This window comes from Haematobia irritans, chromosome 4 (genome assembly GCF_050003625.1).
Source record: "Haematobia irritans isolate KBUSLIRL chromosome 4, ASM5000362v1, whole genome shotgun sequence".
NCBI lineage: Eukaryota > Metazoa > Arthropoda > Insecta > Diptera > Muscidae > Haematobia > Haematobia irritans.
This window is the reverse complement of record NC_134400.1, coordinates 20,789,504-20,861,592: the sequence shown is the minus strand read 5'-3', so window position 1 is coordinate 20,861,592 and position 72,089 is coordinate 20,789,504. Positions and strand designations below refer to the sequence as shown.

The 72,089-nt window shown below is 34.1% G+C and overlaps 2 protein-coding genes across 2 annotated transcripts; both read left to right on the top strand.

The window, feature by feature from the left end:
* Nucleotides 1–36,442: 36,442 nt before the first annotated feature.
* Nucleotides 36,443–46,549, top strand: LOC142235320 (uncharacterized). The gene is made up of 3 exons (XM_075306576.1): nucleotides 36,443–36,464; nucleotides 43,601–44,441; nucleotides 44,491–46,549. The coding sequence occupies exons 1-3, from the start codon at nucleotides 36,443–36,445 to the stop codon at nucleotides 46,547–46,549; spliced, it is 2,922 nt and encodes a 973-aa protein (XP_075162691.1).
* A 3,900-nt stretch (nucleotides 46,550–50,449) lies between these two features.
* On the top strand, nucleotides 50,450–51,458 carry ind (intermediate neuroblasts defective). Its single transcript, XM_075306575.1, has one exon. The coding sequence runs from the start codon at nucleotides 50,505–50,507 to the stop codon at nucleotides 51,456–51,458; it is 954 nt and encodes a 317-aa protein (XP_075162690.1). The 5' UTR covers nucleotides 50,450–50,504.
* The last annotated feature ends 20,631 nt before the right edge of the window (nucleotides 51,459–72,089 follow it).

Genomic DNA, 72,089 nt, shown 5'->3' with positions numbered 1-72,089 from the left:
ATATCCGTTTATACTTGTTCCATTTATTTTTTCAATATCAACACCCCCTCCCTTTTAATGCAAGTAGATGGTAAAGTTAACAAAACAAAAAAAATCAAATGTAATTTGGTGGTTATCAACCATGCATGTATGCATCAACCATTCATTGATAAATTTTTTTTGTTATATTTGAAAAATTTCATGCAGACTCTAGAGAAGAGAGGACACATGCCCTATAACAAGAGTATCTCATCATTGTTATTTCATTTTCATTGATAATGAACGCTTGCCGTCGCCATGTTGTTGAGGTCGGCAACATTTGTAACCATTGCCCAAGACCAAGGTGTTCTTTCAATTCTTTTCATCTCAGGCTGGAGGAGAACAAAGCGTATCCTTTTCACAATGGCGGCAGACGTTATGCGTTCATTCTCACCCTCTTGGCAGGGAATTGAATAGTTTTTGGATACAAATCAGCTCGTACCATCATCATATCATCATCATCATCATCGTTATCGATATCATTTATAAAGCGCGTATTATTCCTTGGTCTAGGATTTTTGTCAAATGTATGTATCCTTCAATTTATTTTCGTATTTAATATTTTATTCATTACCTTGTTTTGGTTTCCATCAATTGTTGTCCCATTCCATTTGGATATGAATGCGCTATATTGATATTTCGACTGCCGCATCTGGGTATATGCTTATAATTTATGAGAATTTCACGGTTCTTCCCCTTTTTTGGATGTTTTTCATTTGGACATCTATAAATGTTAAGTATGGGATAATGGGCTTCGTCTTCTCTGTGTTCTAGCCTAGAGAGCTCTGAGGGTGAGATTTATTTAATAGAATTTGTCATGCCCAAAATGCTGGGAATTGATTTTGTTTTTGCTTTCGCCATTATCTCTTCGATATAAGGTGGTGATTTTGATTTCATGAAATAACGACCCTTAAGCATATGCCTGGATATGTGGATAAATTTTTCATCGAGTGCATCCTCTATAAAATTACATTTATGTTACAATTATCTCCTATTAATGTTGCAAGGCTAAACAGGATTTGTGTGAGGGCATTGTTTACTATAGCCAGAAAAAGAAAAAGCTTTTCAAATTGTATTAAATTTAGTTTAAGAGAAGTGAAGAGGAGGTATGAACATGCCCTAAGGTCTTGAAAATTATAAACCTAAAATGAAAACTGTAATCCTAAATTTGAAATTTTAACATTTCTAAAAAATAAAGAAATTTTAATTTTTAAGAGAATGTTTACAGTCATAATTTATTCGAGCTTAATTTTTATATCTTCCACCATAGTATGGTAGTATATTATCTTAGTCATTCCGTTTGTAACAAATCGTCTGTCCGTCCATCTGTTGAAATCACTCTAATTTCCGAACGAAACAAGCTATCGACTTGAAACCACGGTTGCCACAGTTGGTAGAAGTCTACCCAAACTGGTAGATTTTTTACTGTTTGGCAGATTGGCAGCTCCTAGAGAAGGAATATGATCACCTCAACTATGTTTCGAGAGCAAAATGTTTTTTTTGGACGGAGAACATGTAACATGTTTGCGGCAACCATGTTATTTTCTCAAAATGCATATGTCGGATTTCGGTAACCATTTATATGTTTGCCGAAAAAACCACATTTTTGCGACAAAAGTGTTCCATGGTCACCGTCCACAAATAACATTTTGCTCTTAAAACATATTTGGGGTGATCATATTCCTTCTCTGCGTGATAATATTCCTTCTCTGCGTGAGAGATGTTTTGGTAGATTTTCTAAATATTCCTCTCCAACTTAGGGGCACTTCACAAATTTTCTATAGATAAAAAATTTTGACAAAATTTTCTATAGAAATAAAATTTTGACATGTTCTATAGATATAACATTTTGAACGATTTTCTTATAAAAATAAAATTTTGAACGATTTGTTTTAAGAAATAAAAATTTTGACAGAATTTTTTATAGAAATACAATTTTCACAAAATTTTCTATAGAAATAAAATTTAAAAAAAAAAAATTCTATAGAAATAAAACTTATGACAAAATTTTTTATATAGAAATAAAATTCTCCTGTCCAATAAACTTGAATAAATATTGTAATAATATCTAGTTGAAAAAAAAATTAACAAAATTTTCTATATAAACAAAATTTTGGCGGAATTTTCTATAGAAATAAAACTTCCCAACAAACAAATTTGGAAGTTCTTCCAAAGGCACAACTTTAAAAGCACTTCCAGAAGATGCACTCCCAATGATGTTCTTTATTTGAACTACCCAGGAAGTTTTTTATACCCTGCGCCACACTGTGGAACAGGGTATTATAAGTTAGTGCATATGTTTGCAACACCCAGAAGGAGACGAGATAGACACATGGTGTCTTTGACAAAAATGCTTAGGGTGGGCTCCTGAGTCGATATAGCCATGTCCGTCTGTCCGTGAACACATTTTTGTAACCAGGTGATTAGGTAGTAATTTAAGGCCAATCGACTTCGAATTTGGCACAAATATGTGTTTTGGGTCAAAATAGAACCCTATTGATTTTGGAAGAAATCGGTTCAGATTTACGTATAGCTCCCATATATATCTTTCGCCCGATATGCACTTATACGGCCCTAGAAGCCTGAGTATTACCCCAATTTGGTTTAAATTTTGCACAGGGAGTACACTTGGTAGTATAGTCAAATGTGCAAAATTTTATTGAAATCGGTTCAGATTTAGATATATCTCCCATATATATCTTTCGCCCGATATGGACTAATACGGTCCCAGAAGCCAGAGTTTTACTCCAATTTGGTTGAAATTTTGCACAGGGAATAGAATTAGCATTGTAGCGATGCGTGCCAAATTTGGTTGAGATCGGTTCAGATTTAGATATAGCTCCCATATATAGCTTTCGCCCGATTTCCACTCATATGACCACAGAGGCCAATTTTTTGCTCCGATTTAGTTGAAATTTTGCACAGAGAGTAGAATTAGCATTGTTGCTATGCGTGCCAAATTTGGTTGAGATCGGTTCAGATTTAGATATATCTCCCATATATATGTTTTTCTGATTTCGACAAAAATGGTCAAAATACCAACATTTTCCTTGTAAAATCGCCACTGCTTAGCCGAAAAGTTGTAAAAATGACTCTAATTTTCCTAAACTTCTAATACATATATACCGAGCGATAAATCTTAAATAAACTTTTGCGAAGTTTCCTTAAAATTGCTTCAGATTTAAATGTTTCCCATATTTTTTTTTACTAACATTGTGTTCCACCCTAGTGCATTAGCCGACTTAAATTTTGAGTCTATAGATTTTTTAGAAATGTATCAAATTCTGTCTAGATCGCGTGATATTTAAATGTATGTATTTGGAACAAACCTTTATATATAGCCCCCCAACACATTTGACGGATGTGATATGGTATCGAAAATTTAGATCTACAGAGTGGTGCAGGGTATAATATAGTCGGCCCCGCCCGACTTTAGACTTTCCTTACTTGTTTAATTCAATTTTTTATAACTTGGTTTTTTCATACTTTCAATAGATAATTTTAACTTTTTTTCAAATAGGTTAAAAACAGAGTAAGAATTCATAAAATAATACAAATTATTTAAATTTTGTCGACAAAAATGCTAAATCCTATTAGAGGTCAAACGTTTCCGACAATTATAAAAATTATTTATTTGACAAAATATCACAGATTTTTTTTAATTTACATACAACACATTGAATTCGATTCACACCTAAAGAAGTGATGCAAATTTAGTGCAACGGCTGTAGAAATGGAGGACTTCCGTCCTATGACAAGCCCATGTTAAATTCATCGCTTCTGCGTCAATTTTGCACCACTTCCGGATCCAAAAAGAACATTTTCATTACTTTTTTGAAGACGCCTTTTTTGCTGGGTTTTGACAAAATTTTCTATAGAAATAAAACTTTTGACTAAATTTTCAATAGAAACAAAATTTGTACAAAATTTTCTATAGATATAAAATTTTGACAACATTTTCTATAGAACTAAAACATTGAAAAAATTTCTATAGAAATAAAATGTTGACAAAATTTTCTATAGGACTAAAATTTTCGCTAAATTTTCTATAGGAATAAAATTTTAACAAAATTTTCTATAGAAATAAAATTTTAACAAAATTTTCTATAGAAACCACGGGAGCCACCGTGGTGCAATAGTTAGCATGCCCGCCTTGCATACACAAGGTCGTGGGTTCGACTCCTGCTTCGACCGAACACCAAAAAGTTTTTCAGCGGTGCATTATCCCACCCCAGTAATGCTGGTGACATTTCTGAGGGTTTCAAAGCTTCTCTAAGTGGTTTCACTGCAATGTGGAACGCCGTTCGGACTCGGCTATAAAAAGGAGATCCCTTGTCATTGCGCTTAACATGGAATCGGGCAGCACTCAGTGATAAGAGAGAAGCTCACCAATGTGGTATCACAATGGACGCAATAGTCTAAGTGAGCTTGAAATATCGGGCTGCCACTGTACCTAACCTAACTTATAGAAACAAAATTTTCTATAGAAACAAAATTTTGACAAAATTTTCTATAGAAATAAAATTGTGACAAAATTTTTTATATAGAAATAAAATTCTTCTGTCCAATAAGATTGAAAAAATATTGTCATAATGTCTAGTTGAAATAAAATTTTAAAAAAATTTTCTATATCAACAAAATTTTGACGGAATTTTCTATAGAAATGAAACTTTGAAAAAATTTTCTATACAAATACAAATGTTGAACATTTTTTTTTCATAGAAATAAAATTTTGACAAAATTTTCTATAGAAATAAAATTTTGAACGATTTTTTATAGACATGAAATTTTGACAAAATTTTCTATAGAAATAAAATTTTGAACAATTTTTTTATGGAAATAAAATTTTGCCAACATTTTCTATAGAAATAAAATTTTGACAAATTTTTCTATAGACATAAAATTTTGACAAAATTTTCTATAGAAATAAAATTTTGAACAAATTTTCTATACAAATAAAATTTTGACAAAAATTTTTTTGAGAAATAAAATTTTTGACAAAATTTTCTATAGAATTACAATTTTGATAAAATTTTCTATAGAAATACAAGTTTGAACGATTTTTTATAGAAATAAAATTTTGACAAATTTTCTATAGAAATAAAATTTTGACAAAATTTTCTATAGAAATAAAATTTTGAAAAAATTTTCTGTAGATATAAAATTTTGACAAAATTTTCTATAGAAATAAAATTTTAACAAAATTTTCAATATCAACAAAATTTTGATAAAATTTTCTGCAGAAATAAAATTTTGACAACATTTTCTATAGAAATAAAATTTTGAAAAAATTTTCTATAGAAATAAAATTTTGACAAATTTTTCTATTGACATAAAATTTTGACAAAATTTTCTATAGAAATAAAATTTTGAACGATTTTTTATAGAAATAAAATTTTGAGAAAATTTTCTATAGAAATAAAACTTTGAACAACTTTTTTATAGAAATAGAATTTTGAAAAATTTTTCTATAGACATAAAATTTTGACAAAATTTTCTATAGAAATAAAATTGTGAAAAATTTTCTATACAAATAAAAGTTTGACAAAATTTTTTTTGAGAAATAAAATTTTTGACAAAATTTTCTATAGAATTACACTTTTGATAAAATTCTCTATAGAAATACAATTTTGAACGATTTTTTATAGAAATAAAATTTTGACAAATTTTCTATAGAAATAAAATTTTGACAAATTTTTTTATAGAAATAAAATTTTGAAAAAATTTTCAATAGAAATGAAATTTTGACAAAATTTTCTATAGAAATAAAATTTTGAAAAAATTTTCTATAGAAATAAAATTTTGAAAAAATTTTCTATAGATATAAAATTTTGACAAAATTTTCTTTAGGAATAAAATTTTAACAAAATTTTCTATAGAAACAAAATTTTGATAAAATTTTCTGTAGAAATAAAATTTTGACAACATTTTCTATAGAAATAAAGTTTTGACAAAATTTTCTGTAGACATAAAATTTTGAAAAAATTTTCAATAAAAATAAAATTTTGACAAAAATTTTTATAGAAATAAAATTTTGACAAAATTGTCTATAGAATTAAAATTTTGATAAAATTTTCTATAGAAATACAATTTTGAACGATTTTTTATAGAAATAAAATTTTGACAAGTTTTCTATAGAAATAAGATTTTGATAAAATTTTCTATAGAAATACAATTTTGAACAATTTTTTATAGAAATAAAATTTTGACAAAATTTCTATAGAAATAAAATTTTGAACAATTTTTTTTTAGAAATAAAATTTTGAACAATTTTTTTTTTAGAAATAAAATTTTGAACAATTTTTTTTTCTAAATAAAATTTTGACAGAATTTTTTATAGAAATAAAATTTTGACAAAATTTTTCATAGAAATAAAATTGTGACAACATTTTCTATAGAAATAAAATTTTGACAAATTTTTCTATAGAAATAAAATTTTGAAAAAATTTTCTATAGATATAAAATTTTGACAACATTTTCTATAGATATACAATTTTGACAAAATTTTCTATAGAAATAAAATTTTAACAAAATTTTCTATAGAAATAAAATTTTAACAAAATTTTCAATATCAACAAAATTTTGATATAATTTTCTGCAGAAATAAAATTTTGACAACATTTTCTATAGAAATAAAATTTTGTAAAAATTTTCTATAGAAATAAAATTTTGACAAATTTTTCTATTGACATAAAATTTTGACAAAATTTTCTATAGAAATAAAATTTTGAACGATTTTTTATAGAAATAAAATTTTGACAAAATTTTCTATAGAAATAAAACTTTGAACAACTTTTTTATAGAAATAGAATTTTGAAAAATTTTTCTATAGACATAAAATTTTAACAAAATTTTCTATAGAAATAAAATTGTGAAAAATTTTCTATACAAATAAAAGTTTGACAAAATTTTTTTTGAGAAATAAAATTTTTGACAAAATTTTCTATAGAATTACACTTTTGATAAAATTCTCTATAGAAATACAATTTTGAACGATTTTTTATAGAAATAAAATTTTGACAAATTTTCTATAGAAATAAAATTTTGACAAATTTTTTTATAGAAATAAAATTTTGAAAAAATTTTCAATAGAAATGAAATTTTGACAAAATTTTCTATAGAAATAAAATTTTGACAAAATTTTCTATAGAAATAAAATTTTGAAAAAATTTTCTATAGATATAAAATTTTGACAAAATTTTCTATAGAAATAAAATTTTAACAAAATTTTGATAAAATTTTCTGTAGAAATAAAATTTTGACAACATTTTCTATAGAAATAAAGTTTTGACAAAATTTTCGATAGACATAAAATTTTGAAAAAATTTTCTATAAAAATAAAATTTTGACAAAAATTTTTATAGAAATAAAATTTTGACAAAATTGTCTATAGAATTAAAATTTTGATAAAATTTTCTATAGAAATACAATTTTGAACGATTTTTTATAGAAATAAAATTTTGACAAGTTTTCTATAGAACTAAGATTTTGATAAAATTTTCTATAGAAATACAATTTTGAACAATTTTTTATAGAAATAAAGTTTTTACAAAATTTCTATAGAAATAAAATTTTGAACAATTTTTTTTTTTAGAAATAAAATTTTGAACAATTTTTTTTTCTAAATAAAATTTTGACAGAATTTTTTATAGAAATAAAATTTTGACAAAATTTTTCATAGAAATGAAATTGTGACAACATTTTCTATAGAAATAAAATTTTGACAAATTTTTCTATAGAAATAAAATTTTGAAAAAATTTTCTATAGATATAAAATTTTGACAACATTTTCTATAGATATACAATTTTTACAAAATTTTCTATAGAAATAAAATTTTAACAAAATTTTCTATAGAAATAAAATTTTGACAAAATTTTCTATAGAAATGCAATTTTGTAAAATTTTTCTGTAGAAATAAAATTTTGACAATCTCATTGGAGAAAATCAAATTCGGTAACTGGCTACTTTGGACTATTCTTACATATTTTGAATGGATTTTTATTTCGAATACATTATCAATGAAAATGTAGCATAATATATACTTAAAACAATTCCAAAGAATAACCTACACGTGGTCCAATATTATCTCGAAGAGAAAACAATTAATTATTGCTGCATATTGCAAATGAACAATTGCCCCTAACACCTTCGTTAATATGAAATATACACCAAAGTCCATACAATAGTCAATTGCTTTTTTACAAGAAAATTCCTATTCTATGGGCTTTAAGACAAAACGGAAGTTGCCGACACAAGAAAAACAAGGCGGTCAAGATCATCTGAGTACTTAAGAAGAATTAAAACCAATTGAAATAAGGGATCAACTTAAATCCATTAGGATACTAGCAATATGGCAAACAAACAAAAAACAAACTAGACCAATTGACCAACAATTTTTCTTTGTTTTTGGTTTTGGCCACGCTTCAAGCAGGCGACTTGCAAAAAAATCCATTTTCAAATTTATCCACAAAAAAAAAAAACAATACCATCTCTTTAGCAAAGAATATGCCAAAAAAAAGGCAGCTGTTGTTTATAAAAATTCGATAGAAATTTTCATTCATTTGTATTGCAGAAATGCAAAAAGAAAGATTTTCTGTCAATTTTTATTTATAAATTCAACATTAAAATGTGTTAAGTACCTACTTATAAATGTCATTACATGGCAAAGAAAGAACACACAAACGATACGCAGGCGCAGATCATTCACTCACTCATTCACCACCACCACTATGGCTATGGAATACTCGTATCAAAGCAAGTAAAGAATGCTGAATGGAGACCCTCCTCCGTGACAAATTTTTCATGTTTATTGGTTTATTGTTAAAATTACACAATTAACAAGATTTTATTACCACTTAAGGGAGTAAGAATCAATACACACACACACACACACAAGCACATACCTATTCTGTCACATGCAATATGTTCCAGGACAATAATTCTTCCAAATGTTTGTGTGCGTGTCCCTTTTTTCATTCATCCTGAATTTCTGAATTCTTAGGCATATTCCTCTGAATATGATTGAACACGAGCTCTTTCTGTTTCTTTTCTAGTAGATCCGATTCAAAAGTCACAAAAGAACAATTATCAAAAACTAAAATTTTTTTAGGGGGGTTTTTGTCCTCTTGGCAGTCAATAAAATGAGTCCCTTGTTAAATCATATTTGTCAAATAAACGACGACAACATCAACGTTTGCCGCCAAAAATTCATGGAATTTTCTTTCTAACAAAAACTTTTCTTAGTCCACATATTGGGATATTGTCATTTTGCAGACAACCTACAGTACATTATGGCTTAACCAAATCCTTGGCCATTGAGTAAAATGTGTCATTCTTGTCTATAGGGAAAAAAGTCACCAGGATCAATCGGCTTAACTCTGACTTAAGTCTCAAATGGTTTGTTGTTAATTGTCTAGGCTGGTCACTGGATTTTATTTGGTTTAGTCTTAATTTTGCCTGTTTTAATGTTAAACCGATTAAAGTCTTATTCAGTTTTTGTCACAAGTGAAAACTGAAGGAAATGATAAAATTAAATAGAATTATATTAAAAAAAAAATAAATTAAAATTACTTAGTTTATTATTTTTTTTTATACAATTAAAAATGTATACATAAAATTAATTTTAAAAAATCTAACCAACTACAATATAATAAAATAACAAGTGAATACGGCCGTATATACTTGTTATACGGCCACCACGGGAGCCATCGTGGTGCAATAGTTAGCATGCCCGCCTTGCATACACAAGGTCGTGGGTTCGATTCCTGCTACGACCGAACACCAAAAAGTTTTTCAGCGGTGGATTATCCCACCTCAGTAATGCTGGTGACATTTCTGAGGGTTTCAAAGCTTCTCTAAGTGGTTTCACTGCAATATGGAACGCCGTTCGGACTCGGCTATAAAAAGGAGGTCCATTGTCATTGAGCTTAACATGGCATCGGGCAGCACTCAGTGATAAGAGAGAAGTTCACCAATGTGGTATCACAATGGACTGAATAGTCTAAGTGAGCCTGATACATCGGGCTGCCACATAACCTAACCTAACCTATATACGGCCGTAAATTCGGACAGGCCGAAGCTTATGTACCCTCCACCATGGAATGCGTAGAAACTTCTACTGAAGACTGTCATCCACAATCGAATTACTTGGGTTGCGGTATCTTAAAACTTCTTAACATCGTTTTCTAAATTGTGAGTTAGTCCATACGTGGTGGAGAGCTAGAATTGAAATATGGGGGTCGCTTATATGGGGGCTATATACAATTATGAACTTGATATGGACCAATTTTTTGTGATTGGGGATCGATTTATCTGAGGTCTATATATAACTATAGGCCGATATGGACCTGGTTAGGCATGGTTGTTAACCTCCAAGAGGCTCCAAAACCAAATCTCGGGATCGGTTTATATGGGGGCTATATATGATTATGGACTGATATGGACCACTTTTGGCATGGCTATTAAATGTCATATACTACCACCATGTACCAAATTTCAACCAGATCGGATGAATTTTGCCCCTCCAAAAGGCACCGGAGGTTAAATCTGGGGATCGGTTTATATGGGGGTTATATATAATTACAGACTGATATGAACCAATTCCTGCATGGTTGTTGGATACCATATACAAACATCACGTACCAAATTTCAACGGAATCTGTTGAATTTTGCTCTTCCAAGGGGCTCCGGAGTGATTGGTTTATATGGGGGCTATATAATTATGGAACGATTTCGACCAATTTTTGCATGGGTGTTTGAGGCCATATATTAACACCACGTACCAAATATCAACTGTATCAGATGAATTTTGGTCTTCCAAGAGGCTCCGGAGTTCAAATCTGGTGATCGCTTTATATGGGGGCTATATATAATTATGGACCGATGTGGACCAATTTTTGCATGGTTGTTAGAGATCATATGCTGACACCATGTACCAAATTTCAGCCTGATCGGATAAAATTTGTTTCTCTTAGAGTCCCCGCAAGCCAAATTTGGGGGTCCGTTTATATGGGGGCTATACGTAAAAGTGGACCGATATGGCCCATTTGCAATACCATCCGACCTACATCAATAACAACTACTTGTGCCAAATTTCAAGTCGATAGCTTGTTTCGTTCGAAAGTTAGCGTGATTTCAACAGACGGACGGACGGACGGACATGCTCCGATCGACTCAGAATTTCTCCACGACCCAGAATAAATGTTCTTTATGGGGTCTTAGAGTTATATTTCGATGTGTTACAAACGGAATGGTGGAGGGTATAAAAAGACCGATTAAATACGTATATAATTAAGTTTGACAAAATTTTGTATAGAAATAAAATTTTGATAAAAGTTTCTATAGAAATAAAATTTTGACAACATTTTCTATAGAAATAAAATTTTGACAACATTTTCTATAGAAGTAGAATTTGGACAAAATTTTCTATAGAAATAAAATTTTAACAAAATTTTCTATAGAAATAAAATTTTGACAAAATTTTCTATAGAAATAAAATTTTGACAAAATTTTCAGTAGAATTAAAATTTAGACAACAAAATTTTTTATAGAAATAACATTTTGACAAAATTTTCTATAGAAATAAAATTTTGACAACATTTTGAATAGAATTAAAATTTTGACAACATTCTCTCTAGAATTAAGATTTTGACAAAATTTTCTATAGAAATAAAATTTTGCCAAAATTTTCTATAGAAATAATGTTTGACAAAATTTTCTATAGGAATAAAATTTTGAAAAAATTTTCTATAGAAATAAAATTTTGACAAAATTTTCTATAGAAACAAAATTTTGGTAGATTATTTTTGGCTCGAGTGGCAACCATGATTATGAAACGATATGGATCAATTTTTGTGTGATTGGGGATCGGTTATATATAACTATAGACCGATATGTACCAAATTTGGCATGGTTATTAGCGGCCACATACTAACACTACCTTGCAAATTTCAACCGGATCGGATGAATTTTGCTTCTCCAAGAGACTCCGGAGATCAAATCTGGAGAAGGGTTTATATGGGGGCTATATATAATTATGGACCGATATGGACCAATTCGTGTCCATATTGTGTTTGTTAGAGTTCACATACTAACACCACGTTCCAAATTTAAACCGGATCGGATGAATTTTGCTCCTCCAAGAGGCTCCGGAGGACAAATCTGGGGATCGGTTTATATGGGGGCTATATATAATTATGGACCGATATGGACCAATTCTCGCATGGTTATTAGAGACCATATACTAACACCACCTACCAAATTTCAACCGTATAGGATAACTTTTTCTCCTGCCAGAGGCTCGGGAGGTCAAATCTGGGGATCGGTTTCTATGGGGGTTATATATAATTATGGACCGATATGGACCAATTTTTCCATGGTTGTAAGAGACCATATACTTACACCATGTACCAAATTTCAGCCGGATCGAATGAAATTTGCTTCTCTTAGAGGGTCCGCAAACCAAATCTGGGGATCGGTTTATATGGGTGATACGGTCAAAATTTGGTCAATATAAACTTGACGTATTTTTTTCAATTTTGCATTTAAAAAACCTGAACACCCCTCATTTTGAAGGTGTGTGTGTGTAGAATGTTGCTCCTATTTTGATTTTGGAATTCACTCTTCAGTTGTCAAAATGCCGTCCAAGCAAGAAGAGAAGCTTATCAAAATTTTGTTCGCGCATCGCGAAAATCCGAGCTACGCGCACGCAAAGCTGGCAAAATCGCTAAAAGTTGCCAAATCAACTGTTACAAATGTAATTAAAGTGTTTGTGGAACGTTTGTCGACAGCCAGGAAGTCTGGATCGGGGGGAAATCGGAAACCGGAAGCCGCTGAGACGACAAAGAGAGTTGTCGGTAGTTTCAAGCGAAACCCTAACCTCTCTCTCCGAGATGCCGCAACTAAGCTCGGTGTATCGTCTACAACCGTGCATCGAGCCAAAAAACGAGCCGGACTATCGACTTACAAGAAGGTAGTGACTCCAAATCGCGATGATAAACAAAATACGACGGCTAAAGCGCGATCCCGGAGGCTGTACACGACGATGCTGACGAAGTTTGACTGCGTGGTAATGGACGACGAAACCTACGTCAAAGCCGACTACAAGCAGCTTCCGGGAGAAGAGTTTTATACGGCAAAAGGAAGGGGAAAGGTAGCAGATATTTTCAAGCACATAAAACTGTCAAAGTTCACAAAGAAATATCTGGTTTGGCAAGCCATCTGTACCTGTGGCTTGAAAAGCAGCATTTTCATAGCTTCCGGGACTGTCAACCAAGAAATGTACGTGAAGGAGTGTTTGAATAAACGTCTGCTGCCTTTCCTGAAGAAACACCGTTGTTCCGTACTGTTTTGGCCGGATTTGGCATTTTGCCATTACGGTAAAAAAAGCCATGGAGTGGTACGCCGCCAACAACGTGCATGTGGTTCCCAAGGACAAGAACCCTCCCAACACGCCAGAGCTCCGCCCAATTGAGAAATACTGGGCTATTGTCAAGCGGAACCTAAAGAAGACCAAAAAACTGCTAAGGACGAGCAGCAGTTCAAGGCAAACTGGCTTTCTGTGGCGAAGAAGGTGGACAAGGTGGCTGTACAAAATCTGATGGCAGGTGTCAAGCGTGAGGCCCGGCAATTCGGATTTGGAAAAGCGAAAGCCTAACTGAATATTTTTCTTGAAGTTTATACTAATTGAACTTGAAAAAGAAATTTAATTTGATTTTTTAAATAAACGATTTCACCGATTTACACGCGTTTTCCATTGACCAAATTTTGACCGTATCACCCTTTATGGACCAATTCGTGTCCATATCGTGTTTGTTAGAGATCACATACTAACACCACGTCCCAAATTTAAAGCGGATCGGATACATTTTGCTCCTCCAAGTGGCTCCGGAGGACAAATCTGCGGATCGGTTTATAGGGGGGCTATATATATTTATGGACTGATATGGACCAATTTTTGCATGGTTGTTGGATAACATATACTTACACCATGCACAAAATTTCAACCAGATCGGATGAAATATGCTACTCTTAATAGGCTCAGCAATCAAAATCTGGGGGTCCGTTAATATTGGGGCTATACGTAAAGGTGGACCGATATGGCCCATTCGCAATACCATCCGACCTACAGCAATAACAACTACTTGTGTCAAGTTTGAAGTCGATAGCTTGTTTCGTTGGGAAGTTTGCGTGATTTCAACAGACGGAAATGCTTAGATCTACTCAGAATTTCACCACGACCCAGAATATAAATATTTTCATTCCGTTTGTAACACATCGAAATATTGCTCTAAGACCTCATAAAGTATATATATATACACTTTATGAGGTCTTAGAGCAATATTTCCATGTGTTACAAACGGAATGACAAAGTTAATATATGACAAAGTTAATATATATATATATATATATATATATATATATATATATATATATATATATATATATATATATATATATATATATATATATATATATATATATATATATATATATATATATATATATATATATATATATATACTTTATGAGGTCTTAGAGCAATATTTCCATGTGTTACAAACGGAATGACAAAGTTAATATACCCCCATTCTATGGTGGAAGGTATAAAAAAACTTTAAACCAAAGATGCTAAAACCTCAAAATAAGTCTTAGCCCATGTTTGAAGCGTTTTCATCTTAAATATAAAGTTTCCATATTTCAGTTAATTTAAGAATAATTTCTTTAATTCAAAAATGTGTTTCTTTACTGTACGGAAAATTAGCCTTTGTTCTAAGACATGGGACTTTAACGGAGGGACGGGCGAATTTACAAAATTTGTGTGCTAAATTTAATGAAACAAATTTTTGAAGCAAAGATTATAAACTTTATTTTAATTACAATTTCGTTATTTTAAATAAATTTGTCCTTAATATTTTGTAAAGGTTGTGTTATCTTTAATATCACCTAAATATTTTTTTCAGTGTGGCCTTTACTGCGGCCCACACCATTAACATCGGCGGCTCTTGCGTTCTGGTGGCCAATCGATCAAAAAAAATTGATGAAAGAACCCGGAATGCTCTTAAAGAGAAATTTTTATGGAACAACTTCCGATTTGTTTTTGTTGTTGGGTAACAAAATCCTTAAGTGAAGATAAAAATCTTTCGGGATCCAAGCATATTTTATTAGCGTGCAATAGTATCCTTGAATTTGGCATGAGGTTATATCTTCATATTCAAACGTCTTACATATATAGAAAAAAGTTTTTGTTACTTTTGCTAAAGATAAATAAAGGAATAAAATGAAAACGCTTCTTTCACAAATTAGGATTTTCTCACAGAAACAATTTCATCCCGGATCTTAATCCAAAGGATTCTTGATTAACCGGCAATCATCATATCCTGCCACAAAGATTTTTGCACATTATTTATTATCACTCAAGCATGGAACATATATGATCTGGTTTTTTCCTCTGTATGTTGAGACATTTCCATGGTGATATATAGACATCTTGTTTGGAGTTGATACATCCTACTGGAATGTGTAAGAGTTTACTATTTGCAAATTGGACTAAAATGAAATCAAAATATGAATAAAATGATGATAAAGAAACAACCATGGCCATATTTACTCATCTAACAGACTGTGGAAAATACAAAAGCTGTGATCCCAACAGTAAAACGGAAAAAGGATCTGCTTAAGGCTACGGAAAACAAGGATTAAGGGTTACCAATATTATCATTGGTCGACCATAGGTCCATAGCCATTTCCTTTTTTTCTCTCTTTCTGTGTGTGTGTGTGTCATTCATATGCTGTTGATTAAACGAAATCATAATTAAGGGTTAATTGAATCGAGTGGTGTCCTTAGTCCTTGATGGATGAAGGGCTATGACTGAGTTGAGAACAATTGTTAATGTTATTGTTTCCCATTGTTTGTTTGTGTAAAGCCGCAACATTTTTGTATTTGTTAAACATTTGCTTATTTCCGCTGAAGAGTTTTGAGTTTCGAGTTTGTGTGATATGCAGCCTTTCCATGTTCCATGTCATGTTAATTGACATTAATTGGCAGTGGCTTTCTCTAGTGAAGAGGTTTTGTACAAATGAGAATTTTGAATTTTTATTGTAAGAAATTGGGTCTTAGTTTCAATGGACAATCCTCCCTTGATATATTTATAGAAAATTATTATTAATTGAACTTTATTTTAGTTCTTATTATACCCTGTACTACACTGTGGAATATGGTATTATAAGTTTGTGCATATATTTGATGAACACCCAGAAGGAAAAGAGATAGAACCATGGTGTCTTTGGCAATAATTTTTTCCTGGAAATCAGACGGTTGAACCATGTTCTGGCGGTCATTTCCTATCGAGGAAATTGTAGCGGAATCTAGAATAAAATGGGCGTTTAATAGCTTTGGGCCATTCACATCCCCCGGACTTGATGGAATTACTCCGTCGGAGTTACAAGCAGTGACTGACAGAATTATCCCCTGGTTGTCGGCGATATATAAAGGATGTATAAACTTAGCATATATTCCAGAAAAGTGCAGGGAAACAAATGTCGTTCTCATACCTAAAGCCGGAAAAGCTTCTCACTCCAGTGCGAAGGATTTCCGAACAATCAGCTTATCCTCATTCCTACTTAAAACTGTGGAGAGGATGATAGACATTTATCTTAGAACTAGCGTCGATTCAAGTTTGCTCTCGAAACGATAGCATGCATACTCGAAGGGCAGGTTTACTTAGAGCGCTTTGCATGAACTAGTCAGCTTTATTGAAAGCTCACTCACTCTGTCAATGAATACACAATCGTGGCGTTTCAAGACATCGAGGGGGCATTCAATAACGTCCATCCGAGCTCTGTATTAAATGGACTGGCATTTGGCGGAAATATGGTCTTGGTGGTATGAACATCAAATTTGAAACTGATGTAGCGATGATCTGAGAAGCTGTGTTCACTTAAAACCTGCCACTCAGATATCATTTCATTCAGTTCTTGCGAGGCCAAGGTGATGTCCAAAACCTTTTGCCTGTTTTTAGTGACAAAGGTTGGGGCATCTCCCTTGTTGCAAACTACCAGATTAGTACGCAAAATAAACTCTATTAGCGATTCTCCCCTTGCATTAGTATCACTACTTCCCCATATATTATGATGCGCATTCGCATCGCATCCCATAATGAGTTTCGTCTTTGTTTTCAGTGACTCCTCAACCTCACATGGAGGCATCTCCCTGTCATGTCCCATATAGACCGAAGATACCCAATATTTGGATTTGGCCATTTCTGAACTGGCAACGACAGTGTCTGCATTGCACATTGAAGGAAGCAGAAACAAGTTAAGCTCGTTTTTAGCTCGATTTACATCATTACCAGTATACTGCAATAGTTTGAACCCCGGAGTACTTAATTCACATATTTTGTTTCTATAAACATATGGTTCTTGAATAAGAACTATATCTATGTCCCCCTCATCAGGAGAACTTTTAAGGCAGCACACGCAGCCTTACAATGGTGAAGATTTATCTGGAGGATCCGTAGGACCATCGAGATTTTCAACAACCGTCACATCGGCCGCTTCAATCGAGTCATCAAGAATGTCCTCTTCAGAGATCTCGGCGACTCTCGCAATAACCATAGGTTCAACTTTGGTGAGTTCTGAGGCAGTAGAAACCTCCTCTCGCATACGGTGTCTACCCATGTCCTCAACTTTGGTATCTCCCTCGACTTCGCAAGAGGATCCGCTTACTTCTGATTCAGACAGAGGCTTGTCCAATTCTGAATCCTTTAGCTGATCGTTTTTATATACCTTCATTTGGATATAATGAAAGCCATAACATACACGGCCCTGGGACTTTGCTAGATGTGGCAAAGACTGAGTGTTCAATATAAACACTGCATGCCGTCTTGGTCCATCCACTTCATCCAAACGGCCAACCTTCCAATCAGCTGTTGGAAGATCTGGATTGCATCGTTTCAGTCTATTTAAAATAGATTCAGGGTCAGAAGGGTTTGCAGGTATCCACGCATGTGCTCTAGGTCTAGCCGGTATGTCTTTCTTCTCGACTAACTCTAGAGCAGCTCCTTCCCAAACATCACCAATTAGTATCAGAGCAGCTTTAAAACATTCCATAAACCTCTGGTCCTCAAATGCGACTAGCTTAAATCATCCTTGATACCAACCACCCTGATAGAGGTATACTTAGGCTGCTAGACGAACTGCTAATGAGGAGAGGTATTTCAGCCACACTAGGACAAGCAAACATACAAAGGCATGTAAACAGAGGCACTCCCCAAGGAGGAGTTCTATCACCTCTTCTTTGGAATGTTGCTATAAACAACCTTCTGGTATCCCTAGAAAAAGAAACGATAAAAGTGGTGGCATACGCATACGATGTGGCTCTAGCAGTCAGGGGAAAATTCCCATCCACAATCAGAGATATTATACAGAGATCCCTCCGGATGACTGAGAAATGGGCGAAAGAGAATGGTCTTGGAGTAAATCCGGCAAAGCCAGAATTAGTCATGTACTGCAAAGATCGCAAAACTTCCACGGTTAAGACCATACCCTTAGGGGGTATTGAAATTCCCTTTGGTGAGTGTGCAAAATACCTTGGCGTTATTCTGGACAGGAAGCTGAACTTTAGGCTTAATATTGAAGAAAGAGCGAGAAACGCCACGGTAGCTTTGTATTCGTGCAAAAAGGCAATAGGAAACAAGTATATACGGCCGTAAGTTCGGTCAGGCCGTATCTTATGTACCCTCCACCATGGATTGCGTAGAAACTTCTACGAAAGACTGTCATCCACAATCGTATTAATTGGGTTGTGGTATCTTAACACTTCTTAACATCGTTTTCTAAATTGTTAGTTAGTCAGAATTGAAACATGGGGGTCGCTTCTATGGGGACTATCTACAATTATGAACTTGATATGGACCAATTTTTTGTGATTGGGGATCGATTTATCTGAGGGCTATATATAACTATAGACCGATATGGACCTAGTTAGGCATGGTTGTTAACGGCCATATACTAGCACAATGTACCAAATTTTAACTGACTCGGATGAAATTTGCTCCTCCAAAAGGCTCCAAAACCAAATCTCGGGATCGGTTTATATGGGGGCTATATATGATTATGGACTGATATGGACCACTTTTGGCACGGCTGTTAAATATCATATACTAACATCACGTACCAAATTTCAACCAGATCGGATGAATTTTGCTTCTCCATAAGGCACCGGAGGTCAAATCTGGGGATCGGTTTATATGGGGCTATATATAATTATGGACTGATATGAACCAATTCCTGCATGGTTGTTGGATAACATATACTAACATAACGTACCAAATTTCAACCGAATCGGATGAATTTTGCTCTTCCAAGGGGCTCCGGAGGTCAAATCTGGGGATCGGTTTATATGGGGGCTATATATAATTAAGGACCGATATGGACCATTTTTTGCATGCTCATTAGAGACCATATACTAACACCATGTACCAAATTTTAACCGAATCGGATGAAATTTGCTTCTCTTAGAGGCTCCGCAAGCCAAATCTGGGGATCGGTTTATATGGGGGCTATATATAATTATGGACCGATATGAACCAATTTTTGCGCAGTTATTAGAGACCATATACTAACACCATGTACCAAATTTCAGCTGGATCGGATGATTATTTAATCGCCCTGAATTAGATATTTTGTTAGCTTCGTCTTGAACTGCACTGTGTTTTATATACGTTGAAGTTGATAAGTCAGATAACTGACTTCTATGTCGAGTCTGTATCAAATTGTTACCACGGTTGGATCTAGCGAATGTTAGTCGTTCGTAGAGGTATGATGGTTCCTTTGTGTGTATAATTTTTTGGAGGAATAACAGGGTTCTGAGTTGAACGTATTTGTCAAACGGGATACCAAAAATTTTGTTCGCAAAAAGTGTCACACTATCATAACGTTTCAATCCGAAGATTGAAACTTACACCATGTACCAAATTTCAGCCGGATCGAATGAAATTTGCTTCTCTTAGAGGCTCCGCAAGCCATATCGGGGGATCGGTTTATATGGGGGCTATATATAATTATTGACCGATATGGACCAATTTTTGCATGGTTGTTAGAGACCATATAGTAACACTATGTACCAAATTTCAACCGAATCGGAGGAATTTTGCTCCTCCAAGAGGCTCCGCAAGCCAAATCTGTACGTCGGTTTATATGGGGGCTATACGTAAAAGTGGACCGATATGGCCCATTTTCAATACCATCTGACCTACATAAATAACAAGTACTTTTGCCAAGTTTCAAGTCGATAGCTTGTTTCGTTCGGAAGTTAGCGTGATTTCAACAGACTGACGGACGGCCGGACATGCTAAGATCGATTCAGAATTTCACCACGACCCAGAATATATATACTTTATGGGGTCTTAGAGCAATATTTCGATGTGTTACAAACGGAATGACAAAGTTAATATACCTCCCATACTATGGTGGAGGGTATAAAAAGCGCATCATGACCCCATTTGTCGAAATCGGGCGTTACATATATATGGGAGCTGTATCTAAATTTGATCCGATTTCTTCCAAATTCAACAGCGTTCGTCCTTGTGCCCCAAAAACACTCTGTACCATATTTCATCAAAATCGGTTAATAATTGCGACCGGAATCCTATGAATAACAAATACATGGACAGACGGACGGACGGACACCAAGCGTTAGATCGACTCAGGAGGTGATTCTGAGTCGATCGGTATGTAAAATCAATATTTCTGATAGGCACATTTTTTTTGGCAGATCAAAATTATTATACCCTGACCACTATATGGTTTAGGGTATAAAAATGTTTTTCTTTATTTTAAAGGAAATTTGACTTGTTTCAAAGACGTACGACTTTAACGAAGTGATGCAAATTTCTAAGATTCGTGTCTAAAATTTAATTAAGATTATTTTTAATTCAAAAAATTATAAAGTTCATAATTAAATTAAAATGTTTTTGTTTAGAAAAAAAATTCTCTAATATTGTATAAATTACGTAACCTAAAATTTAGGTTGGATAATCCTATATATTATGGCAATATATTTTTTTTTTCAGCGCATCTATTATTTAAAAGGAAGATACATATGAGATAAGTTTACAATTTTTCCGAATTAGCAGTGACGATTTTACAAGGAACTGGGCTACATCTCACCAAGATTGATGGTGAATGGTTGGTTCTTTGGACAATATTTGGACAAATCGGGCTAAATTTATTTCAGTGTACACTGAAAAACAATATTTCCTTAGTATGGAAGATTATGCAACCTAAATATTAGAACTTGCAATTGTGTAAATTGCAAGTCCTAAAATTTAGGTTGCATGAAGGAGAAATTTCTTTGTTATTAAATTTAGGAAATTTGCATTCCTTTCAAAATTTTATCGTCAAAAAAAATATTTTAAATCAAACAAGTATATACGGCCGTAAGTTCGGCCAGGCCGAAGCTTATGTACCCTCCACCATTGGTTGCGTAGAAACTTCTTCTAAACACTGCCATCCACAATCGAATTACTTAAGTTGCGGTAACGCTTGCCGATGGCAAGGTATCTTAAAACCTCTTAACACCGTTTTTTAAATTGTATGTATGTCCACACTGAAAAAAATATTGTCGTGAAGTCAAAGATTTCATGTCTTTAAAATACGAATACAAATTTTGCTTAGCATAGAAGACGCATTTCTCTAAAATAAAGTTATTTTCCTTGTCCAAAAGTCGATAAACTTTTCAATGAAGTCGTATTGTCCTTGTAATTAAGTGATTTGACTTAAAAATGGGTATCTTAACATGAAAGAAAAATTTTATAGGCTAAGGTCAACTTGTCTTTAATAATTCAGAAAAATTCTTTAAATTTAATGAAATTGTCTTTAAATTTGTTGTCTTTTTGCATCTTCACTACAAAGCAAAGAATCGTTCAAATATAGGACACGTTTTTCAAAACTTTATTTTAAAGAAGTTTTTTACTTCAAACATAGCATAATTTCTACTGGAAGTCGAGTCCTAATTTGGAAAATAAAGTTGCCGTTAACTCGTTTTTAAAGGACTTTGATAGCATATGAAGAAAAAGAGCTGAGAAAGCGAAAAATTAAAATTTGCTTCCCAGAAGCAAGTACACAAAACCTAAATTTAAAATAAATTAATTGTGTCTTAAAAGTATCCTTACTTGTATTCTCCGCTTCTTTGGCTCGGAATCAATACCAAATTTTTTAAAGTAAAGACAAAATCTTTGGAACCGAGTATGCTATTTTTCAGTGCATACATGGTATATATTAAATCAAAAAAGATCGATCAAATACGTATATAATTCAGTTTGACAAAATTTTCTATAGACATAAAATTTTGACAAAATTTTCTATAGAAATAAACTTTTAAACAAAATTTTCTACAGAAATAAAATTTAAAAAAAAAATTATAGAAATAAAATTTTCACAAAATTTTCTTTAGAAATAAAATTTTGACAAAATTTTCTATAGAAATAAAATTTTAACAAAATTTTCTATTGAAATAAAATTTGAACAAAATTTTCTATAGAAATAAATTTTTAAAAATATTCTATAGAGATAAAATTTTGAAAAAATTTTCTATAGAAATAAAATTAAAAAAAAAAATTTCTATAGAAATAAAATTTTGACAAAATTTTCTATAGAAATAAAATTTTGGTAGATTATTTTTGGCTCGAGTGGTAACCATGATTATGAACCGAATAAAATTTTAACAAAATTTTCTATAGAAATAAAATTTTGACAAAATTTTCTATAGAAATAAAATTTTGAAAAAATTTTCTATAGAAACAAAATTTTGCTAGATTATTTTTGGCTCGCGTAGCAACCATGATTATGAAACGATATGGACCAATTTTTTGATACCATTTTGGTAGTACTCCTTCGGCTTTGCCTCAAAATATGCCTCAGTTTCGGCGATCACCTCTTCATTGCAGCTAAATTTTTTCCTTGCGAGCATCCTTTTGAGGTCTGAGAACAAGAAAAAGTCGCTGGGGGCCAGATCTGGAGAATACGGTGGGTGGGGAAGCAATTCGAAGCCCAATTCATGAATTTTTGCCATCGTTCTCAATGATCTGTGGCACGGTGCGTTGTCTTGGTGGAACAACACATTTTTCTTCTTCATAACATATGGGGCTGTTTTGCAGCGATTTCGATCTTTAAACGCTCCAATAACGCCATATAATAGTCACTGTTGATGGTTTTTCCCTTCTCAAGATAATCGATAAAACTTATTCCATGCGCATGCCAAAAAACAGAGGCCATTACTTTGCCAGCGTACTTTTGAGTCTGTCCACGCTTCGGAGACGGTTCACCGGTCGCTGTCCACTCTGCCGACTGTCGATTGGACTCAGGAGTGTAGTGATGGAGCCATGTTTCATCCATTGCCACATATCGACAGAAAACCTCGGGTGTATTACGAGTTAACAGCTGGAAACAACGCTCAGAATCATCAACACGTTGTTGTTTTTGGTCAAATGTGAGCTCGCGCGGCACCCATTTTTCACAGAGCTTCCGCATATCGAAATATTGATGAATGATATGACCAACACGTTCCTTTGATATCTTTAAGGCCTCTGCTATCTCGATCAACTTCATTTTACGGTTATTCAAAATCATTTTGTGGATTTTTTTTTTGATGTTTTCGTCGGTAACCTCCGTGCTCATTTCACCATGCTTGAATTTTGCATACCAAGAAATTATTGTTGATTTCCCTGGGGCAGAGTCCGGAAACTCATTATGAAGCCAAGTTTTAGCATCCACCGTATTTTTTCTTTTCAGAAAACAGTATTTTAACAAAACACGAAATTCCTTTTTTTCCATTTTTTTCACAATATGCTATCAAAGTCCTTTGAAAACGAGTTAACGACAACTTTATTTTAGAAATTCAGATACGACTTCCAGTAGAAATTATGCTATATTTCAAGTAAAGAACGTCTTTAAAATAAAGTGTTTAAAACATGTCCTATTTTTTTGTAGTCAAGATGCAAAAAGACAACAAATTTAAAGACAATTTCATTAATTTTAAAGATTTTTCTGAATTATTAAAGTCAAGTTGACCTTAACCCAAAAATGTTATAATACCCATTTTTAAGTCGAATCACCTAATTAAAGGGTGATACGGTCAAAATTTGGTCAAGGGAAAACGCGTGTAAATCGGTGAAATCGTTTATTTAAAAAATCAAATTAAATTTCTTTTTCAAGTTCAATTAGTATAAAATTCAGGAAAAATATTCAGTTAGGCTTTCGCTTTTCCAAATCCGAATTGCCGGGCCTCACGCTTGACACCTGCCATCAGATTTTGTACAGCCACCTTGTCCACCTTCTTCGCCGCAGAAAGCCAGTTTGCCTTGAACTGCTGCTCGTCCTTAGCAGTTTTTTTTTTGGTCTTCTTTAGGTTCCGCTTGACAATAGCCCAATATTTCTCACTTGGGCGGAGCTCTGGCGTGTTGGGAGGGTTCTTGTCCTTGGGAACCACCTGCACGTTGTTGGCGGCGTACCACTCTATGGCCTTTTTACCGTAATGGCAAGATGCCAAATCCGGCCAAAACAGTACGGAACAACCGTGTTTCTTCAGGAAAGGCAGCAGACGTTTATTCAAACACTCTTTCACGTAAATTTCTTGGTTGACAGTCCTGCTTTTCAAGCCACAGGTTCAGATGGCTTGCCAAACCAGATATTTCTTTGCGAACTTTGACAGTTTTATGTGCTTGAAAATATCTGCTACCTTTCCCCTTCCATTTGCCGTATAAAACTCCTGTCCCGGAAGCTGCTTGTAGTCGGCTTTGACGTAGGTTTCGTCGTCCATTACCACGCAGTCAAACTTCGTCAAACTTCGTCAGCATCGTCGTGTACAGCCTCCGGGATCGCGCTTTGGCCGTCGTATTTTGTTTATCATCGCGATTTGGAGTCACTACCTTCTTGTAAGTCGATAGTCCGGCTCGTTTTTTGGCTCGATGCACGGTTGTAGACGATACATCCAGCTTATTTGCGGCATCTCGGAGAGAGAGGTTAGGATTTCGCTTGAAACTACCGACAACTCTCTTTGTCGTCTCAGCGGCTTCCGGTTTTCGATTTCCCCTCGATCCAGACTTCCTGGCTGTCGACAAACGTTCCCCAAACACTTTAATTACATTTGCAACGGTTGATTTGGCAACTTTTAGCGATTTTGCCAGCTTTGCGTGCGAGTAGCTCGGATTTTCGCGATGCGCGAGCAAAATTTTGATACGCTGCTCTTCTTGCATGGACGGCATTTTGACAACTGAAGAGTGAATTCCAAAATCAAAATAGGAGCAACATTCTACACACACACCTTCAAAATGAGGGGTGTTCAGGTTTTTTAAATGCAAAATTGAAAGTTTATATTGACCAAATTTTGACCGTATCAACCTTTATAAGGACAACACGACTTCATTAAAAAGTTTATCGACTTTTGAACTAGGAAAAAAAACTTTATATTAGAGAAATGCGTCTTCTACGCTAAGCAAAATGTGCGACCCTTTGTATGCAAAGCTGGCATGCTTACCATTGCTCCACGGTGGTCACCTAAAGGTATATTTCTGTCAAATAAACTTTCTTTACATCGGATTCTATATTGTTTGCATTACAAAAAAACGTGCTACAAGTAAAATAAATAAATAAACCTCGTAGAAGTGAGAAAGATGTGAGAGAAGATGCAATTAGCCAGAAAAGAACAAATTTTCTTCAGTTAGTATTTATGAAAAGCTCTTACATCATGTAAAAGAATCAACGTTTATCACAAACAAAATTCCTTTCAGCGAAAAACAACGATATGTGTTTGTATAAAATTTCGTTTGGGAGTGTACTTACTTTCAACCACACCAAAACAAAAATTAGCTAGCCTCAATTGGTAACTTTTCGTTTTAGCTACCCTGTATTTAGAATGAGCCAAGCGAAACATTTTGAAAAACATAAGCACTACGACCATATGCTAAACAAGCCCCTTTTTTACTGGATTGCTTACACTACCCTTTTCGGTTCTCGTGCAAAGCCATTTTCGAACTGAAAACTGTGTCTGGCTTAAGGTGGTTGTAATCTCAAACTCATTATTTCGGATTTTTTTTCGTGATGATTGATAAAGTGTTTTTTAAACATTGTTAACTTATAATAAAAATGTTGTAATTGTATTGTATAATGGATGGTGGTTGCTTGCAGGGTCCCTAGCCATACCACTGCCGTGAAAAAAATTAAATTTTCCAAAACAAAAACCCTTGTTGATATTTGTTCAAGGATTCTGATTAGGATAACAAAAGAGATGTACGGAGACTTTTATAATGATTGATTATATTAGGATAATATTTATATACTATAATAATTGATAATTACGCCTTTTAATTTGAAAACATCAAAATGATATAAAAGGCTAGTAAGAATGGCTCTAACTTTAACCAGACGGAAGTTTATAAAATAACCAGCATATAGCCAATTACCCAATTAACAGTTAAAATGAATTCCAGTCTATGGGATTAAAAATGATTTAGATATAACCACACGCAGAGAAGAAACATGATTGTCACAATCATATTTGAAGAGCAAAATAATATGATAGGAGCTATTTTTGCGGCGACCATGTAACATTTTAACCTGCAACCATGTTGACTCAGTGAACATGGTTCTAAGAGAAATGTAATTGTCCTCATCTAAAATGTTATTATATTGATAAAAAGAATTTTGTTTGAATGAAAAAACAATGGTCACGATTTAAAATGTTATTGTATTCATTCAAAATGTTTTTCTTCTAGTTAAAAGAACATGGTCACAACCTAAAATGTTTTGATCTTTATGAAAAAACTTTTTTCGTCGTCGAAAAAAGGACGCCACTTAAGAAAAGAAAACACAAAATTAACTTTATTTATTTGTTTTTATTTATTTATAAACTAATTCATTGTTTATTTGTATTTATAATGCCATTCAAACAAACATCATATATTTTTACACACTCTATTTTATTTCAATTTCAACAATAAGTAATCATTCCATATTTACTGCATGTCCGTCAAATGTACAAACGCAGACATCATGTAACTGCAAATAAAAATAAATGATACCATATAGCAAAATGCAGAACAAAAAACAGGTACATTTTTTCAATTACACTTTCCTTTTTTGTCTTCACATAAAACCACGTGCCACTTCTGAATAAATAAATTAACACAAAACACAGTAAATCCGTATTCTCCGTCCATTCCAAGAAACAATCAACACACGACTGACGCGTAAAATGAAAATCGTGTGTACCTGCTCAATGTTTTTATAAAATTATTTTCGCTGCAAAAAAGTTAAAAAATTAAATGGTCACGAAAAAAATGTAAATGGTCTTTATGGCCATGTAATGGTTCTAGACATGTGTATACTGAACCTATAAAAATACTTTTTTCCCTGCAAGAAAGTAAAAAAATTGAATGGTCAGGTACATGATTTTCCCGACCATTTAATGGTCTCAAATTCTATCATTTAAATGATAGAACATGTTTGCGGTATTTGAGAACCATTCAAATGCTTATTGCCACAATACATTTTTCTCCGCTCGAAAACTATTTTTACAAAGACAAAATACATGGTTTTCGCGGCAATTACATGCTCTAGATAAGCATAAAATGGATGCGGCAACCATGTCCAAACATGGTTTTTCTGTGCGTGCAGGGTTGTGGAGTCGGAGCCGGAGTCGGAGTCTGAAGATTTTGCTGGAGGCGGAGTCGGAGCTGGAGTCGTAGAAATTTTGCTCGAAAAACGCAACATTATTCTACGATTATTTTACTAAATTATTTTTAACAATCTCTCCGTATACCATAACAACACGATTCCAACTAAAAACAAGTAAGGAAAGTATAATAAAGTCGGGCGCGGCCGACTATATTATACCCTGCACCACTTTGTAGATCTAAATTTTCGATACCATATCACATCCGTCAAATGTGTTGGGGGCTATATATAAAGGTTTGTCCCAAATACATACATTTAAATATCACTCGATTTGGACAGAATTTGATAGACTTTTACAAAATCTATAGACTCAAAATTTAAGTCGGCTAATGCACTAGGGTGGAACACAATGTTAGTAAAAAAAATATGGGAAACATTTAAATCTGAAGCAATTTTAAGGAAACTTCGCAAAGGTTTATTTATGATTTATCACTCGATATATATGTATTAGAAGTTTAGGAAAATTAGAGTCATTTATACAACTTTTCGACTAAGAAGTGGCGATTTTACAAGGAAAATAATGGTATTTTGACCATTTTTGTCGAAATCAGAAAAACATATATATGGGAGCTATATCTAAATCAGAACCGATTCCAACCAAATTTGGCACGCATAGCAACAATGCTAATTCTACTCCCTGTGCAAAATTTCAACTAAATCGGAGTTAAAAATTGGCCTCTATGGTCATATGAGTGTAAATCGGGCGAAAGCTATATATGGGAGCTATATCTAAATCTGAATCGATTTCAACCAAATTTGGCACGCATAGCAACAATGCTAATTCTACTCCCTGTGCAAAATTTCAACCAAAATGGGGTAAAACTCTGGCTTCTGGGACCGTATTAGTCCATATCGGGCGAAAGATATATATGGGAGCTATATCTAAATCTGAACCGATTTCAATAAAATTTGACACACTTGACTATAGTACTAATTGTTCTTCTTGTGCAAAATTTTAAGCAAATTAGGGTAAAACTCTGGCTTCTGGGGCCATATAAGTCCATATCGGGCGAGATATATATATATATATATATATATATATATATATATATATATATATATATATATATATATATATATATATATATATATATATATATATATATATATATATATATATATATATATATATATATATATATATATATATATATATATATATATATATATATATATATATATATATATATATATATATATATATATATATATATATATATATATATATATATATATATATATATATATATATATATATATATATATATATATATATATATATGGGAGCTATATCTAAATCTGAACCGATTTCCGATTTTCTTTCTTCCAAAATCAATAGGGATCTATTCTGAGCCAAAACACATACTTGTGCCAAATTTGAAGTCGATTGGACTAAAACTGCGCCCTAGACTTTGATTACAAAAATGTGTTCATGGACAGACGGACAGACGGACATCGCTATATCGACTCAAGAGCCCACCCTGAGCATTTTTGTCAAAGACACTATGTGTCTATCTCGTCTCCTTCTGGGTGTTGCAAACATATGCACTAACTTATAATGCCCTGTTTCACAGTGTGGAGCAGGGTATAACAAGTAAGTAAATTAGAAAGTCGGACGGGGCCGACTATATCATACCCTAAACCACCATTACAGAATTAGTAATCATAAGCATTTGTGGGGTAACATATAGGTCTGGGAGATAAACCGCAGTTGCATATTTAAGAAAATTAAGAGGTACATGTCTACGGGTGTTTTGTGTCAATCTGACTATAGCTCTAGTCAATGTTGCCAGGGAAAATGTTCGGTTTACCCTACAAGGACAAAGAAAGTTCCCTACTTTCACATACATTCCCAAACAATTTTCCCAACTATACTTTTCGTTAAATTTAAAAAAATTTTACAAAACAAAAATTGTTCTAAGTACTTTATTATCCTAAAACATGAATATGCAACGTATATAACTTAATATAAATATAAATTTGTATTACCACCACAGTTGCCACAGTTGGTAGAATTCTACCCAAATTAGTATTTTTTTTTTTAATCTCTATAAAAATAAAATTTTGGAAAAAGTTTCTATAAACAAATTTTTAGGAGAAATTTTTCTATAGAAATTTTGACAATAAATTCTATAGAAATAAAATTTTGAGAAAAAATTCCACAGAAATAAAATTTTGAAAAAATTTTTTATAGAAATAATATTTTGAAAAAAAAAAAAATTCTATAGAAATACAATTTTGAAAAAATGTTCTATAGAAATAAAATGTTAACAAAAATTTTCTACAGGAATAAAGTTTACCACACATTGTTAAAGATCAAGCCTTGCCGGCTTCTAATTTCCTCATCTAGAGCCACCAAAATGTAAAAATTATTACAAATTGTGTTGAGTGAAAATGTCCTAATTTGTGGCCCTACGTCCCTACAAGACGCTAAATATTAGAAAAACCCTACATATAGGGAATTTCCCCTACTTCTAGCAACACTGGCTGTGTTGATATTGCGCCTACGGAATTAGTATGCCACTAATATTGAGCCCATTATTAAAACAGAGAAAATCGTTAAATTAGTGTGGGTAATAAATACAAATTTGTAAAAATCGAGCAATATTCTTATGTAAGAGCTACAAGTACGTATAAGTACGATCGGCTAGTACATCAAAATTTGAAATTTGAGTAATATTGGTTAATAAATAAGAGTACTATGGCCAAATTTGGGAAAATCGAGCGATGCATATATATCGAAGCTATATCTAAATCTGAACCAATTTGCATAATATTTTGCGGGTTTGATTAATACCACAAAAGGTTACCTTGTGCAAGATTTGAGTAAGATCAGTTACGAAATGAGGCCTGTATGGTAAAACATAAGGTTATAAGGGCGAATTTTTCAAAATCGGGCGATACATATATGGGAGCTAAATATAAATTTGAACCGATTTCGACGAAATTTTGCACATATAGTTAGTACTATAGAGGACTGGACCTGGATCGGTTAATAAATAAGGGTTCTATGGCCAAATTTGGGAAAATCGGGCTATACATATATATGGGAGCTATATTTAACTCTGAACCGATTGCGATGATTTTTTGCACATATAGTTAGTGCTGTAGAAGACTACATTTAGCCAAATTTGGGTAAGATCGGTTAATAAATAAGGGTTTTATGGCCAAATTTAGAAAAATCGGGTGGTACAAATATATGGGAGCTATAGCTAAATCTGAACCGATTTCGATGATTTTTTGCACATATAGTTAGTGCTATAGAAGATTATATTTAGCCAAATTTGAGTAAGATCGGTTGATAAATAAAGGTTTTGTGGCCAAATTTGGGAAAATCGGGCGATACATATATATGAGAGCTATATCTAAATCATAACCGATTTGAATGAAATTTTACAGACTTGAAGGGCGATGGAAAAGATTACTTTTTGCCAAATTTGGTGCGGATCCGTTTGAAAAAAAGCGCAACGTGACCCCATTTGTCGAAATCGGGCGATACATATATATGGGAGCTATATCTAAATTTGATCTGATTTCAATAGCGTTCGTCCTTGTGCCCAAAAAACTCGCTGTACCAAATTTCATCAAAATCGGATAATAATTGCGACCGGAATCCTGTGAACAACAAATACATGGACAGACGGACGGACGGACACCAAGCGCTAGATCGACTCAGGAGGTGATTCTAAGTCGATCGGTATATATTTTATGGGGTCTAAAATCAATATTTCTGGTAGACACATTTTTTGGCCGATCAAACTTATTATACCCTGACCACTATGTGGTTTAGGGTATAAAAATATGGGAAACATTTAAATCTGAAGCAATTTGAAGGAAACTTCGCAAAAGTTTATTTATGATTTATCGCTCGATATATATGTATTAGAAGTTTAGGAAATTTAGAGTCATTTTTACAACTTTTCGACTAAGCAGAGGCGATTTAACAAGGAAATTGTTGGTATTTTGACCATTTTTGCCGAAATCAGAAAAACATATATATGGGAGCTATATCTAAATCTGAACCGATTTCAATCAAATTTGGCACGCATAGCTACAATGCTAATTCTATTCCCTGTGCAAAATTTCAATGAAATCGAAGTAAAAGATTGGCCACTGTGGTCATATGAGTGTAAATCGGGCGAACGATATATATGGAAGCTATATCTAAATCTGAACCGATTTCAAACAAATTTGGCACACTTGACTACACTACTAATTGTACTCCTAGTGCAAAATTTCAACTAAATTGAAGTAAAACTCTGGCTTCTGGGGTCATATAAGTCCATATCGGGCGAAATATATACATGGGAGCTATATCTAAATCTGAACCGATTTCTTCAATAGGGATCTATTCTGAGCCAAAACACATACTTGTGGCAAATTTGAAGTCGATTGGACAAAAACTGCGACCTAGACTTTGATTACAAAAATGTATTCACGGACAGGCGGACATCGCTATATCGACTCAAGAGCCCACGCTGCGCATTTTTGCCAAAGACACCATGTGTCTATCTCGTCTCCTTCTGGGTGTTGCAAACATATGCACTAACTTATAATACCCTGTGCCACAGTGTGGCGCAGGGTATAAAAAGTAAGGACTAAAACCAAAAATTGTGCATTGGCTATACACGGCAGTAGTAAGACCTATAATGCTATATATGGTGCTGTAGTCTGGTGGCCGGCACTTCAGCAACCGACAGGTTTAGATAAAGTTCCGTGTATGGTGTGCTTGTGTATCTCAGGCGCATTCAAATTCCCTTAATGTCTTGCTGCATCTATTGCCTTTAGACATTTTGGCCAAACAGTCAGCTGCAACAAGGACTGTGCGGTTGCGCGAGCTATCGCTGTGGTCGGAAAAAAAGTTAGGTCACAGTTCGGTCCTCAAAATAATGCCAGATGTGCCTAACGTAATGGATTACACTTTGGCGAGTCCACTTTTCGACAAAAAGTTTGAGACTCTAATCCCCAACAGTGAAGCGTGGTGCAAACAGACCCTGGGGAATAAAGAATATATAGATTTCTACACTGATGGCTCCAAATTGGATGGACAAGTGGGGTTCGGAGTATATTCTAATGATCTGGAACTTCGAATAGCGAAAAGATTACCTAATCACTGTAGTTTTTTTCAGGCTGAAATATTAGCAATAAGAGAGGTGGCGAATTGGCTGAGAAGTAATGCTCCAAGCAATATTGGCATGAATATATACTCAGACAGTCGACCTGCAATAAAATCCTTGGACTCTGTGTTCTTCAACTCGAAAACGGCCATCGACTGCCGCAAATCTCTCAATGAGATGGCTGAGCAGTACAATATTCACCTAATATGGGTGCCTGGCCATAGGAACATACCGGGGAACTGCGAAGCGGATGAGTTGGCAAGGCTAGGGACTACCTTACATATTCCAGGGGAACTAGATATCACTCCTGATATCTGCTATAACGGGTCGCTGTCTGATAGGCGATTTTGCATAATCTATAGGCGCGAAGTATAATGACTATTGTATGAGCTGTCATGATGCGGAGGAAAAGGAATCAATTAAACACATCTTCACTGCAAATGACACCAAATGAATTTTATTACCTTCCACCCCACAATACATCGAAATATTGGTCTCAGCCTCCATAAAGAATATATATTCTGTGTCATGGAGATATTCTGAATTAATCTAGCCATGTCCGTCCGTCAGATCGTTTCTCTGTGGAAATCACGCTAAATTCCGAAAGAATCAAACTATCAACTTGAAAGTAGTTGGGAAAAAATGGACCATATCGGACCACTTTTAGGTATAGATTTGATAGATTTTTTTAGGTATATATAGATATAGATTTCGGACGCTCTTGGATGGATACATATTCTCCATTTGATTGACTTTTATAAATAGACTTGCACAATGGTAGATAAGGATAACCAAAAACAAGTATATACAGCAGTAAATTCGGCCGGGCCGAATTTTAAATACCCACCACCATGAATCAAGTATAATAGTTTACTATGAAAACTCTTGGTCGCTGTGAGTTACTTGATAATATATAGAATTGTAGGGGGTTTGATGACAAATCTTCTTCCAAACGAGCCAGCTCCCGAAGACAAACTTTAAAGATTCTACCTATGAAGACCAGATAAGATTCTGGATTTATGAGAACCAATTTTGTTAGAGTTTTAGAGAAAATATAAACATGTCGTGTATATATTGAAATTACGCCTTGATTTAAAATCTTAAATCTGTAGATTTTTCCGTATTTATTTAAATACGATGAGTAAAATCTAGAACTTTTACTTTCAGTTTGAAGCAATTTTCATGATCAGTGCGCCTGCTATACCCTGAAAAAATAAACTACGGATTCTAGAAGTCCAAGAAATAGAGCCGGGAGTTCGGTGTATATGGGGGCTATACCAAAACATGGACCGATGGGCACCATTTTAGGCACACCTTTTTATGGTCCCAAAAGAACTTTAGATTTTCAATTTCAGGAAAATCGGATGGTAAATATAGTTTCTAGAAGCCCTAAAAGCAAAATCGGGATATCGGTCTATATGGGGGCTATACCAAAACATGGACCGATGAGCACCATTTTCGGCACACTCTTTTATGGTCCTCGAATACCTCTATATTTCCAATTTCAGGCAAATTGGATAAAAACTACGGTTTTTATAGGCCCAAGACTCCAAATCGGGAGGTTGGTTTATATGGGGGCTATATCAAAACTTGGACCGATTCGAACCATTTTCGACACACCTCTTAATGGTCCCAAAATACCTTTAGATTTTCAATTTCATACAAATCGGATAGAAAATACTGTTTCTAGACGCCTAAGAATCAAAATCGGGAGATCGGTTTATATGGGGGCTATACTAAAACATGGACCGATACGGACCATTTTCGACACACCTCTTTATGGTCCCAAACTACCTCTAGATTTCCAATTTCAGGCAAATCGGATGGTAAATATATTTTCTAGACGCCCAAGAAGCAAAATCGGGAGATCGGTCTATATGGGGGCTATATCAAAACATGGACCGATACGAACGATTTTCGACACACTTCCTTATGGTCCTAAAATATCTCTAGATTTTCAATTTCAGACAAATCGGATAGAAAATACTGTTTCTAGACGCCTAAGAATCAAAATCGGGAGATCGGTTTATATGGGGGCTACACTAAAACATGGACCGATACGGACCATTTTCGACACCTCTTTATGGTCCCACACTACCTCTAGATTTCCAATTTCAGGCAAATCTGATAAAAACTACGGTTTTTATAGGCCCAAGACCCCAAATCGGGAGGTCGGTTTATATGGGGACTATATCAAAACTTGAACCGATATAGCCCATCTTCGAACTTGACCTGCCTGCAAACAAAAAACTAATCTGTGGCAAATTTCGGGACGATAGCGCCATTATTGAAGGCTGTAGCGTGATTACAACAGACAGACAGACGGACAGACGGACATGCTTATATCGTCTTAGAATTTCTATCTGATCAAGAATATATATACTTTATATAGTCGGAAATCGATATTTCGAGGTGTTACAAACGGAATGACAAACTTATTATACCCCCGTCACCATTTTATGGTGGTGGGTATAAAAAAAAGGTTACAAATCGCAACAGGTCCTTTATTGGTCAACCACATACATTGTTGTGGTACTTTTGGAGTCATTATTCTATTAAAACAAACTAATGACCACAATTTTTTATGAAAGCCATATAACACCAATAAATAAATAATGGCTAGTGTGACATTTTTTTATTTCGTTTTTTTATGTTTTTTTTTTCGAAAAAAAAACGAAATAAATAAAACTCAAATACTGACCTTAAGGCTGACCAAAAACATATCGTAAATTCATTATAAATTTACCTGGCCCATTAGAAAACACAAATCCTAGGCCATAGAATGCACTAGATTTCGAAGACAATGATGTGTTGGTGGAAAGGACAAAAATACAATCAATGGATTTCGTTTTATGAATGAAAAGGTACTTGAAACCATCAATGGGTCACGACTACAAAGGACAACAATGGTCAGCAAGTATTGAAGTGAAGTGAAGCTACTAAAGAAAGCCGGAATATTTTCAAAATAAAAGTGCAAAATCACTGCAAGTGCATTTGTCCCAAACAGTTTGAAATCAGCCAAGATGATCCTTTTAGGGGTAGAAGATGTGCAATGAAATGATCCTGCCATGATCCTTGGGGTCTTTTGTTTGTATTCTTTTCCAATCATTCATTCATTCAGTGTTTTGTTGCAATTGTTTCCATTCTTTTTTTTGTAAAAGTCCTTTGATTTACTTTAAAATCATTCCGTTTTTTTAATTCTTATTATCAATGTTTGTGTTTTTTTGTTGAGTTTTCTTATGGCGGCTTTTACTATTTGATCTGATGTGATTTGATGAAGAATTAAGGGTGATGCAGTTTGGGTGATCCGTTTTCTGGGAGAAGAGGATCTTTTTGATTGCATTCTGGGTGAGCTGAGAATTATAAATGAATTTTTATTGTTTAGGTGACAATTCTTAGAGTTTATTACGCAAAGTAATGATGGGCCAGAAGTTTTAGAATTGTAATTGTTTTTTTTTTTTTTTTTTTTGTAAACTTACTTGCAATTATACAGCAAGGATGAATTGTAAGGTAGATACCAGACAGTCGGACGCCTGAAGAGTAGAATAGAGGAGTAGATAAGTTTAAATGCGCCATGGATAGGGAATGTAATCAGAGTGAGATAGTCGACAATTCGTCTTTTCAACTTTTCCAATAATTTGGACAAATCGGATTTTCGACGCTTAGATTTGTTTTTTTAACCCTTTCACCACCGATGTCCACACATGGACATCGAAAAAACTGTTTTTCATATGTTTGAGTGTAAAAATTATATGTTTGGAACGAAAATTCTATAACACAATATTTTTAAGTGCAAGCATATAATGTTCATAAACTAGCATAACATGTTCGGGACATATATGTTAATATGTTTGGGACATAAAATGTTTGTAAATATAATATGCTTAGATGCAGACATATATTAATTTGGAAACATATATGTGTTTAGAAAGAGAGACCTAGAGAGTATGCTGCAAGTAAAATAATGGAAGTAACCAATTGGCGCCTTAAAAATATATCCACACTAAGAAAATTTCATTAAAATTTTTTACTACCAGCGTATGCCCTAAGGTGAAACATCATATGTTGGAACAATACAAACTATATTTTGTTTGCACCAATCCTGAAGATATATATATATATATATATATATATATATATATATATATATATATATATATATATATATATATATATATATATATATATATATATATATATATATATATATATATATATATATATATATATATATATATATATATATATATATATATATATATATATATATATATATATATATATATATATATATATATATATATATATATATATATATATATATATATATATATATATATATATATATATATATATATATATATATATATATATATATATATATATATATATATATATATATATATATATATATATTTACTTGAAACTTTCAGAGATCGTAGGGGGCGTTCATGTGGTGAAAATAGGGTACCTCATTTTTTGACACCTGGTCGCGGAGGGGGACCTCCCCTTTGTCGGACTTTTTGAAAATTGGACCAAAGTTGACCGATTTGGTTGAAATTTTCGTTGAAGATTGGGGTTGGCATCTAGACAAAGATCCGCTACTTTTTATTTCGATATTTGGTGGCGGAGGGGGGCCTCTCCTTTGTTCGACTTTTTTTAAAGTACAGTGAAAAAACTAAAATTCTCTAAATTATCTGAGATTTACAGAGAACATGTGGTGAGGTTATGGAATTAATATGGGGTACCCGATGATTTCATATGTGGATGGGGAGGGGGACCTCCCCCTTGTCCTACTTTTTGAAACTTGGAACAAAATTATGCGATTTGCTTGAAATTTTCATTGAATGTTGGGGTTGGCATGTAGACAAAAATCCGCTACATTATTTTTCGATATTTGGTCGGGGAGGGGGACCACCCCTTTACCCAAATTTTGTTTTTTTTTTTTTTGAAAGTTCAAACAAAACTAAACTCACCCGACTGAAATTTTACAGAAAAAATGGGTTACGAAATTTATATCAGGTTCCTGATTTTTTAATAAAAATAAAAGGGCATAGGGAGACATCCGCTTCTCTTAAGTACATACAGAGAAACAATTAAACTTTACCGAGTTACTTGAAATTTACAGAGGACTGGGGAGAGATCGTAACCTCCGTCAACCGTAATAGTTGATACCTGATTTTGTGATATTTGGACGGAAGAGAGGCCGCCCCTTTAGGCTTATAATTTGCTTGACATTTTCTGGGACGTTTACAAAAGATACGCTTTTCGACATTTGGTCGGGGAGGAGGTCCTCCTCTAAAACTACAAAAAAAATTAAGTTTTCTTGAAATTGCCTTGCCCAAACTCGAAGGAAAGTTTCAAGAATTTTCGGGGAAAGTGACGTCCCTTTAAAACAATAGAGCAAAATTTAAACATCTCCGATCTACTTGAAATTTACAGGGACGTGGCAGGAGGTGATTAAATTTATACATAATTTTTAAATTAGTATATGATTTTTCGATATCTGGTTGGGGAAGGGGAAAATTGAAATAAACTTTATCGATTTACTTCGATAGAATTTATAGGGACATTAAATTCTGAGTCGATTTAGCGATGTCCGTCTGTCTGTCTGTCCGTCCGTCTGTCTGTATATGTATTTTTGTGCACAAAGTACAGCTCGCAATTTAAGTCCGATCGTCCTCAATTTTGGCATAGGGCCCTTTCTTGGGACAGAGAAAATCGCTATTGGTTTTGGAAAAAATCGGTTCAGATTTAGATATAGCTGCCATATATATCTTTCGTCCGATTTAGACTCATATGACCACAGAGGCCAAAGTTTATTACCGATCTTCGTGAAATTTTGCACAGAGGGTACAATTGACATTCTACCAATGCTTGGTAAATTTGATTGAAATCGGTTCAAATTTAGATATAGCTCCCATATATATCTTTCGTCCGATTTGAACTTATATGGCCACAAAAGCCAGAGTTTTGCCGTGATTTGCATCAAATTTTGCACAAGGGCTACGTTTGATGGTATCGTTAAGTGTGTCAAATTTTGTTAAAATCGGTTCAGATTTAGATATAGCTCACATATATATCTTTCGCCCGATTTGAACTTATATGGCCACAAAAGCCAGAGTTTTACCCTGACTTACTTCAAATTTTGCACAAGCGGTACTTGTAACGATACTATTGTATGTGCCAAATATGGTCAAAATCGATTCAGATATAGCTCCCATATATATCTTTCGTCCGATTTGAACTTATATGGCCTCAAAATCCAGGGTTTTGACGTGATTTGCTTCAAATTTCGCACAAAGAGTACGTTTGGTAGTATCGGCAATTGTGCCAAATTTGGTTGAAATCGGTTCAGATTTAGATATGGCTCCCATATATATCTTCCGTCCGATTTGCACTCATATGACCAGGGGGCCAAAGTTATACTGCCATTTACGTGAAATTTCGCATAGATAGCAGAATTATTATTCTAACTATACATGTCAAATTTAGTCAAAATCGGTTCAGATTATATATAGCTCCCCTATATACGTACACCAGAGTTGGGGAAATATGGTAGACTGTTACAAATTTTAGACCCATTTTCAATGGAAGTGTCCTCCAATTAACTAGATAGCGTTAGCCGATTTAAATTTTAATTCTAGAGATTTTGTAGAAGTAAAACAATTGTGTCCTTTATGTTATATAGCTTCCAGCAAATGTGAAGTAGTTGAGATGGTAACACAAATTTTGGCCTACATAGGGGTGAAGGGTATAATATAGTCGGCGCCGCCCGACTTTAGACTTTACTTACTTGTTTTTTCAGGGTGCATAGAAGGACATTGGAAAAAGACACAAAATTCTATTTTCCCACTTAGTTTCGATTTATTTCGCGATGTTGTTTTAAAGAAAAGGCTTTAATCTAAATAAACTATAAATATTTTTCATATTGGGGCACCCTCCAAAAAAAAAAAAAAAAAAAAAACCAAATTGCTTCTCTAACATATGTTCCAAACATATTTTGCACGAAGCACATATATTATTGGATACTGCCGCAACATTAGGTTGGCTGATAAGTCCCCGGTCTAACAAAGAAAAACACATTTTTTTTTTGTCAAAATTCGTTTTTATTATTCAACATAGTTCCCTTCAAGAGCGATACAATAATTATAACGACCTTCCAATTTTTTGATACCATTTTGGTAGTACTCCTTCTGTTTTGCCTCAAAATAGGCCTCAGTTTCGGCGATCACCTTTTCATTGCAGCCAAATTTTTTCCCTGCGAGCATCCTTTTGAGGTCTGAGAATAAGAAAAAGTCGCTGGGGGCCAGATCTGGAGAATACGGTGGGTGGGAAAGCAATTCGAAGCCCAATTCATGAATTTTTGCCATCGTTCTCAATGACTTGTGGCACGGTGTGTTGTCTTGGTGGAACAACACTTTTTTCTTCTTCATATGGGGCCGTTTTGCAGCGATTTCGATCTTCAAACGCTCCAATAACGCTATATAATAGTCACTGTTGATGGTTTTTCCCTTCTCAAGATAATCGATAAAACTTATTCCATGCGCATGCCAAAAAACAGAGGCCATTACTTTGCCAGCGGACTTTTGAGTCTGTCCACGCTTTGGAGACGGTTCACCGGTCGCTGTCCACTCAGCCGACTGTCGATTGGACTCAGGAGTGTAGTGATGGAGCCATATTTCATCCATTGTCACATATCGACAGAAAAACGCGGGTGTATTACGAGTTAACAGCTGCAAACACCGCTCGGAATCATCAACACGTTGTTGTTTTTGGTCAAATGTGAGCTCGCGCGGCACCCATTTTGCACAGAGCTTCCGCATATCCAAATATTGATGAATGATATGACCAATACGTTCCTTTGATATCTTTAAGGCCTCTGCTATCTCGATCAACTTCATTTTACGGTCATACAAAATAAAGTTTTGAATTTTTTTTGATGTTTTCGTCGGTAACCACCTCTTTCGGGCGTCCACTGCGTTCAGCGTCCTCCGTGCTAATTTCACCACGCTTGAAGTTTGCATATTTGGTACATTGTGTTAGTATATGGTGTCTAATGACCATGCAACAATTGGTCTACATCGGTCCATAATTGTATATAGCCCACATATAAACCGATCACCAGATTTGACCTTCGGAGCCTCTTGGAAGACCAAAAATCATCCGTGGCCTGGAAGTTAATTTGAATAAAGAAATTTAAAACGCAAAAAAAATTTTTTTTTCAACCAATTTCATTTTTTTTCAACCATATTTTTTATTACACTATTATTTTGCTATTGTCTAATTTTTTACAATTTGAACAACTTTTTCGCTCCGACCAGGGGTTGAACCTGGGTTTGATGGCACCGTAACAGAACGCCGTAGCACACTCAGCCACAAACACCATTGAACATAAAGCGTCGAAAGGTCAATTCAAATGTTTGTGATATGATCGTAATACGACACCAAGGAATAACATTCAAATTGCTTCTCGAGATGTTCTTTATTAGTATGAACGAAAAAATAAGAAACGCAGGTTCAAATCTCGCCAGAGGCTATTTTCTTTATCAAATATTTTTCTAAAAAAATATTTTTTATGTTTTGCATCGTTTTTATTTTTTATTTTCGGCATATAGTTTTTTCTTTTAAAAATCAACAAAAAATTAAAAATCCTCGTAATTTGCAAACCCTTCTCAAAAGAACTTCCATGGAAGCGAAAAAGTCAAACGGCACAGGTTCAATGGCACAGGTTCAATGCAATTTATTTTTATACCCTCCACCATAGGATGGGGGTATATTAACTTTGTCATTCCGTTTGTAACACATCGAAATATTACTCTAAGACCCCATAAAGTATATATATTCTGGATCGTGGTGAAATTCTGAGTCGATCTGAGCATGTCCGTCCGTCCGCCCGTCTGTTGAAATCACGCTAGCTTTCAAACGAAACAAGCTATCGACTTGAAAATTGGCACAAGTAGTTGTTATTGATGTAGGTCCGATGGTATTGCAAATGGGCCATATCGGTCCATTTTTACGTATAGCCCCCATATAAACGGACCCCCAAATTTGGTTTGCTGACCCTCTAAGAGAAGCAAATTTCATCCGATCCGGCTGAAATTTGGTACATGCTGTTAGTATAGGGTCTCTAACAACCATGCAAAAATTGATCCACATCGGTCCATAATTATATATAGCCCCCATATAAACCGATCCCCCGATTTGGCTTGCGATTGCTCTAAGAGAAGCAAATTTCATCCGATCCGGCTGAAATTTGGTACATGGTGTTGGTATACGTTCTATAATGACCATGCAAAAATTTGTCCACATCGACCCATTATATATAGCCCCCATATAAGCCGATCCCCAGATTTGACCTTCGGAGCCTCTTAGAGGAGCAAAATTCATCCGATCCGGTTGAAATTAGGTACGAGGTGTTAGTATATGGACTCTAACAACCATGCAAGAATTGGTCCATATCGGTCCATAATTATATATAGCCCCCATATAAATCGATCCCCAGATTTGTCCTCCGGAGCCTCTTGGAGGAGCAAAAGTCATCCGATCCGGTTGAAATTTGGAACATGGTGTTAGAATGTGGTCGCTAACAAACACTCAAGAAAGTGTTAGTATATTGTCTCTAACAACCATGCAAGAATTGGTCCATATCGGTCCATAATTATATATAGCCCCCATATAAGTCGATCCCCAGATTTGACCTCCGGAGCCTCTTAGAGGAGCAAAATTCATCCGATCCGGTTGAAATTTGATACGTGGTGTTAGTATATGGTCTCTAACAACCATCCAAGAATTGGTCCATATCGATCCATAATTATATATAGCCCCCATATAAATCGATCCCCAGATTTGTCCTCCGGAGCCTCTTGGAGGAGCTAAATTCATCCGATCCGGTTGAAATTTGGAACATGGTGTTAGAATGTGGTCTCTAACAAACACGCAAGAATTGGTCCATATCGGTCCATAATTATATATAGCCCCCCATATAAACCGTTCCCCAGATTTGATCTCCGGAGCCTCTTGGAGAAGCAAAATTCATCCGATACGGTTGAAATTTGCAACGTGGTGTTAGTATAAGGCCCCTTATAACCATGCCATAATTGGTCCATATCGGTCTATAGTTATATATAGCCGATCCCCAATCACACAAAAATTGGTCCATATTGGTTCATAATCATGGTTGCCACTCGAGCCAAAAATAAACTACCAAAATTTTATTTTTATAGAAAACATTGTCAAAATGTTATTTCTATAGAAAAATTAGTCAAAATTTTATTTCTATAGAAAATTTTGTCAAAATTTTATTTCTATAGAAAATTTTGTCAAAATTTTATTTCTATAGAAAATTTTGTCAAAATTTTATTTCTATAGAAAATTTTGTCAAAACTTTATTTCTATAGAAAATTTTGTAAAAATTTTATTTTTATAGAAAATTTTGTCAAAATTTTATTTCTATAGAAAATTTTGTAAAATTTTTTTTTTTTATAGAAAATTTTGTCAAAATTTTATTTTTATAGAAAATTTTGTCAAAATTTTATTTCTATAGAAAATTTTGTCAAAATTTTATTTTTATAGAAAATTTTTTCCAAATTTTATTTCTATAGAAATTTTTTCCAAATTTTACTTCTATAGAAAATGTTGTAAAATTCCCCTTCATTTCAAAGAAGACCCACGTGGAATGTTAGGAAAGCTAGATGGGACGAATTTAAATGTCTATTCCCAGTGCATTTAGAAACCTTTTCCGACATAGATGATATGGAAAATTATATTGCTACCACCATTATTCAATCAGCAGAACGAGCTATACCTCTTAGAAAACCAGAACGTAGTAGGAAGGAAGTCCCATGGTGGAATAATATCATAAAGATATTAGTAAAGGAGAGAAGGAGGCTTTTGAAACAATTTAAAAGAAATGTAACACAGGAGAACCTAGAAAGGTACAAACAGATAAAATATGAACTACGTAAGGAAATAAGAAGAAGTCGCAGGGAATCGTGGTTGCAATTCGTTGAAAGTATAAATCTTCGAACATCATCTACGGATGTATTCAGAAAAATTAAGGCATTAAATGGTTCTTCGAATTACAACCAAATTAACGCTATATATGATCAGGATATTCTAATAACGGATAGAAACCAAATAGCAGATGTAATGGCTAGTAACTTTGAGAATAACTCCTCATCGAGGAATTTCTCGTTGAAATTTAGGAGATACATTGCGAGAAAGGATTTTAAAGTTAACACGGTCAATAATTCAGAGGCATATAATGAGAAATTCTCTCTGATCGAACTAAAATCAGCCTTGCGAAGTTGTAAAGGGTCATCCCCAGGACCGGATAATATTCGCTATGAGATGATAAAGAACTTAGAGGAGGCATCACTGCAATACTTATTAGATTTTTATAACCTCATCTGGACACATCAGGTATTTCCAAGAAATTGGGGAAAATCATTAGTTATACCAATCCTTAAACCTGGAAAGGATAGTACAGATAAGAATAGTTATAGACCGATTTCTCTCACAAACTGTCTTTGCAAACTATTAGAAAGAATGGTCAACAAAAGATTAGTTTGGTACCTGGAAAAAAAACAATATATTAGATGTTAACCAATCTGGGTTTAGGCAAAATAGATGTACTGTTGATAATCTGGCCATTCTACACTCCGATATAATGGAGAACTTTTCATATGGAAAAGATGTTATAGCTATATTTTTTGACATTCGACGAGCTTACGACTCAATGTGGAGAAAACTTGTATTTGAGAAACTAAATGTCTCAGAAATTAAGGGTAACATGGCGGCATTCATTTCAAACTTTTTAAAGGATCGAACATTTTGTTGTTTAATAGGAAACACTTACTCCAATTATTTCAACTTAGAAAATGGTGTGCCACAAGGATCCGTCCTGAGTGTGACCCTTTTTCTTCTTGCTATTAATTCAGTCTTCATGAATATAACTAAGGGGGTTAAAGCCCTACTTTATGCCGATGATCTGGTCATCTATTCTTCGGGTAGAAAGATATCCACTATATTTAAAAGAATTCAAAATACCATCAAGAAACTTGAGTCTTGGAGTGACATTACTGGGTTTCAGTTCCACCAGGAAAAGACCGTAGGCATAAAGTTTTCCAGGCGTAGAAAGAGTGGATTTCCAGACGATATACGATTAACCCTTTATGGAGAAGAAATTACATTTGTCGATAGGCACAAATTTTTAGGCGTAACTTTTGATGAAAAACTCACATTCCAACATCACATCCGAAATATAAAAGCTAAGGCAAACGCAAAACTTAACATAATAAAAATGCTAAGATGCTCCAAATTTGGTTCCGATCAGCAGTCACTTCTTAGGATATTAACATGCGTAGTATTGCCAACTATAGACTATGCTTCCATAATATATTCATCCGCCTCGGATTATCATTTAAAAGATCTTAACCCCATACTGAATACAGGAATACGTTTAGCCACAGGAGCTTTTAGAACTAGTCCAGCAGTAAGCCTACAAGTACTGGCGTTCTGCCCTCCATTAGATCTACGGAGACTAAAACAATTGCTGTTATATACTCTTAAAATATTATCTCTGAAAGACCACCCATTTAATAAAATGATGGCAAATGAACACAAAATCAAAAAACTGACATCCAAACCAAAGAGATATCGACCCCTGTATATGAATGCTCATAATGAATTCTCTAAAATTTTACAAAAATATTACATTGACAAATCTAAAATAGAAATTACAAAAGTATCTGATATGGCTCCATGGTTACTTTCGAATCCATCTGTGAATTTCGAACTAGCTTTTTGCAAAAAGAACGAAATGCTCCCTGTTGAAATTCAACAACGTTTCAGAGAGATAATTAATGACAAATACAAGGGCTACCTGATCTTTTACACAGATGGATCAGTTATGAATGAAAAGTCTGGATTTGCATTTGTAGGAGAGAATCTATCTACCAAAAGGCGCTTATATAATTTCTCATCCATCTATACGTGTGAGCTTCTTGCAATTAGGGCTTGCATAGAATCAATTAGTCACAAGTATACGGGACGAAAAATAGTTATAATGTCGGACAGTAGGAGTGCACTGGAAGACATAAGCAACCCTTTTAGTAGGAACAATATAATAAACCAGCTACGCAATCTCATATCTAAATATACACATAATGAAATAAACTTTATGTGGATCCCAAGCCACGTAAATTTGACAGGAAATGAACTGGCTGATCGGCTAGCAAAAGAGGCACTAATGGATGCTGTGGATCCTACCTTTCACTTTCAACATAACGATTTCAAAAGATATATCAAGAAATACATTATTGACCAGTGGAATGATATATGGACAAATGATAATCAAACAAAACTATTTAAAATCCAAAACCACATCTCTCAAGGTTACAAACAAGCCAGTTTACCAAGAAATGACTTAATCAAATTTAATAGATTAAGAATTGGACATTGTTTATTAACACATAGATATATTATTGAGAAATTACCACCTCCTCAATGTGTATGTGGGCAAACTTTAACAATATTTCATATATTTAATCAATGTTTGAACTATGAAGACAAAAGGAATCGTTATAAAATCAATGATATTTCGGTACTCGCAAATGAAAATAACTATAAGAATATAAAACAATTTTTGGTGGATATTGATGTGTATAAGTCGATTTGAAAGTAAATTCAAAATAATTTTGAAATGTATATAATTATCTGGATATCTGAACTATTTTAAGAAATTTATATATAGTTGCGGGTCTATATAACCTATTTGTGTTGGGCCCTTTTAAACCATAAATAAATAAATAAATAAATGTTGTAAAAATTTCAGTTTGTCAAAATTTTATTTCTATAGAAACTTTAAACTTAATTATATACGTATTTAATCGGCCTTTTTTAGTTTAATATATACCACGTATGGACTATGTGGTATTTATTACGGTGTTAGGAAGTTTTAAGATACCTTTCCATCGGAAAGTGTTACCGCAACCAAAGTAATTCGATTGTGGATGACAGTCTTCAGTAGAAGTTTGTACGCAATCCATGGTGGAGGGTACATAAGATTCGGCCTGGCCGAACTTACGGCCGTATATACTTCTTTTCTTTTAAAAATCAACAAAAAATTAAAAAATCCTCGTTATTTGCAAACCCTTCTCGAAAGAACTTCCATTGAAGCGAAAAAGTCCAACGGCACAGGTTCAATGCAATTTATTTTTTTATTATTATTTTTTTTTTTACTTTTTTATTAATTTTTTTTTTGTTAGTTTTCTATTTTTTGTGAAATTTAATTGTCCAAAATTTGCACTTAAAATAGCCTGATTGCGTACTTTCTAATACTGGTCCACAAGGACTGCATCGGAAGTAGAAAAAAATCATTGGGAGATCCCAAGATGCGCTTTAGAAGATATGTTTGTGGACTTGTCCAAAAGGACTGCATCGGGAGTGGAAAAAATCATTGGGGGATCCCACGATGTGCTTTAGAAGAAATATTTGTGGACTTGCCCAAAAGGACTGCATCGGAAGTTGAAAAAAATCAATGTGGGATTCTGGGATGGGCTTTAAAAGAAATGTTTGTGGGACAACTTCCAATTTTTGTTTGCTGGGATATGCAAAATTATAAAAATGTTTTTAAGCTTGTAAACAATAAAATGAACTGTCACTGGAATAAATCTTTTAGCTGTCAGAACAAAAATTGGAAGTTGTTCCAAAGGCACAACTTTAAAAGCACTTCCCAAAGATGTTCTTTAGGAAGGAAGTTCCTTTATTTCAATTTTTTCGGTTCTCGGTTTTTTTTCATATTTTTAAAGGGTAAGGTACCCTTTTTTGTTTCAAATGGGTTAAAAACAGAATATGAATTAATAAAATGTTACAAATTTTTTAATGTTTTTTGGAAGAAAATGCTAAAACCATTCTAGTACATTTAAGAATTTTTAAAAAAATTAGTCAAACGTTTCAGCTAAGCCTTAGAATGTATTAAAAATCATAAAAAACAAGTAAGTAAAGTCTAAAGTCGGGCGGGGCCGACTATATTATACCCTGCACCACTTTGTAGATCTAAATTTTCGATACCATATCACATCCGTCAAATGTGTTGGGGGCTATATATAAAGGTTTGTCCCAAATACATACATTTAAATATCACTCGATCTGGACAGAATTTGATAGACTTCTACAAAATCTAGACAATCAAAATTCAAGTCGGCTAATGCACTAGGGTGGAAAACAATGTTAGTAAAATAATGCGCCACAGTGTGGCGCAGGGTATAAAAATATGGGAAACATTTAAATCCGAAGCAATTTTAAGGAAACTTCGCAAAAGTTTATTTATGATTTATCGCTCGATATATATGTATTAGAAGTTTAGGAAAATTAGAGTCATTTTTACAACTTTTCGACTAAGCAGTGGCGATTTAACAAGGAAAATGTTGGTATTTTGACCATTTTTGTCGAAATCAGAAAAACATATATATATGGTAGCTATATCTAAATCTGAACCGATTTCAATCAAATTTGGCACACATGACTATATTACTAATTGTACTCCTAGTGCAAAATTTCAACCAAATTTGGCCAAAACTCTGGCTTCTGGGGCCATATAAGTCCATATCGGGCGAAAATAATATATGGAAGCTATATCTAAATCTGAATCGATTTCAACCAAATTTGGCACGCATAGCTACAATGCTAAATCTACTCCCTGTGCAAAATTTCAATAAAATTGGGCCAAAACTCTGGCTTTTAGGACCATATTAGTCCATATCGGGCGAAAGATATATATGGGAGCTATATCTAAATCTGAACCGATTTCAATCAAATTTTGCACACTTGACTATACTACTAATTGTACTCCTAGTGCAAAATTTCAACCAAATTCGGCCAAAAATCTGGCTTCTGGGGCCATATAAGTCCATATCGGGCGAAAGATATATATGGGAGCTATATCTAAATCTGAACCGATTTCAATCAAATTTTGCACACTTGACTATACGACTAAGTGTTATGTCTGTACAAAATTTCAGGCAAATCGGTATACAACTCTGGCTGCTGGGTCCATATTAGTGCATATCGGGCGAAAGATATATATGGGAGCTATATCTAAATCTGAACCAATTTCTTCCCAAATCAATAGGGTTCTATTCTGACCCAAATTAGGAACATGTGCCAACTTTGAAGGCGATTGGACTTAAATTGCGACCTAGACTTTGATCACAAAAATGTGTTCACAGACAGACGGACATGGTTATATCGACTCAGGGACCCACCCCGAGCATTATTGCCAAAGACACCATGTGTCTATCTCGTCTCCTTCTGGGTGTTACAAACATATGCACTAACTTATAATACCCTGTTCCACAGTGTGGCGCAGGGTATAAAAATTATAAAAATTATTTATTTTGAAAAATATGACAAAATTTTTTAATTCGCATTCAAACAACTGCATTCGGATCACACCCTTCTTAAGAAGTGATGTAAATTCAGTGCAACGGCTGTTGAAATGATAGACATTCGTCCTTAAAAAATTTATAAAAATTATTTATTTTGCAAAATATCACAAAATTTTTTAATTCACATTCAAACCACTGAATTCGGATCACACCTTAAGAAGTGATACAAATTCAGTGCAACGGCTGTTGAAATGATAGACATTCGTCCCATGACAAGCCCATGTTAAATTCATAGCTTCTGCGCCAATTTTATACCACTTCCGCAAACAAAAAGGACATTTTCGCCACTTTTTTGGCGACGCTGTTTTTGCTGGGATAGTGTGTAAATTGCGCATCCTAAACACATCCTTGTTACATATGCTCACTAACAAACTTAAATCTAATTTCGTTTTCAAATTTAAATCAAATAAATGCCCAATTGAAAACTTAAAGATCATACGAAAAAGCTAAGTACGCATAAATTTTTTCGAAACCTAATTCCTGGCAGTAGCGTGAAGCATGACATCTATGAAAGGTCTGTGGAAAATAGGATTATGCAATAGAATGGCAAGGCATCAAGCCAAAAGAATGAATGAATGGCAGAAGACAAAAACGGACAGAAAATTCAAAATTCATAAAAGAAAGAAATCCTTAATTCTCTGCAATAATTTAATAGAGACTAGGTAGGAATCTAAGGTGCCATTTAGCTACCTGCATACAAAAAAGGCCATGGTGAGGGGCGGAGCATAAAGTTTACACGCTAAAAATTTCCAATGCATACGATGGCAACAATGTGTTATTGAGGCAAATCCTTAGCTATTTGTCTAATTTGTCAGAGGTCCTTTTGAATAGAAAATTAGCTACACACGCATACACACATACATTCACAGAGTTTCACCAACATATGCAAGTGATTCGGATGGAACAATGAAATGGTTGGCCTTTCTGCAACAACCCTCAAATTTTAATTTGTTGTGGTAGGAATTTCGAAGGCATTGTCTCGAGTAACTATGGCAGCCAGCCATTAAGAAGGCATGAAGGGTAGTTTTTAGCCTGGGGTAGTTACATCCAGCTAGTAAGGGTGGTGGCCTATATAAGGAGAGATCTTTAAGGCAAAGAGCATCAGTTCACCATTAACCGTGATCGTTTCAACAACACTCAGTATTTGCCAAAAAAAAAAATTCGTGATTTTTTCGCCTTACCAAAATGTCTCGCTCATTTCTTATGGATTCTCTGCTCAGTGACAATATGCCATTGAAAAAGGATACTTTGGGTTCACCCACTGCCACAAGTCCAGTTACCACAGCAGCCCAGGCTGCAGCTGCGGCCGCTGCTGCTGCAGCCATGTTACCACAAATCCCCATGTTGCCATACCCGGCCAGTTATGTGGGTAGTTATCTCTTCTCTTTGGGTATCCAACAACAACAGCAGCAACAACAACAACAAGCCGCCGCTGCAGCAGCTGCTGTTGCCCTACAACAACAGCATCAACAATCATATCATCCTTATGCCTCGATAATAGCTCAAAAACGTAAAGCAGCCGCTGCCTCTTTCGATTCCTATGCTCCAATTCCTGCCACCGTATTACCCAATGCGACCATACCCTATGGCACCATTTTACCTCTGGGAGGAGAGAATATCTATTGTACATCACCATCGGCCTCATCGTCTACCTCAACCATGGATTATCCATCGAATGATGAGCAGCCATCGAAACGTTATCGTCATGATTCCTCCTGTTCACCATCCAGTTCACCTCTGAAACCCATGGCCAATTCACATTCTCATGCAGCCTCTTCAGCCAATTCTCCAACAGTGGATATAGCTCCTGTGGTCTCAGATTATGCCGATTCCAGTAAACGTATACGTACAGCTTTCTCCAGTACCCAACTCTTGGAATTGGAGCGTGAATTCTCCATGAATCCTTATTTGTCTCGTCTACGACGCATAGAGATTGCTAATCGTTTACGTCTGTCCGAGAAGCAAGTGAAAATCTGGTTTCAAAATCGTCGTGTTAAGCAGAAGAAAGGTTCCGAATCGCCTACATTTAATATGTCTGGTAATACTCCCTGCAGTCCCTCACAATCGCCCACGCAAAATAGTGAGGACTCTCCTTCGAAGAATTCGGAGGGTTTTGCCCCGGTGAAAAAGGAATATTAATCCTTGGTAGAATTTGTCGGGGGAGATTTGTAAAAAAAAATTGTAAATATTGCAAAAAATGTGTAACAAAAAGGTTATATAGTTTTTATTCATTATTATTAATTTTTATTAATTAGTTTTATACAAATATTTGTAAGGAAAAATTTTAAAAATTTTTAGAAATATATGAAAAATTGAAAATTAAAAAAAAAGTTACTCCCTTTATTCAGTACACAGGAAACAAACTATCACCAAAATATTTCCAAGTAAAAAGTTGATTGATGCTAAATTGATATTTTCAATTAATTTATTAGTTGATTTAACAAAATTAAATGGACAAAGGTCAATTAAGAAAATGCTGAAAAATGGAAAAATTTATGGGTCAGGTCTGTGGCTGTTGTGGTGGCAATTTCAAAATTGAACATTTCAGAAAATTTGGATTTGGTTTTAAATTACTAAAAATTTGGTTTTCGATTTTTAAAAGTAAAATGAGCAAAAACTGATAAATTGGACCTATACTGAGATAAAATTTTTCAAAAATTGCATTGAAAAATATTTGTGAAAAAAACGAGTCTTTCTTCCCAAATAGACTTTTAGACAAACAGCCATAGTTTACGATTTGCTAACGAAGTGTGTTTGCAAAAAAAGTATAGACTTCTTGTGATAAACATTGACTGTTTTATACAATGAAAAACAATTTACGTGATATTAACCCGGGTTGTACTAGTGTGACCATATTAAATTTAGGACAAAATTTTTGGAAATTTTCTTCCCATATGTCTTTGAATTAAGGCAAATTTGCTTTTATGTAAAGAAAAACATTTTCGATTTAAAGAAATCGTCCTTAAATTAACTGAAATATTGAATTAAGCTTCAAATTTGCTTTAAAGTTTTTTTTTATACCCTCCATCATAGGATGGGGGTATATTAACTTTCTCATTCCGTTTGTAACACATCGAAATATTGCTCTAAGACCCCATAAAGTATATATATTCTGGGTCGTGGTGAAATTCTGAGTCGATCTAAGCATGTCCGTCCGTCCGTCCATCAGTCCGTCCGTCCGTCCATCAGTCCGTCCGTCCATCAGTCCGTCCGTCCATCAGTCCGTCCTTCCGTCCGTCCGTCTGTCACGCTAACTTCCGAACGAAACAAGCTATCGACTTGAAACTTGGCACAAGTAGTTGCTATCGATGTAGGTCGGATGGTATTGCAAATGGGCCATATCGGTCCAATTTTACGTATAGCCCCCATATAAAGGGACCCCCAGATTTGGCTTGTGGAGCCTCTAACAGAAGCATATTTCATCCGATCCGGCTGAAATTTGGTATATGGTGTTGGTATAGGGTCACTAACAACCATGCAAAAATTGGTCCACATCGGTCCATAATTATATATAGCCCCCATATAAACCGATCCCCAGATTTGGCTTTCGGAGCCTAAAACAGAAGCAAATTTCATCTGATCCGGCTGAAATTTGGTACATGGTGTTGGTATATGGTCTCTAATAACCATGCAAAAATTGGTCCACATCGGTCCATAATTATATATAGACCCCATATATACCGATCTCCAGATTTGGCTTGCGGAGCCTCAAAGAGAAGCAAATTGCATCCGATCCGGCTGAAATTTGGTACATCGTATTGGTATATGGTATCTAACAACCATGCAAAAATTGGTCCACATCGGTCCTTAATTATATATAGACCCCATATAAACCGATCTCCAGATTTGGCTTGCGAAGCCTCAAAGAGAAGCAAATTGCATCCGATCCGGCTGAAATTTGGTACATCGTATTGGTATATGGTCTCTAACAACCGTGCAAAAATTGGTCCACATCGGTCCATAATTATATATAGCCCCCATATAAACCGATCCCCAGATTTGGCTTGCGGAGCCTCAAAGAGAAGAAAATTTCATCCGATCCGGCTGAAATTTGGTACATGATGTTGGTATATGGTCTCTAACAACCATGCAAAAATTGGTCCATATCGGTCCATAATTATATATAGCCCCCATATAAACCGATCCCCAGATTTGGCTTTCGGAGCCTAAAACAGAAGCAAATTTCATCCGATCCGGCTGAAATTTGGTACATGGTGTTGGTATATGGTCTCTAACAACCGTGCAAAAATTGGTTCACATCGGTCAACAATTATATATAGCCCCATATAAACCGATCACCAGATTTGGCTTGCGGAGCCTCAAAGATAAGAAAATTTCATCCGATCCGGCTGAAATTTGGTACATGATGTTGGTATATGGTATCTGACAACCATGCAAAAATCGGTCCACATCGGTCAAAATTTTATTTCTATAGAAAATTTTTTCAAAATTTTATTTCTATAGAAAATTTTGTTTAAATTGTATTCGGTTCATAATCATGGTTGCCACTCGAGCCAAAAATAATTTACCAAGATTTTATTTCTATAGAAAATTTTGTCAAAAGTTTATTTCTATAGAAAATTTTGTTAAAATTTTATTTCTGTAGAAATTTTTGTCAAAATTTTCTTTCTATAGAAAATTTTGTCAAAATTTTTATTTCTATAGAAAATTTTGTGAAAATTTTATTTCTATAGAAAATTTTGTCAAAATTCTATGTCTACTTTGTCAAACTGAATTATATACGGCAAGCGTTACCGCAACTTAAGTAATTCGATTCTGGATGGCAGTGTTTAGAAGAAGTTTCTACGCAATCCATGATGGAGGGTACATAAGCTTCGGCCTTGCCGAACTTACGGCCGTATATACTTGTTTTTTCTTTGGAATTTTGTTAGGTTAGGTTAAAGTGGCGGCCCGATAAAGATTCAGGCTCACTTAGACTATTCAGTCCGCTGCACCTTCTCGATTATTTTCGTCTGTTGAACCAACCAGATTGTTCCAAAAACATTAGCAGACTGCTTAAGTTAACGTTTTCCAGGTCCGCCAGTAATCTAAAGCTATATGCCCCTAAAATTTGCTTACGCCTTACACAAAATGCAGGACACTCACACAAGAGGTGTTTAATTGATTCCTTTTCCTCCGGGGATTTGAATGATCCAAAGCTATTTAACGCCCATTTTATTCTAGATTCTGATACAATTTCCTCAATAGGAAACGACCGCTGAGCCACTGTGGCACCGCCAGTGCATGGTTCAACCGTCTGATTTCCGGGAAAATGTGAGTCCAATAGTACCTCCAGCGTCTCCTCACTGGACGTTGTCCAATTGCCCTCCGATGTTTTAATGAAACCTGGAGCGGAGCTCGTGGATGCTAGAACCTTCCGTAGTCTGGAAGCCTCGGACGTATTCTCAATGCTTCTGCAGTAATCATTCCAAGAGTTATGCTGAGCCTTTCTCAGTTCTCGCTTGTATCCTCTCAGATTCTTCTTGTAAGCGTCCCAATCCACAGGAGCTCTGGTGGACTTTGCTTTGTTAAAGAGCTTCCTGCACGATTTCCTCATATTACCTAACTCCGTAGACCACCATGGTGGTCGATTTTTCCCCCTTGGCTTCCCTTTAGGGCATGCAGCTTTCAGTGAAATGTTGAAGGCCTTAGTAATCCTCTCCACTGCGTGTTCGATAACTTGCACAGTGCTCATATTTGTCTCTGGTATTTCTGGTATCATCATATTGAACGATTCCCTATACCTATTCCAGTCAGCTTTCCTAACATTTGGCGGAAATATGGTCTTGGTGGTATGAACATCAAATTTGAAACTGATGTAGCGATGATCTGAGAAGCTGTGTTCACTTAAAACCTGCCACTCAGATATCATTTCATTCAGTTCTTGCGAGGCCAAGTTGATGTCCAAAACCTCTTGCCTGTTTTTAGTGACAAAGGTTGGGGCATCTCCTTTATTGCAAACTACCAAATTAGCAAAATAAACTCTAGGAGTGACTCTCGTCTTGTATTAATGTCACCACTTCCCCATATACTATGATGTGCATTTGCATCGCATCCCATAATGAGTTTTGCCTTTGTTTTCAATGACTCCTCAACTAAGGTGTTAACGGTATATGGAGGTATCTCCCTATCATGTCCCATGTAGACCGAAGATACCCAATATTTGCATTTGGCCATTTCTAAACTGGCAACGACAGTGTCTGTATTGCACATTGAAGGAAGCAGAAACAAGTTGAGCTCGTCTTTAGCAATTATACAGGCTCGATTTACATCATTACCAGTGTACTGCAATAGTTTAAACCCCGGAGTACTTAATTCACATATTTTGTTTCTATAAACATATGGTTCTTGAATAAGATATATATCTATGTCCGCTTTCATCAGGAGAACTTTTAAGGCAGCACACGCAGCCTCATAATGGTGAAGATTTATCTGGAGGATCCGTAGGACTATCGAGATTTTCAACAACCGTCACATCAGCCGTTTCAATCGAGTCATCAAGAATGTCCTCTTCAGAGATCTCGGTGACTCTCGCAATAACCATAGGTTCAACTTTGGTGAGTTGTGAGGCAATAGAAACCTCCTCTCGTATACATCTTTGGTATCTCCCTCAACTTCGCAAGAGGATCCGCTTACTTCTGATTCAGAGAGAGGTTTGTCCATTTCTGAATCCTTTAGATGATCGCTTTTATATACCTTCATTTGGATATAGTGAAAGCCTGAGACTTTGCTAGATGTGGCAAAGACTGAGTGTTCAATATAAACACTGCATACCGTCTTGGTCTATCCACTTCATCCAAATGGCCAACCTTCCAATCAGCTGTTGGAAGATCTGGATTGCATTGTTTTAGTCTATTTAAAATAGATTCAGGGTCAGGAGGGTTTGCAGGTATCCACGCATGTGGTCTAGGTCTAGCCGGTATGTCTTTCTTCTCGACTAACTCTAGAGCAGCTCCATCCCAAACTTCACCAATTAGTATCAGAGCAGGTTTTAAACATTCCATAAACCTCTGGCTTAAATCGTGCGACTAGCTTAAATCGTCCTTGATACCAACCAGCCTCTTGGTGTCGAGGATCTGGACCGTTAAACTTTTCCAGCACCTGTGAATAGACGCCAGACAAAGCATTCTCAATTTCCCCCATTTTTGCTTTGGAACCATACCGTCCAATGCTCCTTTATTAATGATAGCCATCACAAGACTGTCTTTAGCAACTGAAGCAAACGATCGTTGATCCCTTTTGGAGGATGTCAGCTCATCCGGTGATCGTTCCACTTTTCGAACCTCAAGAATTCCCTGAGCCCATTTTAAGGAATCGCTTCGTTTAGCCGACAACGTGCTTGGGTCGACTGATCATAATTTCTTTAGGATAAACAAAGCATTTCCGCGTCCTCCTTTTGATGCCGTTACCTTGGAAAAGGTTCGACTTGTCCAAGTGTCGCCACCTGGCCGAACTTACTGCTGTATACATATACCTGTTTTCATTAAATTTAGGACAAGAATCTTGGAAATTTGCATCTCTACGGAAAATTTTATTAAAGAAATCCTCTTTAAATTAACTGATATATAAATTTAAGGTAAAAAGGCTTGAAATAGAGGCTACACGCAAAAAATTAATTCTTTCCTCCCAAACGAAATTTTAGACAAACAAAGTTCGTTTCTCATTTGCTTTTCGCTGTAAGGAAGTGTTTTTGGAAGAAAAGTATATACTTTTTGTGATAAACGTTTATTCTTTTCCAGGATGTAAAAACAATTTCATAAAGACAAACTCAAAAAAAAAAATGTTTTCTTGCAAATTGCATTTTCCCTCACATCTTTCTCACTTCCACGAAGTTTTTTTAATTCTTAGCACCTTTTTCTGTAATACAAACAATGTAGAAGAAATTATACGATTTTATAAATTTTTAAATTTTTTTTTTACCTTTCGCCTGGACGGAGAATCGAACCGCGGACCATGCACTTTGTAAGCCAACACACTAACCACTGAGCTATGTACCTGTTATGGTAATCAATAGATAAATATTCATATAAGTTATATTTATATAGCATAGCTTGCGGCGCCCACGAACCGAATAAACAAAGTTTATTTAACACAATCAAACATTTAGTTTGGCACCGTGGAGCAGTGGTTGCTACGTCCGACTTGCATGCCAAAGGTCGTGGGTTCGATCCCTGCTCCGACCAAAGTTTTTTTTTTGGTACATATATTCCAGATATGTTCGGAAGATTCCGAAAAAATGTTCAACATTACATTGTAGTATATTAAATTTTGAACTGTAAAATGTGTCTTATTAAAGACCTAAAGTCAGAAAAGAACAGTGTTTGATATAAACGAAATGGACTGTGTTGTTGTTTCAAAAATAACTTTTTTTATTGAAAACATAAAAATTTTGTAACAAATGAATTTTTTTGGTGATAAAAGTTTAAAATTTTCGAAGCAATTCAAAAAACTCTAACAAAAGAAAAACGTTTTTGGTACACGTTTTCCAAACGTTTTTTTTCTTTGCGTGTAAGACTTCTTTAGAGGATTTTGCATGTTAGGTTAGGTTAGGTGGCAGCCCGATGTATTAGGCTCACTTTGACTATTCAGTCCATTGTGATACCACATTGGTGAACATCTCTCTTATCACTGAGTGCTGCCCGATTCCATGTTAAGCTCAATGACAAGGGACCTCCTCCGAACGGCGTTCCACATTACAGTGAAACCACTTAGATAGGCTTTGCAACCCTCAGAAATGGCACCAGCATTACTGAGATGGGATAAGCCATCGCTGAAAAATTTTTTGGTGTTCGGTCGAAGCAGGAATCGAACCCACGACCTTGTGTATGTAAGGCGGGCATGCTAACCATTGTACCACGGTGGCTCCCATGTTTGGTTTAAAGTTTTTTTTTTTGTTGGAATTAAGGAAACATTTTTTACTTTATTCTGTTATCTTAAAATTTGATAAATGCGATCAATATCGTAATTTTAATTTCGTTGATCCTACTATCAAAACTAAATGGGTCCCTAAAAAATTCTTTATTTTAAAGAAGCCGCAATCTTTGGCTTGGAATTTCTTCCCCTTCCTATGGTGGTGTCTATAAAAATAAGGGAAACCCATCCAATATATAAAATATCGTAGAGCAATTAAAAAAAATCACAATTTCTAATTTTACAGTTTAACACGATTTCCATTTGGAATTTATCCTTAATTATGTCCATAGACACACATGTATCAATAATGCATCCATATCACATCAATTGTTCATTTCAATTTCATTCTCATACGGAAGTATTTATCGTACAATCACTCTACTCCGGATTATCCTAAAGACTTAGTAATGCTTGTCGGATTATCTCATTGGGCAAATGCAAATAGCTCATGTAAGGATAATCATTTGGCACACATATTAGTGAAATGTCTCTCTTTTACCATAGTGCAGAGAAGACCAATTTCATTTTGATATTCGGTTCGTAATGAAATGTGTGAAAAATTTTAATCTGACAAATACGAAGCAAAATGTGTGGCATTATTTTTTGTTTTTTTTTTTCTTCTGTTCTTGGAGACAAAGTAACCGGAAAGAGAACAATCTGTGCAGTTTTTATGACATGACAATTTATCGGTTTAAACGGATTTATTGGGTTGTTGAAAGGATCAGGTTATTGAGTTGTATGAAATCCAGTGCATTTTGTTTGTTAGTTTTTTTTTTTTTTGAAAAGTCAACATTTTGCATTTTTTCTTACATTTACATATTTAAGAGTTTAATACTGGACATCCGTTATGGAAGTAAATGTTAAGGATTTATGGTACTGCTTTCATTACCAAATAATCATACAGGTACCTGAGTTAAATATTGTTAAGCAATTACTGTAAAAAAGGAATCTAGTTTAACTTGGCAATGATATGACCTGGATACTTCGCTGAAGCATTACCAAGAGCTAAATTAATTGTAAGTGTGGGCGGAAAATGGGTTTACATATATATTTTCTAGTGATGGTAGGTCATTACTTCCAAGTCTATGGTATTAGAAATAATCGAAAACAAGTAAGTAAAGTAGAAAGTCGGGCGGGCCGACTATATCATACCCTAAACCACCATTACAGAATTAGTAATCATAAGCATTTGTGGGGTAACATATAGGTCTGGGAGATAAACCGCAGTTGTATATTTAAGAAAATTAAGGGGTACATGTCTATGGGTGTTTTGTGTCAATCTGACTATTGCTCATAGTCAATGTTGCCAAGGAAAATGTTCGGTTTACCCTCCAAGGACAAAAAAAGTTCCCTATTTTCCCATACATTCACAAACAATTTTCCCTACAATATTTTTCGTTAAATTTAAAAAAAAAATTACAAAACAAAAATGGTTCTAAGTATTTTATTATCTTAAAACATGAATATGCAACGTATATAACTTAGAATATAAATTTGTATTACCGCCACGGTTGCCACAGTTGGTAGAATTCTACCCAAATTAGTAATCTTTTTTGTTAAATCTCTATAAAAATAAAATTTTGGAAATAGTTTCTATAAACAAATTTTTGTGAGAAATTTTTCTATAGAAATAAAATTTTGACAATAAATTCTATAGAAATAAAATTTTGAGAAAAAATTCCACAGAAATAGAACTTTGAGAAAATTTTTTATAGAAATAATATTTGGAAAAAAATTTTCCCTACTTCTAGCAACACTGGCTGTGTTGATATTGCACCAACGGAGTTAGTATGCCACTAATATTGAGCCCATTATTAAAACAAGTATATACGGCCGTAAGTTCGGCCAGGCCGAAGCTTATGTACCCTCCATCATGAATTGCGTAGAAACTTCTTCTAAACACTGCCATCCAGAATCGAATTACTTAAGTTGCGGTAACGCTTGCCGATGGCAATGTATCTTAAAACCTCCTAACACCATCTTCTAAATTGTATGTAAGTCCATACGTGGTATATATTAAATCAAAAAAGATCGATCCAATACGTATATAATTCAGTTTGACAAAGTAGACATAAAATTTTTACAAAATTTTCTACAGAAATAAAATTTTAACAAAATTTTCTATAGAAATAAAAATTTCACAAAATTTTCTATAGAAATAAAAATTTTGACAAAATTTTCTATAGAAAGAAAATTTTGACAAAAATTTCTACAGAAATAAAATTTTAACAAAATTTTCTATAGAAATAAACTTTTGACAAAATTTTCTATAGAAATAAAATCGTGGTAGATTATTTTTGGCTCGAGTGGCAACCATGATTATGAACCGAATAAAATTTGAACAAAATTTTCTATAGAAATAAAATTTTTACAAAATTTTCTATAGAAATAAAATTTTGACAAAATTTTCTATAGAAATAAATTTCTGACAATGATGAAAATTTTATTATGAACCGAATAAAATTTTGACAAAATTTTCTCTAGAAATAAAATTTTGACAAAATTTTCTATAGAAATAAAATTTTGGTAGATTATTTTTGGCTCTAGTGGCAACCATGATTATGAACCGATATGGACCAATTTTTGTGTGATTGGACCAATTTTGGTATGGTTGTTAGCGACCATATACTAACACCACGTTCTTAATTTGAACCGGATCGGATGAATTTTGCTCCACCAAGAGGCTCCGGAGGTCAAATCTGGAGAACGTTTTATATGGGGGCTATATATAATTATGGACCGATATGGACCAATTCTGCCACGGTTGTTAAAGATCATATACTAACACCATGTTCCAAATTACAACAGGATTGGATGAAATTTGCTTCTCTTGGAGACTTCGCAAGTCAAATCTGGATATCGGTTTATATGGGCGCTATATATAATTATGGACCGATGTGGACCAATTCTGCCACGGTTGTTAAAGATCATATACTAACACCATGTTCCAAATTACAACAGGATTGGATGAAATTTGCTTCTCTTGGAGACTTCGCAAGTCAAATCTGGATATCGGTTTATATGGGCGCTATATATAATTATGGACCGATGTGGACCAATTTTTGCACGGTTGTTAGAGATCATATACCAATACCATGTACCAAATTTCAGCCGGATTGGATGCAATTTGCTTCTCTTTGAGGCTTCGCAAGCCAAATCTGGAGATCGGTTTATATGGGGTCTATATATAATTATGGACCGATGTGGACCAATTTTTGCATGGTTGTTAGAGACCAAATACCAACATCATGTACCAAATTTCAGCCGGATCGGATGAAATTTGCTTCTCTTTGAGGCTCCGCAAGCCAAATCTGGGGATCGGTTTATATGGGGGCTATATATAATTATGGACCGATGTAGACCAATTTTTGCATGATTGTTAGAGACCCTATACCAACACCATGTACCAAATTTCAGCCGGATCGGATGAAATATGCTTCTCTTAGAGGCTCCACAAGCCAAATCTGGGGATCGGTTTATATGGGGACTATATATAATAAGGACCGATATGGACCAATTTTTGCATGGTTGTTAGAGACCATATACCAACATCATGTACCAAATTTCAGCCGGATCGGATGAAATTTTCTTCTCTTTGAGGCTCGGCAAGCCAAATCTGGGGATCGGTTTATATGGGGCTATATATAATTATGCACCGATGTGGACCAATTTCTGCATGGTTGTTAAAGACCCTATACAAACAGCATGTACCAAATTTCAGCCGGATCGGATGAAATTTGCTTCTCTTAGAGGGTCTGCAAGCCAAATTTGGGTGTCCGTTTATATGAGGGCTATACGTAAAAGTGGACCGATATGGTCCATTTTCAATATCATCCGACCCAAATCAATAACAACTACTTGTGCCAAGTTTGCAGTCGATTGCTTGTTTCGTTCGGAAGCTAACGTGATTTCAACAGACGGACGGAAGGACGGACATGCTTAGATCGACTCAGAATTTATCCACGACCCAGATTATATATACTTTATGGCGTTTTAGAGCAATATTTCGATGTGCTACAAACGGAATGACAAAGTTAATATACCCCCCATCCTATGGCGGAGGGTATAAAAATGGTTCATCCTAATGTATCCTTAAGGACCAGAGAATGAAGCCGCCGAGTCGCGCCGCTGACCAGTTTGCCAATCGAAGCCGCCGCCAAATGTTTCCGCTCGTCTCGACTCAAAATTAGCCGCAAATTAATCAAAAATATTGATTTAAATCAAAAAAAAAAAAAAATTATCAATAATTGTTGTATTTTTTGTCAAAATGCTTAACTTTCCACCCAAAATTCATCAGTATCAAGTTGCTATAATAATTTTGCAAAAATTTAGCTTAGAAAATTTTAATGAAATTTATATGTGATTGTAAGATTGGTTGTACAACTAATCTCATTATCATTCGGATAACTTCAAATTGATTTTATAATGGATACACTGAAAAAAGCGTGCCCGGTTCCAAAGATTTTATCTTTACACTCAAAAAAAGTGAACTCTCTATTTCACTAAAGCCAATTTAACTTTCGTTTAGTTCATGGAATTATTATGTTTGGAGAAAGTTTCTTCTACTCTAATAATTTTTTGTGTACGTTAGTTAAATTAACTAAAACCGAGGAAAAAAATATACACAAATGAAGGATAAAGATTAACTAAATTCGTGTCTTCCACAAAATAGTTCAATATTTCTTTAAATTTGTAAATTTTACTACAAATGCTTTCATCATGAACTTCGTATGTCACTAAAGACATTCTTGCAATTTTGAACTCCAATTTTTTCCTTCAAACTACAAAATTTTCTTTAACAAGTGAAAAAAGTTAATTATGTCTAATAAATTTTCTTGAATTTGTCGAAAAATATTTACTTATTTTTATGACATCGGCGTGATGCCAGCGTTTGTTATACTGTTTAGTTAAAATTTTCTAAAAATATTCAAAATTTTCCAAAATTAACCGAAATTTACCTTCCTGGTGGGTTCACTGGTTTTTCAGTGTACTTAAAAAAATTTTGGGTATTGATTCCAAGCCAAAGAAGCGGAGAATACAAGTTAGGATACTTTTATGACACAATTCTCTTTTAAATTTGGGTTTTGTGTACTTGCTTCTAGGAAGCAAATTTTAATTTTTCTCTTTTTCAGCATTTTTTCTTCATATGCTATCCTTTAAAAGCGAGTTAACGATAACTTTATTTTCCAAATTAAGACTCGACTTCCAGTAGAAATTATGCTATGTATCAAGTAAAAAAGTCTTTAGAATAAAGTGTTGAAAAACATGTCCTATATTTGAACGATTTTTTGCTTTGTAGTCAAGATCCAAAAAGACCACAAATTTAAAGACAATTTCATTAAATTCAAAGAATTTTTCTGAATTTCTGAAAGTCAAGTTGACCTTAGTCCAAAAAATTTTTCTTTCATGGTATGATACCCATTTTTAAGTGAAATCACTTAATTATAAGGACAATACGACTTCATTGAAAAGTTTATCGACTTTTGGACAAGGAAAAAAGCTTTATATTTGAGAAATGAGTCATCTATACTAAGCCAAAGTTGCATTCGTATTTAAAGACATGAAATCTTTGACCTCATGACAATATTTTTATACCCTCCACCATAGGATGGGGGTATATTAACTTTGTCATTCCGTTTGTAACACATCGAAATATTGCTCTAAGACCCCATAAAGTATATATATTCTGGGTCGTGGTGAAATTCTGAGTCGATCTAAGCATGTCCGTCCGTCCGTCCGTCTGTCCGGCTGTCCGTCCGTCTGTGGAAATCACGCTAACTTCCGAACGAAAGAAGCTATCGACTTGAAACTTGGCACAAGTAGATGCTATTGATGTAGGTCGGATGGTATTGAAAATCGGCCATATCGGACCACGTTTACGTATAGCCCCCATATAAACCGATCCCCAAATTTGGCTTGGGGAGCCTCCCGGAGCAGCAAAATTCATCCGATCCGGTTGAAATTTGGTACCTGATATTAGTATACGGCCTCTAACAACCATGCAAAACTTGGTCCATATCGGTCCATAATTATATATAGCTCCCATATAAACCGATCCCCAGATTTGACCTCCGGAGCCTCTTGGAGGAGCAAAATTCACCCGATCCGGTTGAAATTTAGTACGTGGTCTTAGTATACGGTCTCTAACACCCATGCAAAAATTAGTCCATGTCGGTCCATAATTATATATAGCCCCCATATAAACCGATCCCCAGATTTGACCTCCGGAGCCTCTTGGAGGGGCAAAATTCATCCGATCCTGTTGAAATGTGGTACCTGATGTTAGTATACGGTCTCTAACAACCATGCAAAAATTGGTCCATATCGGTCCATAATTATATATAGCCCCCATATAAACCGATACCCAGATTTGACCTCCGGAGCCTCTTGGAGGGGCAAATTTCATCCGATCCTGTTGAAATTTGGTACCAGATGTTAGTATACGGCCTCTAACAACCATTCAAAAATTGGTCCATATCGGTTCATAATTATATATAGCTCCCATATAAACCGATCCCCAGATTTGAACTCCGGAGCCTCTTGGAGGAGCAAAATTCATCCGATCCAATTGAAATTTAGTACGTGGTGTTAGTATATAGTCTCTAACAATCATGCAAAAATTGGTCCATATCGGTTCATAATTATATATAGCTCCCATATAAACCGATCCCCAGATTTGACCTCAGGAGCCTCTTGGAGGAGCGAAATTCATCCGATCCAGTTGAAATTTGGTACATGGTGTTAGTATATGGTATCTAACAACCATGCAAAAATTGGTCAATATCGGTCTTTAGTTATATATAGCCGATGACTTATTACACAAAAATTGGTCCATATCGCCAAAAATAATCTACCAAAACTTTATTTCCATAGAAAATTTTGTCAAATTTTATTACTATAGAAATTTGTGTCAAAATTTCATTTCTATAGAAAGTTTTGTCAAACGTTTATTTCTATAGAAATGTTTGTCAAAATTTTATTTCCATAGAAAGTTTTGTCAAAATGTTATTTTTATATAAAATTTTGTAAAAAATTTATTTCTGTAGAAAATTTTGTCAACATTTTATTTCTATACAAAATTTTGTCAACATTTTACTTCCATAGAAAATTTTGTCAACATTTTATTTCTATAGAAAATTTTGTTAAGTTTTTATTTCTATAGAAATTTTTGTCAAAATTTTATTTCTATAGAAAATTTTGTCAAGTTTTCATTTCTATAGAAAATTTTGTCAAACTATATTATATACGTATTTAATCGGCCTTTGTTTAATATATACCCCGTATGGGCTAACTTACAATTTAGAAGACAGTGTTAAAAAGTTTTACGATACCTTGCATCGGCAAGTGTTATCGCAACCCAAGTAATTCGATTGTGGATGACAGCCTTTAGTAGAAGTTCCTACGCAATCCATGGTGGAGGGTACATAAGATTCGGCCTGGCCGAACTTACGGCCGTATATACTTGTTTTTCAGTGTAATTGTCCGCCGCCGAATAGATAACTTTATATCGGCTTAGCCGTCAAGCTGCCGCCGCCGGAGTCAAAAATGGGTCGGCTTCATTCTCTGTTAAGGACGTGAAACTCAAAGTGGTTGTCATCCTACCTAATCGTATCCCCATTACTACCCCACGCTTTATTGACTCGGAATCAATACCAAGTCAATAAAGTATAACATCTTTCGAACTGGACAAACTTCTTTTTTTGAGGGCATTGGGTACAAATTGGATCTTCATAGTACACCACTGACCGGCAACTAGATTTATAAGTAGTCAGCAATGGAGGTTTTCTTTGCTGCCGACGAATTGCCGTCAAGTGACTTTAGGACCTTGTTCCCACTTCTGAGCTAAAACATATCATTACTTCATAGGATGAGCAGACGACATCTTTAAATTGATCAAAAATTTGAAGATCATCAAATAGAAGACTATTGTAGACCCTGAAAGTGAGTGATGTATTATACACTATGGAAGATGGTATAGAATTTTTGCATATTATGATTCCAGCTTTTGTCCACAGCAAAGTCATTGCAAATGTAAAATCAATTATTCCCTATGGATAAATTGCAATTAAACCATGGTCACTTCTATTCAAATGATCCTCAATTGTGAACACTTCAAAATGACGAAGAGGACGACGACGACACAAGTGACCTTTCTCTTTTGCGTGGACAATTAAAGTGAAAAGCAAAACAAAAACTTAAGCAGACCACACAAAATAAACAAAAGATTATCATTCTGCATAAATTTGGCGACAAATTGTCTAGCTCGAAATGTCCTTCGGTTACCACGAACAATTTCTTACAAACTAGGAAAACAAACAGATGTAGTAACTCTCTCTCTGCTTATGTCTCTCATTCTCTTTCAAGTAGTCACTTGAACACCTGTGATGTTTTCAATAGCAATGAAGAAAACTTCTAGGGAAATTTATTTGCTGCAACAACAAAACCATTAGCTAATGAAGCTCGTATTTTATGGTCATAACAATAGCAGCCAAAAAGGTCATAAAAGGAATTTCCCAGCCTTGACTTGACTTCCATCATGCCATCACTCCCACTCATATGTTTTACATAGTACATCAGACTAGCTTTGTCTCTCTTTGTCCATAGAGCATATCAAATTTAATATGAAGCCTAATCTCTTATATTTTTTCTCTCCTTCCTTGTAAGGTCATATTGTGTGTGTGTGTGTGTTACTCATCATTCATAGTGATCTTTTGTCTTTGACTCACCAGGACATTTCATTCATTAACACCACATAACAAAATGTTTGCTATTTCTCTCAAGTATTAGCTCTCTTCGTTGAATCACTCTTGACGCTCTTCAGTTGATTAGTTCTGCACGCATACACACATTCTCGCATTCAGGTACTGGTGGTGGTGGTGGTGATCGATGGTACTCTGATTTTGTATTTGTTTGTCATTTTAGGTACTTGTGTTTCGAGAGTCCGACACTTCAAACTGAAGAGGATCTCTTTTCATTCATTCAAGTGCAGATGAGTGGATTGTTGCTCATTTTCTTTCATTTGTTTTAGATTTTTTTTGTGTGTTTTGAATAGCTCAGCGGGGGCGTGTGCTAATGCAATAACACTGCAGGCTATTGGGTATGGGTCATTGAAATATTTTCAAACCTTTAAAGGATAATGTGGCATAAAATTGTACATCTGGCCGAGATAAAATTGGATGGGCATATTATGAATGTCAGCTAGCCTGGCCAAATGGTCATGTTCTGACCATTTCCTGGTAAGCGCTGACGATCCCTTGAGGCTTGTCAAGTTATCTTTAATTGTAATAAAATTGGGCGTTCATTGTAATATTTGAGAGGTTGACAATTAACTAGACTAGAGGATGAATAAATACAGTACGTAAGGAATTGTTGGTAGAATGGAAATTTGAGCCGTTAAGATCGGCTATATTAGGGACTATATCAAATCATGGAGCACAATTTTTATGGTGTAGCTATAGGATGAATATTTAACCGGAAAAAAATTTGCCTAATATGAAAAACTGTGGGGATTAAATTTACACAATGTTATGGAAACATTTTCGCCAATAAAAATAGCAATTAATCGAAAGTTTGTAATTTTAGTTTTAATGCCTAAACCACAAAGTGGTCAGGGTATAATAACCATGATCTGCAGGAATATGTGCTGACCAGAAATATTTGTTTAAGACACCATAAAATCGATCGGAATTACCTCGTGATTCGGTCTAGTTCTTGATGTCCGTCCATCCATTTATTTATTGGTAGCAAGATTCAGATCGCAACTAAAGGGTGATTTGTTAAGAGCTTGATAACTTTTTTTTTTAAAAAAAACGCATAAAATTTGCAAAATCTCATCGGTTCTTTATTTGAAACGTTAGATTGGTCCATGACATTTACTTTTTGAAGATAATTTCATTTAAATGTTGACCGCGGCTGCGTCTTAGGTGGTCCATTCGGAAAGTCCAATTTTGGGCAACTTTTTCGAGCATTTCGGCCGGAATAGCCCGAATTTATTCGGAAATGTTGTCTTCCAAAGCTGGAATAGTTGCTGGCTTATTTCTGTAGACTTTAGACTTGACGTAGCCCCACAAAAAATAGTCTAAAGGCGTCAAATCGCATGATCTTGGTGGCCAACTTACCTGTCCATTTCTTGAGATGAATTGTTCTCCGAAGTTTTCCCTCAAAATGGCCATAGAATCGCGAGCTGTGTGGCATGTAGCGCCATCTTGTTGAAACCACATGTCAACCAAGTTCAGTTCTTCCATTTTTGGCAACAAAAAGTTTGTTAGCATCGAACGATAGCGATCGCCATTCACCGTAACGTTGCGTCCAACAGCATCTTTGAAAAAATACGGTGCAATGATTCCACCAGCGTACAAACCACACCAAACAGTGCATTTTTCGGGATGCATGGGCAGTTCTTGAACGGCTTCTGGTTGCTCTTCACTCCAAATGCGGCAATTTTGCTTATTTACGTAGCCATTCAACCAGAAATGAGCCTCATCGCTGAACAAAATTTGTCGATAAAAAAGCGGATTTTCTGCCAACTTTTCTAGGGCCCATTCACTGAAAATTCGACGTTGCGGCAGATCGTAAGTCTATTCATGATGAAATGTCAAAGCATACTGAGCATCTTTCTCTTTGACACCATGTCTGAAATCCCACGTGATCTGTCAAATACTAATGCATGAAAATCCTAACCTCAAAAGAATCACCCTTTATTAACCGATTTTGATAGCTTTGCATATGTTTGTAACTCCGAGAAGGAGACCAGACAGGCATATGGAGTCTTTGGCAATAATGCCAATAGCCGATACCTGAGCCGATCTAGCGATAGGTTGTCAAAATTTTATTTTTATAGAAAATTTTTGTCAAAAAAAAAAATATAGAAGAGTTTTGTCAAAATTTTATTTCTATAGAAAATTTTGTCAAAATTTTATTTCTGTAGAAAATTTTGTCGAAATTTTATGTCTGTAGAAAATTTTGTTGAATTTTTTTTTTTCTATAGAAAGCTTTGTCAAAATGTTAAATTCTTGTAAACATTTTATTTCTATAGAAAATTTTACCAAAATTTTATTTCCTCATAAAATTTTGTCAAAATTTTGTTTCTATAGAAAATTTTGTCAAAATTATATTTCTGTAGAAAATTTTGTCGAATCTTTATTTCTGTAGAAAATTTTGTCGAAATTTTATTTTCATAGAAAATTTTACTTCTATAGGAAATTTTGCCAAAATTTTATTTCAATATAAAATTTTGTCACAATTTTATTTGTATAGAAAATATTGTCAACATTTTATTTCTACAAAAAAATGTCAACATTTTATTTCTATCGAAAATTTTGTCAAAATTTTATTTCTACAGAAAATTTTTGTCAAAATTTTATTTCTACAAAAAAATTTTGTCAACATTTTATTTCTATAGAAAATTTTGTCAAAATTTTTTTTTCTGTAGAAAATTGTGTCCAAAAGTTATTTCTATGGAAAATTTTGTCAAACTTTTATTTCCATAGAAAATTTTGTCAAAATTTTATTTCTATAGAAAGTTTTGTCAAAATTTTATTTCTATAGAAAGTTTTGTCAAAATGTTAAATTCTTGTTAACATTTTATTTCTATAGAAAATTTTACCAAAATTTTATTTCCGTATAAAATTTTGTCAAAATTTTATTTCTATAGAAAATGTTGTCAAAATTTTATGTCAATATAGAAAATTTTGCCAAATTTTATTTTTATAGAAAATTTTGTCAAAATTTTATGTCAATATAGAAAATTTTGCCAAATTTTTTTTTTATAGAAAATTTTGTCAAAATTTTATTTTCATAGAAAATTGTGTCCAAATTTTATTTCTATAGAAAATTTTGTCAAAGTTTTATTTTTAGAGAAAATTTTTGTCAAAATTTTATTTCTATAGAAAATTTTGTCAAAATTTTTTTGTTTCGAATTTATTTCGGCATAAGCCGGCTATCAATGTAAAACCGTTTTTCGTAGGATTCAAGTGTGGTTTTTGTTAGGTTTAATGAACTGCCTGAATTTATTCTGATAATTGGTTGATAGTTTTGCTGCAAGTAGAGGATGCTGATGAGGAATGTGGTAATTCCGAAACGTGCGTCCATCCATTCATCTTGCAGTCTATAGGGCTTTGCCCAAATAAATTTGACAAACATTCTTTTCCTCTGTTGGTTAAGCTACACTTGTAGTTTAGTCAATGTATGGTTTTAAGCTGCAATAAAAAACAACAACAAAATTTTATTTCTGTAGAAAATTGTGTCCAAAAGTTATTTCTATGGAAAATTTTTCTAAAAATTTTATTTCCATAGAAAATTTTGTCAAAATTTTATTTCTATAGAAAGTTTTGTCAAAATGTTAAATCCTTGTCAACATTTTATTGCTATAGAAAATTTTAACAAAATTTTATTTCCACATAAAATTTTGTCAAAATTGTATTTCTATAGAAAATTTTGTCAAAATTTTATTTCTGTAGAAAATTTTGTCGAAACTTTATTTCTGTAGAAAATTTTATGGAAATTTTATTTTCATAGAAAATTTTATTTCTATAGGAAATTTTGCCAAAATTTTATTTCAATATAAAATTTTGCCAAAATTTTATTTCAATATAAAATTTTGTCACAATTTTATTTGTATAGAATATATTGTCAACATTTTATTTCTACAAAAAAAATTGTTAACATTTTATTTTATAGAAAATTTTGTCAAAATTTTATTTCTATAGAAAAATTTTGTCAAAATTTTATTTCTACAAAAAAAATGTTGTCAAAATTTTATTTCTAAAGAAAATTTTATCAAAATTCTATTTCTGTAGAAAATTGTGCCCAAAAGAAAAATTTTATGGAAATTTTATTTTCATAGAAAATTTTATTTCTATAAGAAATTTTGCCAAAATTTTATTTCAATATAAAATTTTGTCACAATTTCATTTGTATAGAATATATTGTCAACATTTTATTTCTACAAAAAAATTGTTAACATTTTATTTTATAGAAAATTTTGTCAAAATTTTATTTCTATAGAAAAATTTTGTCAAAATTTTATTTCTACAAAAAAATGTTGTCAAAATTTTATTTCTATAGAAAATTTTATCAAAATTCTATTTCTGTACAAAATTGTGCCCAAAAGTTATTTCTATGGAAAATTTTCTCAAACTTTTATTTCCATAGAAAATTTTGTCAAATTTTTATTTCTATAGAAAGTTTTGTCAAAATTTTATTTCTATAGAAATTTTTGTAAAAATGTTAAATTCTTGTTAACATTTTATTTCTACACCCTCAAAAAAAATCGCTTCTTTAACATATGTTCCAAACATATTTTGCAGGAAGCACATATATTATTGCATACTGCCGAAACATTAATATGTTTGTTTTATGTGAACATATTATATGTTTGGAAGCATTTTGAGCCAAAAATATTATATGCTTGGAAGAATTTTTCCCAAACACGATTGTGCTCATTCCCTAACATACTCGTAATTTTCACTTCCACGAAATTTTTTAGTTATTGGCACCTTTTTCTGTAATACAAATAATGTTGAAGAAATTATTCACTTTTATAAATTTTTTTAAATTTTACCTTTCGCCTGCACGGAGAATCGAACCGAGGACCATACAGTTTGTAAGCCACACTATCCACTGGGCTACGTAGCTGTTATAGTCACCAGTAGATAATTATCGTTTTAAGTTACATTTATATAGCATAGTTTGCAGCGCCCACGAGCCCATGCAAACATAACATTATTTAACAGAAACATACATTTGTTTGCCACGTGGAGCAGTGGTTAGCATGTCTGCCTTGCATGCAAAGGGTCGTGGGTTCAATCCCTGCTCCGACCGAACATTTTTTTTTGTTTTTTTTTTTTTTTTAATTTA

Excerpts from the sequence above, each read along its gene's own strand:
- LOC142235320 (XM_075306576.1), top strand. The coding sequence starts at position 36,443 with ATGGATAGGGAATGTAATCAGA. Across the intron at positions 36,465-43,600 it reads GGATAGGGAATGTAATCAGA|AAACCTTTTCCGACATAGAT; the intron begins GTGAGATAGTCG and ends CAGTGCATTTAG. Across the intron at positions 44,442-44,490 it reads GTCAACAAAAGATTAGTTTG|GCAAAATAGATGTACTGTTG; the intron begins GTACCTGGAAAA and ends ATCTGGGTTTAG.
- ind (XM_075306575.1), top strand. The coding sequence starts at position 50,505 with ATGTCTCGCTCATTTCTTATGGATTCTCTGCTCAGTGACAATATGCCA.